We start from the raw sequence: 72,089 nt of genomic DNA, 5'->3' as shown, positions 1-72,089 counted from the left end.
ATGATGACCCAAAAAAAAGAAAACCATGGACATGGACTACCATGCTACATTTAGAGCAATAAAGGACAGCAAACCTTCCTTCTCTGAAATGTACTAATCAATGTTAGCTACCATACATCATAAAAACCTCAAGCAGGAGAAAGTGTTTTTCTCCCAGCAGGAAAAATAATAAAACCAAGCAGGATCGGCAACAATGGGAAGATCACCTATTGAAATAGTTTTTTAAATTGGCAGCCAGCTGATAAGTACTGCCCTTTCACCTGGCCCAGCTGGAGAATGGGGCAGCATTTAAAAGGTTCCTCTCTTCCCATCGTTTGCATTAATGAGATTTTCAGGACTTCAGTATCTAGGTAATTTTGAGCTAGAAAAACATAATTAAATGAACAAACAAATGACAAAGAGGTAAACACATATGTTTTCCTTTGTGTTTCTTTTTCAGGTGCGAAATAACTTAAAGATTTCCAATATATTGTTTGCAGAACCAGGAGAGAAGAGGGAAGAAAACGAGACAAGTTCTTACAGCCCACCAGGATCAATGCCCTGGTTATACATATGAACACTTTCAACCACACTCTACCTTCAAATCCCCATCTGACATATCAAGTCATTGCTCAATGTATACATTTTACTTATTCCTCTAAAAGACAGTGAGAACACAGCCCTGTGCAAAGTATGTGGGAACATATGCACACACAAAATATTTTCTTCCCTCCTTTCTGTTTTCCATGTCCCTTACGATAATTTAAAACCAATCCAATTATTACAAATAATCAGCAACCATCATATTTTTTCTCCTATCTTTATAAAGAAACTTTTTTTTCAATAGTTATTATGAAATGGTTTGAGAAACTTCTAAGAGCAGGTTTAGCTCAGAATTGCTGTCCTCAGGAGAAGTGGCACGTTCCATATCAAAAACAGCAGTGAGATCAAGATGTTCAGAAATTAAGTGATAAAATGTGCAAAATGTTTGCATGTCAAAGGCCAAATCTGATGCATTGACAAAGCAAAATATACTCAAATATATACAAAATATAATCATGCCCCATACTCTCATTTTGATCTGTCTGTGTGAAGGGATCCCAGAGATAGAAGACTGCATTAGCACAGGTTTGTGGAACTAATCCTACAGTCTTTATATACATACCTGGGGAAGGATGCAATTTCCACTAAGGACTCATCTTCATTTTACTATTTTCTCTGACTAAAAATAATGCAAGTTAAAATATATTTTTTATTTAAACTCAGGTACATGGCTTAGTAATTCATATGCTTTCTCAGCAGATTCCTTTTTGCGCTGCAAGGATTATTTCTATCAAAATTATTTTTAGGTTCAGCGTGAGTCATGTGGATGCCAGCAACATAATTAGAATAGAATTGATACAATAACAACCCACATAGTGTCTGATTATATTTCAATAGCCTTTTTTTTTTTTTTTCCTCTTAAACAAGCTTCTATTAGTAACATGAAACTGGAACATGCCGAGGGAAACAGGCACAGTGCTCTGCAGATGAGCTGGGGATTCTCAAAGAAATGCTTAAGTTTATAAACTGCAGAATGGAGAATCAATTTTGCTGCATGGAGAATACTTAATTACAGGAACATTTATGCCAAGAAAATGACATTCTGAAAACTCCGTGAAAAACTGACACTGGCATCCCACTGAGAGGCTTTTTTTGCTTTCCATAAATAGATTGCTGGGCCCAGCTATTTATTGCCTGTGATACTATGAAAGGAGGAGCAGAGTGAAGGTTTGTGAGGCTATTCTGTAGGCTGCATTCATTGAGAAAGTAGAAAACACACGTACAACACTTAAAACTGCTCAAAGTCAGGAAATAAAAAAAAAAAAAAACACCCAAGAAAAAAAAAAAAAAGGCCTGGAGCATTTGCCAAGCAGACAGATCTGTGAGCTGGAAGAACAGGTGAAAAGAAGGTGAGAGGATGAGGCACAAAGTAACAAAAATATTCAAGCGGTTTTATAAACCTCCTGATCAAAACTGGGGATCGTGGAAGGCAATTACAAAGGCAGGGGTTTTTGAGGCAATGACAGGAATGAGCAGCTGTAAAGCAGGTCCTTTACAGGATGGATGAAAATGGCTCCAAATTCAGTTTTAAAGCTCAATCCCTGATAGCCCAAAGAACCCCTCAAACAGCCTGGCCATAAAAGGGTGCATGGCTACTATAGAGAAACAACTCCTTACCCAAACCCAGCTAAGGAGGCACAGCCCCTCACTTATTCCTCCTCTATAAAGAAATTTGGGAAGCCTGGAGCCAACAGGCTGTCAGGTGGCATGACAAGGATGCCAGAAGGTTTTAGTTAAATTACTGTGGCTTCTGTGTCAGCTTCTGGTTCTGAGAGCATTGGTATATGTAAATATTGAGGGGAGAGGGAGGTGAAGATGACAGAGGGTGGAATTAAAAAAAAAAACCAAATAACTCTCAAAACCAGGGGAGAGAGAGGAAGAATCGAAAGGGAAACCACAGAGAGGAATCACATCCGTCCAGGAGAAAGCATTAAAAGTAACAGTAAATAGTAAGTGAATTTTCCTACACTTTCAAAGAATTTAGTGCTTTTTTCGCCAAGTTTTTGTAACAAACTTCTGCAAAACCCTTCACAATGTGCTATGCTGAAACCCAGTACTAGAACAAAAATAGAACCTTTGGGAAATTTTATCTGTGACAGCTTCACTCCTATACAAGTTAGTCAAAGACTCATGGAAGTAAGCAAACATAAGCATTATATCCAGTACACCTAACAACAGGTTAAAAAATAATATGCAATATGCAAGGGCAGACGTTACAACCAAAGATTATTAGCCTAACTCAGCAGTTGAAAGATAAAAAGCAAATTTTCTGTACGATTGTGCTTTGCTAAAATATAAGTAAAGGGAAAATATGATCAGCCACAGAGGTTTAAGAAAACAGTTAATAAAAATCTAGTTAATTTTTTTTTTATGATGAAAACAAACCTATCTTTCTTAACGGTAAAGACACAGTACTCATTGTAATCAATTTTTATATAGCTTCTTTAAAGGAATACTTATTGATGAAGATAAAATTTCATGCTTCTTAGCAGGCTGAAATTGGCTGATGATGAAAGCTACAGAATTCATTGCTTCAATTAATAAGCAATAAGTTAAGAGCAAAACTCTGCAAAAATTATTTCTAATCGGGTTTTTTGCTTTGCTTGTTGGATAATTTTCAGATCACATTTCAAAGGAGGCATTATAATAAAAAAACTGATTAAATTGAAATATTGTACAACTATTTAAACCTGCAGAGCTCTAGCTCCTCTTAAATAATCCTGACACCATGAATGCTGATGGCAGTGTGTGCTAATGTCAGCATTAAAACATAAACTTTGTTTTCTTCCCAGCCCTACATTGGAACACCCCAGCTGTCAGTCCCCTGCATATTAAATGCCAGAAGAAAGAGCAAATCCTGCTCTGGGTACAAACTGTGTTTGGAAAGTTTTGCAGGGGAACACACCAACATCACGGTCACCTCTGAGTGCTGCCTCACTGCAAAAGGGAAATAATACAAGAGCGTTTTTATTTACACAGCACAACCAAACTGGAAAAGTTTAAAAGATTAAAAGAACTCTTACTTTGTTAAGAAATTCATCTGAGAAAGATGAATCCAGAAGTTTCTTTGACAGTAATTAATCCCTTTTCAGCTCTGTATGCAGAAAGAATTACTGGAATTTCATTACAATCCCTGTTATTTAATCAGTTACGTTGGTAGGGAGGTTAAATTTACTATCAAGTGAGAATTAAGAAGAATTTAAAAGGGTGTAGGAGGAACCACAATAATGAGATATTACAGCGCTCTTTATGCAAGCCTGAATTTGAAGAAACCATTCATGAAAACATTTTAGATTGCTACTAATTAATCAGATTGATGCATATAGTCTCAAAACCACATCTGACAGCTAATGGTACTTCTCAAATAGCCTGATCCAAAGCCTATTGAAATCAAGAGAAAGGTTGTCATTGACTTTGATTATGCCACACAAATGTAATTCCCACATGTATAGAGTGCCCAGTAAATGATCTGCATTACAACAATCACATTGTTATAGCAATACTATTGCATGTTTCTAATGACTGGGCTATTATTTATAAGATGCCAAGCATTTGTTGAGCAGTCTATACATTCAAGACACCCATTTTTAGGGCACAATGCAAAGTTAGTGAGAGACTTTACATAGATTCCAATAACTGATTCCACAGGACAAATTTCAGCACAGCATGCCAAGCATGAATGAGAATGACAGAAGGCGTTCCTCTGAGGCAAAATTTATTTTTCCCATTTTTTAAGACTGGTATTTAATTTTGTAGAAATAATAATTTCTTCCTCAAAGCAACCCCCTCCAGTTGCTTTTCCTGATTTTTCTAAACTCAGCCCCATGAAATAAATACAGGCAGGTTCTGTCCAACTGAGAGAAAACAAAGTGCTGGTAAAGGCGCAGGGTTCCAAGATACCCTTTGATTTGTCTTCTTTGTTCCTTTCATTCACCCACCCTCCTTTTTCTTAATTTTGCACATGGAAACTTTTCCTTCTCTTATCTATAAATAATGATGCTTCCCAGCAGAAAGTCATTATCTTACACTAATCCATTGGGAAACTGTGTATTAAAATTTCTTTGTGTAAGGGCAAATTACAGAACATTTATGGAATCCTGAGCACAGTCTGGATCAGCAGCAAAACCAAATCAACATACAATATTCCCATTTAATTCTATATTGGATATTTTTCGAAATGATCTGTATGTTTTTGGTGGCATGATAATTGGTAATAATGATAAACTTGGCAAAAATGATAGATTATTACAGGTCTTGGCAGATACTTGTGATCAATAAGACTCTTAGAAGCTACAAAGGATCTCACACTGACAGGATTTCAGGAAGAAACTGTGCTCAACTCTACCAATAAGTAAAGAGGACAGTTACTGACATTTCTATAAGATGGATATTGGATAAAGCACTTATAATTATAGAGAGCAATTAAAAAGGTTTAAAAATTGACCATTCCTATAGCACAAGAGGATTTTCAGGAGTTCATTGCAGTCCAGAATCTCCTGTTTTCTAGCACCACATAGAACATCCTAACCACCTCCAAAAACAACAAGAAGGGAACAACAATGTGTTTACATAACCCTAAAACTGTTAATGTTAATGTCTGAAAATGAACAAAATGAAAGGGACATTAAAAATAAAGTTAAACCTCAGAACTGAGTCACTTAACAGACATACACCTGGAACACTAAATCAGCAACAAAATTATGGCTTAATATTTCACTCTTGTACCATTTCAATTTATTGCAGGCTCAGGTAGTTTTGCATATCTATAGACAAAATGTTTTATAAGTGTCAGTCAGGCAGAAAGATGTCAGAAGGATGGGGGAAGAACTTTTTTTTTTTTTTTAGTTTTTAATAATCAACAACCTCCCCAATGACCCAACACAATGGATTACCTAATTTACATATGCAGTCTGTAACTGTGGGACTGTCTCCTTTCTTTGTATGTTCATGCTGTTAGCAGTGGTTAACTGAAATTAAACTGTCATGGGCTTAACAGAAAATGTCATCTGACATGAAAAGAAATGTGCTGTTTCACTGGGGTGTGAAGCTGGAAACACAGTAGTGGTCGCCTGGTATTATTTTCCTAAGACAAAAAGGAAAAAAAAAAAAAGCAAAACCTTTACCAATTTCATTTTTTTTTCTAGGCTAACATCATCTTCTTAATCCCTTGGGCTTTTTTTCTGCTGAGAAGGTTTCTTCAAACTTATCACTAGAAAACAATTTGAAATGAAGCCGTATTTCAGTAACGTGTTCTCTGTTTCCATTCTGTTGCCAAATGGTTCATGACTTTCCCAAATATCTCTGTTGTAAGCAATTTTTAATACAGCTTACCTAGTCAAACACTGCCAACTCCCAGCCACACACTGTGAAATAGCAGCAATTAAGCTGCCTCCTGAAGGCTATTCCTACCTGGAAGTTCAAGATGGAGCTGATTTGACATGCATGCTGACTTCCTCTAATTGAAGTGGTTTTGCTGGGGAAGCTTAGACTTACTGAAAAAAAAGTTTAAAAACCCTTTTGTCTCTATTTCTCAACTATTTGTCAAAAAGAAGAATAGCAGTTTTCTCATAAAATAAAGTTTGTCCAGGGTAAAAGAAAATGGACCTGTCTGAGCATCAGTATCTGAACAGAGCTCTACATTTAAACAGAACTTAAAATTTTGACAAGAAACATGAAAATAGCTCTGGATATGTTGTATCACCCACTATCATTTCCCACAATTTTGTATGTTCCATAAAACCGGATCTTTTGAAACATTATATACTAAATACTGTAAGTGGAGTGAAGGCTCCTTCTGCATGTGTGAGACTGAGTCTCTTGAAACATTAACATTTAAAGAAAATCAAGCAATATTTCTGCCGGTCTTGAGGAAGCACTAAATGTAACAGGAAAATTAAATGAAAGCACAAGAATTTTTTCTGTCCAAAACTGACCTCAAAATACAATGAAATAAATTAAAAAGCATGCACCTTCATAGGAGAAGTTTATACTGGAGAGGCTGAAGGCATAATTTCTCACATCGTTATGAAAGAGTTCTGGCTTTTAGCCTCATTACCAGTGATACATGCAGCTAAAATGCTTCAGAATGGAATTAATGCTTTACCTAGGATTATAGAGGAGGCTTTGGTTGAACATTGCCATAATGTTAGTTTATTGCATTCAGTCCTTACCCCCTTACTTCCTTTTATTATTTCACTTTGTTTCTTTCGTTCTTTTTCTCCACGAGTATTTCTTAACTGTGTGTGATTCTTTTGTTCTCACCACTGCTCTTTTATTCTGTGTCTTGCAGTGCTCAACACAATTAAGACAGCTAAATCAACATTACCAACCTACTCAAATTTTCTTGGCACAGTAACTATCATTTAAGATTTGTGTGTCCTGCACAGCTTCGAGCTTTTTTTTGTTCTGGAAGGTCACTTCAAAGTCATCTCAGAATTACTGAACTGTTTATTGATCTCCTAATCATTCTCTGTTTGCAATTCTTCAGCTGCCTCTCTTTGTGCTATTTTGTTCTATTAGCTTAGCTATTTATTAAACAAAATAATATTTATAAAAAGAGAAGTTTATAGAATCCCTAAGTTGTTCAAATGAAGAGAACAGTTAATTTCCACTGAAATATGAGGATGGAGATAAAAATAAGAAGTTGAAGTTTGATCTACATGGCTGTGCTCTCCTGAAAAACAAAGGAAAGCAATAACAGCTTTTAGGTTTGAGTAACACGGCTGCAAAGGTATGATTATAGCGCAGAAATCTCATGCAGATTTTTCTGACTATATGATCCAGAACCATTTCAGACTTGGGCTTGTTTTGTTTTTTGGGGCTTTTGCTGTAATCCTTGTTCCCCAGAAAATCCTCCTGACAACAAGAAAGAGAATAATATTTCTTTAGAGAAGCAATGTGGTGTTGATCCTTAAAGGTATTTCTGCCGTGCTAAAATACATTCAACAAATTAAATGAGACCAGAATTAGAATCACAATTCAAATATTTAAAGTTTTTTAGCTACAATTTACCATGTGGTTCAGGCAGATCAACCCTGCATTTTAAGAAGCCAAGATTCTGTGCTGTAATACAGACAAGGTCTGGAGAGTAGCTGTTATTTTTAAGACGCACCCGGTGACCCCAGAAGTTAAAGTTAAAATAAGTGTCTCTGACCTCATTTGTAGTCTCTAGCACACTGCTAGCTATAACTTCTGCCAGCTCAGCAATCAATAAATATCATCCAGATTTTCAATATTCCTCTAAAGGGAAGGAACACACCTTTCTGGTCCACCTGAGCACCTTTACTTCATGAGAAAGACAAGATATTGCACCTTATTTTTGGCAACAATTGTTCACTGCTGGCTTTGACTTCATTTGTACACCCGTTATTCAATACAAAGCTGACTAGAGGGCATGACCTAAAATTGTATCCAGACCTTTCTTCCTCAAAGGTTAATCAAAGAATCCAAAAGGACCTAAACAGTCCATGGTGCATTTTCTCTGCACCAACACAGCAAATTCCTCTCCCTGCCTGCTTGGTGTCTATACAGATTTAGCAAACATAACCCATATATCTCGACTTGATCTACATCTTTACTGTAATTATCAAATAATTTTATAGGCAGAATAGCTACCCATTAAAATGAGTCTCAGCACCTCCTTCTATTTTAACATTGATAAATTATGATTTTCTAAGCAATTTTGCATGACCCCATGCTGGTTTAATCTTGATAATTTGCCCAAACTTGCTTCAAATGTTACTGATCTCTTTGTGGTCTCAAATGTTCAGCTTGGTTATTTGCAGCATTTTCAATTTCTATGGGTTATAAACTAACAGGCAGTCTTACAGAGCAGATTATGGAAATAGAAAAAGTGGAAGAATGTGATCCTGAGACATCCAAAAAAGCTGCAAAGAACTCCTTTGGGAAGAGCAAAGCAATCATTTGAGGTAGGAAAATTAAAAGCCTCCACATTTGTTTGGCAATGATTTGGAAAACCAATGGAAGCGTTTAATTATTAATGGAACCAGCTAAACATAGTCTTCCCAATAAATCAAGGTTGCTCTATTGTAAAAATTGAACATTTGCAGTTATCTTGTATTGAGTATCCGTTGCCACACCACAATATTAAAAACTGACAAACTGGAAGGCGTTGGTGTGGTATATAAAGTGCTGTGATTCTTTAGTTTTTGTTTTCCCACCCTTGGAGAAGAACATGGGCTTCACACACTGGCTTTGGCTTTGGGAACACTGGAGTCCCTGTAGAGTATCATTTATATGATGATCAAACAGAACCATTTCTTTTTTCTAAAGACCTCACTGAGCCAAGATGTCTACCATGTGCAGATAGCAAAAGAATTGGGGTTTTTTTTTGTGTTTTGGGTTTTTTTTAATGTTCATCATAATTACTAATGGTCTTTCCTGTTGCTTTCATGGTAGTTATGTGCACAGCCATACATTTCATAGTACAGTTGTTCATTATTACTGGTGAAAAAGTCCCTACAGAGTTACACCAAACAACCTGCAGGGCAGTATAAAAATTTCTGTATTTGTGTTTTATTTCTCCTTACTCTATGTTATTCATTGCTTATTCCCATTCTCCATACAATTCAATTTTTTTATCTTGTGCTCAGTTTGTTTTTTTAATTCTTAATTGCTTCAGGAGTCATTAGTCCTTCAAATTACCCAAAATGTGACTGATATTTCCCTTTGAAATGGTGTAAGAATTTATGGGAAAATTATTTCTTTGCATTGTTATTTTTCTTAGTATTAGAGGGAACTGAATCTGTTTCAGGTTGCAGAAATACCTTGTGGGAGGGCTCTGGCTCAGAGCAGTAAATCCTCCTTCCTCTGCAAGGATCTGATTCCTCTGAGTCTGAGAGCATCGACTGAGATTACTCAAGTGCTTCAACGTCAGCATTCATTTATATTCTTCTGGATCTGAAGTAAGAGGATTCTGTAGATGCAGCCACAGGACCCATGGAAGGGGAGAAGAGCCCTGGTCTGGGTCTGGAGTTGGCAGAATGACCCCAAAGTGTTGGGAAGAGTGATAGAAAGTTTCCTGCAGTCACTGGAAACATATTCTGTGAAATAGCCTTTGGATCGTAGCACTGAAAACACTGAAACAGTCACACTCCATGTGAAGGAAACAGAATACCTCAACAGTGCAATAGGAACTGTGCACTGTTCTAAGTCGTGCAGCTTTTTGAAAGGCTGCCTAATTCTCACCGACAAAAGGCAGTGATACAAGTAAGTGACTCTACAGAAACAGAACTTATTTTAAATGAAAGCAGACGAGTCATCTGACAATCTAGCTGTTGTGAAACAAAAAGAGAAATGAGAAAACTGTGTCAGTTCACTACTTGATGATATTTTGTTTCATGTATTTTGTTTTCAATATCTGATTACCTCTGTTATTTATGTTTTTATAGACTGCTTTCATTGGCTCACTTGCTGATTTTGAAAGATAAAAGTCCAAATTACAATTAAGTTGAAACTGGATTTGCTTAAAAACAAACAAGAGAAAGAGGAAGAATTTCCTGTGTAATGGCTGACAGCGAAATTGCTTGAAGTAATGGGGTCCCATTTAAATACCAAGAACTTGGCAGACCTGGGAGAACTGAATTTGCATAGGCTATAAAATCTCAGGCGTACTTTGGAAGCTTGCTGGAGAGCTTCACAGAATATAAAACTTCTTGGCATTGCTACAAATCTTGATAAATTAATAGGAGAAAGCAGAACACTGTTCACAACTAATTTTCTTTTCCTGGTATGAGGTCTTCTTCTTTCTCCTTCTCCCCCTGCTCCACATTTGTGTGCCAAACCTTCCTTCTGTGCCCCTCTGTGCCTCACAGAGAGCAATTCCCACCGAGGCAGGAGATGCCTGCTGGTGAAGGCACAGCTGATCAACGTGGCTTTTTCTGCTGCCAAACTTCAGCCAGTGAGCTATTCATGGCTGCAGTCCCTGTTTCTGTTCATTAGGCCACTGGGAATTGCATGAATCATTTCCATTCCCTGCCGGGAAGCAATGCCAGTGTTTACTATTACTTATGCAAAATAATTTTCCAGAATCACTTTACAAATGCTGAATGCTTGGTTGACTTATAAAAACTGAAATGAATTAATAAAAAATAAATAAGCAGTCCCAACTGCACGGGTTATCAGCTTTATGCATAAGATGAGTAAAAGGCTTACATATTTCCACTAAGCTGGAATTACAGTATTTCCCCTTTCTCTAGGGAGAAACAAAGGCTGAAGTACAAAATTAGAGATGTGTTATTTTTCTTTCCTAAAAACAGGGAGTGGACTTGGTTGAATCGAATTTTACAGAGTATGCAAAGCTATAGGTTGCCTTTACTCTTCTCTTTTTTGTCTTCCTCCTGAATGTTTTCTCATTCCTTTTTCCTCACAGAGGACACAGCAGGGAAATAATACTCCTAAACTGTACAACTGCATCTGTCCTGAGATGGAGAAAGGAAAGGCTCTTGCAAGCATTAGATTAGGCAGCCAAAGAACAAAATGAATATTGACATAATTGAGATATATAAATATATATATATATATTTAAAGAAGTAAATGTGTAAATGTATGAATCAGAACAATAAGTTTTTTCAATAATTTTTGTGTCAGTTAACTTGACTACGTTTGATCAGCTATAAAGACATTACTATTAACCCAATAGAAAGGAAATTCTATTGAAAAACAGAAAGAAGCCTTTGTTGGAAAATCAGCAGAAAATTGTGCACAAAACCTGATGGGAGCCTCAAAATAATCTCATTAAAGTGGAACACACTTATTCAAGACAGACAAAAAGGGTTCACAGCAGTCTGAAAATCTGTTTTAAGAATTTCATTTTATCTCTTTCTCAAGTAGGGTTCTCTCCAATTACTCTATATTAAACATTTTAATGTTCTCAGTGAAGTAAGGATTTGTCCAGAGCAAGTCATTTTAATGCTCAAGCTACAAACCAGATCAACCTGATAAGGACAGACCCAAACCATAAATCTACCCTTCTGGAACTCAGAAGGATACACTGGCCCTACCTTTTCCTTGGTGCTCACCCCCTCCTCACAGCAGGATTTCTGCAGACTTGTTGGGAAAGCCACTCTTTTGTCAGGCTAAAAATATGGATAAAGAAAGGAGAGGTTTGTTGTGATTTCCTCACTACATTACTGCTCATATCTAATTGCATTATTGATGGAGACTTAATTTTCTATGAAGATTTTAGTATTTGGGCATTATTATTTCTCACTCTCTATGGCAAAAAATGAGTTTTAGCTTCAGGACTTAAAGGCTGGTGGAACATTCAAACACAGGACTGTTGTTCCTGTGTTTATGCAAGAACATATTTGCATTTAACTGGTGAGACCTCACCTCTGTGGATTTGTGCCTGAAATCCCCACACTTCTCTACTTTAGCAGTAACTTCTATTTACACCCAAGAATCCACCTTTCTTCCAGTCTTCAGCAGTATCTCAATACATCCTCCAAAGCCTCCCCATACCCTCAGCTTCTTTCCTATTACTCCCTCTGCCTGCTCTGACAGGCAGGCCATAAAGAACACCGGACTTGAACTCACATCACAGTGAGATTTTAACCTTTACTGTCTCTTTGCCCTCAACAGAACTATGAATTTAAAATATTGTTCTGCTGTCAAACTTAGTTGTAACAAGATAAGGACCACAGGATGGACAAAAATTCACCATTTTGATTTCCTTTATTAGGAGACTAGGGCTAAAATAAAATGCAAATATTTTCATTTACTCTAAAATATTTGAAATGTGATTGGAACTGTATTTAAAAATTCCTTTAAGCTCCCTGAAACTAAAAATTATCTAGCGAATTTATATAATCTGGAAATAGATTCATATGTCTCTCTCTATTAAGTAAGGCAGCTAGAGGTTGAAGAGCTGTTAATCCTTGATTTTATGCCCTCAATGCAATGTTTTCTGTGATCCAATTGCAATTTGCAGACTTTGAGCAAATTTTCCAATTATATAAATGCTGACTTTCAATGGATACTTATGGTAATGCATTATTTTCTGTTCTGCAATCAATCAGTGACTGCTGCCAGTCTTGTCACAGCCAAATTGACCTCTGGTACACAGCAAAGAATAAGGAGCCTCCTCCATCCTTCCTTGCCACTCACAGGTGTGAGGCTGAGAAGGCAAGACCCCATTTTTGGTGTCTCAGCAATTGTTTCTAAGGTCATCCAGCACAGAATATCCCTCCTCTAGCAAAGGAAACAGCTGGAAACATTTCCCTCTTGTCTCTGTGGACATCTTGCTTTCACATTCTACATCTTCAGTCTTTCCCTCCAGGGCCCCCACATTTTGTCTCCCACTGATCAATTCAGGGATTAGCTCAGCAGAGCTCTTAACAAAGAAAGTACCTGTTTTACTAGCAACTATCTGAGACAAAAGCATGGAGCCCAAGACTGCTGTGCCATTTAGAGGGCATGAATGCACTCTACAACACTGCAAATTAAAGTTGGAGAGAAGAAAAGAGAGAAAATCAATTCTAAACTCTTCAGTCAGATTACTGAAATTTTAAGGACTGGTTTTGAGAGTGTGCCCAATGCATCGTCTTGTTCCAGACAATATTTCCTGCTTTTACACTTCAAGTGACATTTTCTACATGGTTGCAGACTGCAATTGTAATGAGGCGGGAAGAAAAATCCTATAAGCCCCTTGTGAAGTTATATTTGAGGGATGCCCTTCTGTTTGAGCAAACAGCTCCTGGAATACTAAGTACAGTCAAAAATAAAATGAGGTGTTATTAGGTGTTAAGAGGGTTATGACCCTCTCTTAGAGGGGTCTTTGAGTGGTTACCTCTCTTAGAGGGGTCTTTGGGTGGTTACATTCAGGAATAATTTGTGCTAGGAACAATTTGCAATGCATATAGCAGAAAGTACAACAAAAATCCCATGATGCAGATCCAATTTCAGAAGAATTAATTGTACTTCAAGAAGATGTCCCAAAACAATTTAAGACATAGGAGAATGCTTTCTTACTTTGTTTCTCTTATTTTTAAATGAAAAATGATCCAGTTGTAATTTGCAGGTTTTGAGCACATTTTCAAATTATACAAATGCTGTCTTTTCAATGGATACTTATGGTAATGCATTTGCTGGTGTCTGATAGATGAATGACTGCTAAAATACTAATTCCTCCCTCCTTATTCACACCTTCCTGTACTTATTCTTTCCAGCCCCTTCTAAGAGAATGCAAATCCAGTAACAAGTGAATCAACCATACACCCCACAATGTTCAATCATATTTTAAATGTGAAAAAATTAATACCTTGGTTCCCAGTGACCACCCAACTCATATAACTTCCTTTGCTGTCGACTGGACAGGTGATAAAAATTGTGCAGCATTCAGAAGGTCTTGTTCATAGCTCAGGTCAGTCTCAGTGCTTTTCAGTATTCAACTACAAGCTGGTATTCCATTGACATTGCAGACCAAAGGTTCTTTATCAAAACAAGGCCTGTGTTAATTCTCATTTAACAGTTTCTTCATACCTAAGGTGTCTGTATTGATTATTGTGCAGAGGACTGAATGTCCTTTCTTACCGTTTCTTCCTATTTTTCTTCCTCTGAAAGCACCATGCCAGGGTGAGATAGACACAGCTGCCAACAGGTCTGCCTGGAATTTAAGAGGAACATGGAATATTTGTGCTCAGATAACATCCAAAGAGAAATAAGAAGCTTTACAAGAAGCAGAACAGGTGAAGGTTGACTGAATTTACTAGGAATGTGCAACCAATCAGTCAAAGCTCCAAAGAGATTTTCCCATTGCTTAGACATCAGTAAAGGTTGTATCGAGTTTAATAAGGACTGAACACATACTGTCATCCTTTCCTAAACAGGATACACTGGAGATATCCCTGCACCAAATAGTTTAATTCCACAACTTTTGTTGCATTTCTGAGACCACATTGTCTGGGCTCAGCTAAATGGGCAATAGTTCCTAAGAAAAGACAAAAATATCTCAGGCATCTCCTCCTATATTCATTTGCAAACAGCATAATGTCATTAATCTTCATTTCTGTGGAAAAAACCGCTGTAAGATAAGATTGATTTTGTTTATATTTGTGATTTGTAAAAGAGTGTCACTTATGTAAATCAAAGTTCAGGTTTAGACCTCTAAGTACCAATCAGTGTGAAAAGTAATCTTCCATTTCTCTTTTTGAGCAGCATTTACTGGCAGAATTAAACTCTCCTGACATGGATTTTATTTATGTATGAGATATTCTACTCACTTCAACAGCAATAATATGAAAAAATAAATTATTTTTAGGTTATTGAAAATTTGAACTTAGTTATTGAATAGCAGTAATTGTTTGCAGAAATTCCTTTGCAGTGATCTACTCACGTAATGCCAAAATTAATTTGAACTCTAATTTCTAATTCCCTGGTTTTTTGTTGATTTTAATTTTTCTTTTTGGACATAGAAATGCATTCTAGGTTTGACATCTTAGCCCTGAAGAGCCTTTAGTTTGCAAAATATTGAATAATCCTTTTACTGTAAAAACCTTCTACAAAGTGTTAGAAGCTAATTTGGCTTAGTTAAGCATTATGTGACAATTGTCCTGACCCCCGTGTGAACCTTCCCACACTAATTTCCATTCCCATAGTGAGATTTAACATTTCTAACACATTTCTACTAAACTCACACAAAGTGTAACTTCCTCATACAGCTGACAAATCATGCTGCTGCTAAGCAATGAAGGTCATTTCAATAAATGATAACCAACCAAACTATGGACATTTCATCTGGGCTTCATGGAGTCTAGAAAAGTAGAACTGGGGATTCCCCAGTATCAAGTGACATTTCTGATGATTATTCTCATAATATTCTCATTCATAAGAAGTAGGTGGAAAGGAGAATTCTGGAGATCTACAGAGTTAACTATCACTTTGTGATAATAAAGTATCTGGGCTCAAGTATCCAAAGCCAGAATCAAAGTGACTTCCCAGCAGACTTCTGTTCTACCCCCCACCTCACCGCAAGCTTTGTGTGGGATCTTAAAGAAGTCATTTTCCTTCTCTGTGCTTCAGCCCCTCATCTTTCAGAAGGGGATAACAGCAACTCCTTTCCTCCCAGAACATGTGTGTGACGTGTGTAGAGATCCTATGAAAAGGTATAAATACCCTGGTATTATTATAGATACAGGGATCAGATCAATGGTAAAAATCCAGGTAAAGCCTCAAGGCCAGGAAGAGAGGAATTTTGTCATCCCAGGAACTAAAACTCAGAACCAAAAAGGTAGCTGTAAACAAAGCAAGCAGCTTGTACTCTGGCATATTTCCTTGTGTCTGGAATTGGAAACAACACAGCAAAAACTATTCATTCTTGGAAGAAAAGTACATAAATATAACAGATGAATATTTTAGTAATTCATTGACAACAACTGCCTACTGACTGGATGTGTTTGGAGTATTCAGAGTGGATTCAGGAGAAACAAAGGGCCCTAGGACTCTGGGAATGTGTGCAAACATCTGGAGTACATACAACTTATACCTGTAAACTTAACCAAACAAATCAGCTTGCTCTGCTCCTTATTTGAAACACTTTCCGTTTACAATGCCTGGGAAAACCATAGCAATATCTGTTATACCATTTACGATTAAGAAAATCAGAAGGTAGACAGCTTAGATCTATAAAAGTGATTTGATATATTTGGCAATCCAACTTGGCCTGCCTGCAATGAGCTGTTAAATGAAATTTTGCACAGCCATGCCATCAGGCTTTATTCACTTGCCACGTTTTATTCTGAAGGGTAAAACTGATGGCTAGTACTAATCACCTCAATCATTGCCAGGATTGTGTCAAATTTTGGGATGAGGTTGGTCTCATCTTACATAGGGATGGGGAGTGAGTGTGATTGATAAATAAATCAGAAATCATCAACAAAATTGGAGAGGTGGCCTAAATACCAATAAAATACCAACAGCTTCCCCTTTCTAGGGGTGCAGTAGATCAGCATTTTGAGAAATCCAGGTGAGGTATGTAATGGGTTTCTTTTAAAATAAATAATAAGGTAGATAAATACATAAAATAATGTAGGCTTTGAGGTTTTTTTTACTTGCAATAATTGCTGGATAAAACCTTAGTTCTTCAGAGAAAAGTTTTTCAAATGAGAGAGAGAAATGGCCACACTGATCTCCCTGGGAACAGCAAATTCCCCAAGAGCAGTGCAGGGGTGAAGGACATCAAAAGCTTTAAATCTATCACAGGTTTTGCCCAAGACTTTCTTTCCGTGGAAAAGCTGCTGAATTTTTTTTCTCATTTCTATTCCCCTACCAGTTCCATGGACAACAGGTGAAAAGTAACTCCTCCTCCAGTACTTACAGGTAAAAATAGGCATCAGAGCAGCAGTAATTCCAGCATTTTCAGCTGCAGTTGTATATTTTTGTCACACATTGACTGATTGAACTGAATAGAGTGGTGGGATTCCTCAGTGCCATATATGTGACCATGTCCCTACCTGCTCTGTGTCCTCAAGTGCAAAGTAGAGAAAGAATTTTAAAAACAAGTAAACTATTAGTTATTAAAAGGGGAAGGTTGAAGAGATTTCTAAATCCTGTAGGCTTTTCCTTTGACAGAACCCAGAAAAGACATCAGTACCAGTAAAGAGTCTGGTTCACCCAAACTCCTGGTGCTGTTTAAACAATTTATTTCATCATTTCTCAAAGCCAACACTTGGTTGCATTTCTGTTTACATATCCAGCAGGGGCCACCACCTCTGGGAAGAAAGATGAGAACATACTCACATTATGGTATCTGTAAGATTCATTGAGTCTTTAATGATTTTTACAAAGAATCTTGCTGTGAAAACAATGAACAAAGTCAACAAAAGGTCCAGATACAGTATTCTTGTAATAAAATTAAAATTACTAAAGTAAACTTGTAGGTGTCTGACAAAGAATTGAAAATACAATGTATTTCCATATAATGCATCAGCTGATACTAAATGTTGCACGTGTGAACAAGGCTGGGCTCAGTGAGAGCAGGCTGTGCAAACTGATCCAGACTCTGAGTGTGTGGCGTGTAGATGCATGGTTCTTTTCTCATGAACAGATTTTCATTTCCCAGCTTGCTGTTTTAATGAAAACAATACCCAAGACTCAGGCATGAAGAAGAAATATTGTCTTTAAAATCTCATGGGTTTAGCCACAGCAGCAACTAAAACATAGCAGTAATTTTTTTAAAATAGAAACTTAGAGATAGCAAGAAATTCATTAAATTGTGTATACACATACAACTAGACCCATGATAAGCAGCTAATTCAAAGTAACTTTTCAATGAATATTGGTATATGGATGCTTTTACTTCACACTAAAACTTAACTTTTGTTTTAAGATTTATTACCTTTTGAATTTTTGGATGACTTACATAAATCAAAACTATGTACACAAGGATTTGTTTCTAAATAGCTCGATTGTTTTTAAGCCACTTGGTTTGGTTTGATCTTGATAAAGTTACTGAAAAGAGAGAGGATGAAAACCCTCTCCAAACTGTACTTAATAGTATTGTGATGATTTCTATTGCAGTGGCAACTACAGAATCAACCTATCTATCAATCAGCACCAGAAAAGGGAAGGATAAAAGTAAAATGCTTTGCATTGTCAAGAAGCAGCCTCTGGCAGTTCAATTAGGGATTACTTGCTGCTATTCAGGTACATGTTCTCCCAAGTGCACCATTTCAAAAGGACTCTTGAAAGGCATTTCTGGATAAGTGGGAGGCTCTCCACTCCTTCTTCTCAGATGTTTGCAGCTGTACAGGCAGGAAGTTTCCTCTCTTTTCTTTCCTGCTCCTTTGACAGACAGCTCTCAATTCAGGCTCTTCTGCACCACATAGGTAGCAGAGTCACCTTCCACATGAAGCCAGATAATTCTGTTTTCTTCAGTGATCTCATCTCTTTTTTTTTGTTAGGCATGAGCATTTTGGGGTTCTGGCCCCTTTTAATCTATTGTATGTTATTTGGTTTCCTTACTACTTTTTTTACTTTCTCACAGCAAAGTTCAGCAACGCTTCTCAAGTCAGCAGTGTCAAACTTCTTTCTGTGAAGTCAGCAACAAAATGCAATGGCTTTATGGAGGATTCAGTGTCAGGAGCACAACAAATGGGCAGCTCTGCAACTAAAAGCGGCTGTCCAGGAGAGAGAACTAAACTTCTGAACTGGGGGAGTAAAGAATCACACTCTCCTTTTACATGTTACAGCCAGAAATCAATGCTGCTCCTGGAGCCTAGACTTACTCAAACAAAATATGATCTTTAGGCAGTATGGAAACCTTTTTATACAGCAATAAAGGCAAAAAATATAGCAAAAATAGACATTTTCATCCCTTTTCTCCAGAAATTTTAAACCAAACATGTCTATGAATTTTCTCAGAATCTCACTTGGTGATACAGCAATGAATACATTGAGTTTGACAATTCAATGAAAACATTAACAGTTCAGCATGGGTTGTTTTCAGCTGAAATTTCACATGTTGACTGTGAACCACTGCATGCAGATCTAGAAGACTGGATTAAAAAAAGTCAAGAGAGTTGTGTTTTCCCTGGTAAAATCATTAGAGTAGCAAACAGAAAGCAGCCACAAGCATTTCAGTTTCCAAAACACAGCAAAAGAAAAAGCAGTAATAGGGATATATAAAATCCTGATTAAATTAGAAGCTGTGCCTACACACACATTTAGGCCATGGTACCGCAATATTACTGATGTCCTAGGACTTACACACTCTCCCAATTTTTATCTTTGCAATAGGCTCAATTATTCCTTGGCAGCACCTAGTTGTTTTCTTTTATTTTAAAATATAAGTTGTCAAATACAAAAATATACTCTTTGGATACCTAAATTGGGATAGATTAAACCTACCCCAAAGCTACAGGAATGCATGGGCCACTAGGGTTTTTTGCCATTACTGGTGGCATTTTTTTTGTTTGGGAAAGAAAGGGAGAGGGTGTCTTTTCATTCTGGTGATTCCCTTTTTACTTCCTCATAGCTAATACCAAACCCTGGGTTCTTTACTTTATCCCACTTATTCTTGTGTTCTGCTTTTTCCCTCATCCATCTTTGTCTGCCTTCAATTTCCTGTCATAAAAGAGGGAGAGCCCTTGAGCACCACCACACCTGAAAAACAAACAGACATTTATATGAGCTCAGAGCTTCTCTTCCACAAAACAGAAAGGAGAATGTGTGACACTAATGTGATATTCAGAAAGCAGCACTGCTTATTTTATTTGTCTCTTACTATCGATTCCTTTACCCTTGGTCTGATTTGGTTAAGCTCTTCAGGCCCATTGTTAAGCACAGCATAACCTACCTCCTTCCCTTCCTGACCCTACACAGAATAATGATGAGCATGTCCTTGAGGGAGCAGAGACAAAGTTACTTGGGTCACATTTTATGTTTGAAAATGGAAAGAAAGGAATAACAAATTCTTTGGCGTGTCTTACTTGTTGCTGTTGTACCCATGCTGATTTCCTGAGCGAGGTACTGACTCATTTCCCAAATCTGAGACTCCCGCTAACTCCCAAACCGAGTGGGATGCACTTGGATACCCTCATTTTCCAGCTGCAGGCCTCTCTGTCTTGCCAGGCACATCATTTTGATAGCTTGTGCTCAATGTCACTTGGTGGACTATGAAGGAAGACAAAAATAAATGTATTTTAGCTCAGGTGCTAATTACAATATTAAACATCCAAGGATGCATGAGGATGTCTGGTTTGGCTTTTTTGAACACAACAGTGGCTGGTGAAGAGAACCAACTGGACTTTAAAGAAGATTGGCACAGACACTTGACACATATTTAGTCCAGGCTACAAATTAGGTTGTAGCTTTGAATCACACCTGACACCACCTGTTTGGGCTTTTAAACCCTGACCCCATCTGTTTCTCAGGAGGTGCAGCCACTGCAGTCCGAGGCTGCTCAGCTTCCCCATGGCAACAGCCAGAAAGAAATTCGACCATTTTCACCTCTCCAGCGCAGTGACTCCACCCTGCTTAGGGGACTGAGTTCAGTTTGCTTGAGTGCTGCAAGGGGACGATTCCCAGTGAAGTCACAGGATAATCTGAGCAAGGGAACACCACCTGGATTCTGCATTCTTTGCTTCATCAAGGAATTCCCGTTACAGTGGTCAAAAAAAGTAGTTCAGCAACAAAAGGTTTAAAAATACCAACAAGCTCATCACGAATGGTTCCCCAGCTGTCAGTGTCACTGAATTTAGGAAGGGTCCATTAGGTTTCAAAAAGGCAGAATGAGCACAGCAACTATCATGTTAACGTTATGACAGACCAAGGGGAATATGGGAAAGGCACCTTGGAGAAGGAAATTTTAATACAAGTCAGATTGGTCAAGGAATTCCTAAACAAGGAAATAAAACTCGGAGCCAGTCTGAAATTTTTAAAAATGGACCAATATTATTGGGACATAATGACATTGCCTTTGAAAGCTGGCAGAGAATTGCAATTTTGATTCAGTTATATGTCAATTACCTACATAAAATTATTGTTTGGCTGATTAGGTTCTTGCCTTCCACAACTTTTAAAAAGGAAAAAAAAAATTTATCAAACTCAAAAAGGTCCCCTTGAGGAAGACAATTCTGCAACATCCATCAATGCCTATAAGAAATATGTTTGTATTGAACAACACAATACAAAATTATCTTTAAAAAAAGGAAAGCTTTGGTAAAAAAAAAAAATGCGCCCAAACTCTCATGTAAATGCTAGCAATCAAACCTTGATGCACACAATTCTCTGAATTCTCTGTGCCTACTTGCAGCCTCTTGAGACCAAATATTTTAACAAAGATATAATTTCTGCCCTAGACCCTCATTACATGATCTGTATGAAGCACACTTGCCCTCCTAAGGACACCCATTTCCAAAGAGATAAAGTTATTCCACAGCAAAAGGGAGAATAACACACTAGGGCAAGTAGTTGCTTCACTATTAAATGAAATAATAATAGCAACAGCAAAGCAAGAGCCCAGTACATGGTCAGAAACACCCTTAAAATGGAAGCAGCTGCTGCACATAAGAGGGTGGTTATTTAGGCTGGAGAAGGAAGAATAATGATCCCCTGCTCATGGGAAAAGGGCCTATGCTGCCCTTTGCAGGATGGCTCCATCATTGGCTAAAAGTCTGAAAATTTAACTCTAGTTTGAAAGGAAGAATTGCAGCAGCTGAAGCTCAAATAAATAATCAGTCTTCTCAAACAAAATCAGTTCTGCCCACAGAAAACATCAGAAAAGGCTGTGTTTGCCCAAAAGACGTGTCTGCCCACACAAGCAGGGTTTGAGACACACAGGAGTGCCAGGTTTGCTTCTTGGAAGTGGCGGTAACCTCTCCTGAACACATATAAAGCACTTTTCCAGTTAAGCCTGTATTTTATTAGAAATCTTCATTCCCATTCCTATGGAAGACCGATCGTATTTATAAGGTTGCAATTTAAGCAGTTTTGCCTCTCAAAGGAAGTTTTATGTCCAACATTAATTCTGCTGAATCCATTTCACTAAGAAAATGAGTGATACATCTGCCAACCCATCAGCAAAAGAATTACTTTTTTCATTCTTCTTCTTTAATATAATTTGTGGTAGTCAGTTATGGAGTTATGGGTCTTCAAATACTTCGTAAGTATTTTCAGCAGATTTTTTAAGGATATTTTTCATAGCATATCCTACACCAAGTATTCATAGGACACAAAATTACTTCATTTCCCAGCAACACAGGACATCAAGAATCACACCAAAGCTGCCCTTGTGAAAGCTTGTTTAGGAGAGAGATATGAGGATACAAACGTCTCATAATGTGATTCATATCATAATCAGCAAATAAGGAAAGGGCACTTCCAAAAAGCACGTATAGATAACAGCATGATGCAGATAAATGGCATTTGACTACTCTGAAGTCCGTGTTACCCTCCTACTTCACACACTGGTATCAACAAGAGGTTTTGGCAAACAAAGGGATTTTTTTGAAACCAAACCACCAACCTGATCTGTGATGAAGTTACAGTATTATTCCACCCACCTTGGGGGAACATCATAGAAGTAACAAACACATACGGTTGAAATAGAACCAAAATGCAAAACAAATCTATTATTTGTTATCCAGTATTTTATATGTTCCAAATCACTTTCCAAGTTCTGTAGCTACCCACTTTTTTCAAAGAGGAAAGTATTGTTTCTATTTTCACTTCTAAAGAAGGTATTTCAGCTTCCATTCATTGTATATGAATTATTCATTGCCAGGTAAAACATCAGGATCTGCTACATTTCCTTTCCCCAGAAGATACTTTAGTTTTAAGAAAATGAGACACTCTCACTGAAGAAGACGTAGAAGCACCAGTCTCTTTGCAGTATATTTTCAATCCACAGAAGACAAAAGAAAAATGATAATATTTTGACCTGCAGTGTGTACGAGATATTTTATATACACACACACACACATATATATATATTCTTACACAATATTAGCAGCAATATTTCAGTATGTAACTTATGTCCCAAGCAACATTCTTACCCAAGTACAAAGCAGTAAGGTATAAATATGGAGCAGAATAGATTTCAAGAGGAATAATATATTATTTTTCTCCTTTTAGCAAAAGGCCTAGAAACGTAGAAAATCACCAAAACTATTAAGAATTGATTTAATATTGCTGTAATTTAAAAACAAAGCTTCACAAATAGGTCCCATAAATTATAATACCAATCGGAGTATCGTCAGAAAAAAATAATTTGCTTTCCTTTCCTTTTTTTTCTTTTTTTCTGTCTTGTAAAATCATCAGCAATGTTAGATCTGGCAGCAGTTCTAAGCTTATTTGCTGGATTCATTTTTCTTCTTCTTTTCATTACATGAATTTCTCACATCCTCACTGAAATGCTCTGCTTCCCACGTCAGCCCTCTCATTCCACCACGGCCAATTTCCCATCCTCTGTCCTTCAACACGCTGCATTTGCTTGCACTTGACCATTAGCCTGCAAGCAATAGGGCTTTTTAGTGCCACTTTAGACATTAAACAATTACACAGGATGAACATTTATTTTATGCCCAGATATTACTTCCCTCAGAGAAATCCCTCTCGTAAGACCATCCCTATTAACAGTATTTGTCAGAGGCCAGTGCTCACTGACGAGGCTCTTTTAGATATTTCACAAGTGTAAGGCGCACTGTTTAATAGAAAATTTACAGATTTGAAGACAGACAACGTCACACCAGATTTCTAATCTAGTGGAATGGTACAAAGTATCTTGCATAAAGGTAGGTTATACTTGAAGATAGGGATATATGTCAGCCACAATATGAATCCCAATTGAATCCCAATTCCAGTGTGATTCCCATACCAGTCTCAGGAATAGGGTCTCTGACAGGATTCTGGGCAGCCCATACCACTGGGAAGGAGTCCATTGTTGAAACAGATTAAGCCTGTTGCTCTCCTCAGTTTTTATCCTCTGATGTTGATTTTAGAGGTCTGTTGGCAAATCAGAATATATTAGCTGCTCTTTCATATTTCGACAATCTTTAGTTTCTTGTGCAGAGGAATTGAAATCCTTTGTCCATCATTAACAAGCAGCATTCCTTACCCACATATTCCTGTGGTGTCACATTCCCAGGGGAGAAAGCACAAGGCAAGCCACAGTAATTTTATTTCTGAATGTTTGAATTATTTATATAGTTATCATTTCTAAAAGAAATATCTTGGTACATTCATTAAACACCAATAATGTATGTTAAATATATCAGATGAAAGACAGATTGAAATATATAGCAGAGCCCGTTCTTTAGCAAAGAAAATTAACACATTTCATTCAATTAGCATGCAGAAAACTTTAAACTCCTCTGGCATCCAGCTTTTTAACTAAGAGAACCAAGAACCAGCCGTTTGTTAAAAATGGTGAGAGTAAAAGACTAAGAAACTTAACAGGAAAAAAATAATTTTGAAAAAAAAAAAAAAAGTCTGTTTCTTTAAGAACTGCTTTACCTAAGAGCTATTAGCAAGAGTAAAATTATCCTGTCTCTCACTCCACACTTTCCACCCCCTTGTGAAGTTGGGGTTAGTACCCCAGAGCTAACGTGTGATTAATTAATTTCAGGGTCCGTGTAGCAAATCTGGAGAAAAAATCTAGGGCCCAGTGAAAACAAATCAAGTTCTGCAAATGGAAGAACAAGTAGTGTGGCAATATTTCCTTGAAATACTTATGTAGTTCTGTACTTCCAATGTAAACACAGCCACCACCAGCCTCAATAATGACTAGGTATAGTTTGCACTGAAAGGAGATTTATGGCAGACAACCTCACCAAGCCAGAGTGCACAGTCCTGAAAACCTTTGCATTTGCAGGTAAAGACAAGAATTAAACCTCACACTGCATAACTGAAAAGCCAAAGAAGAATTGTTTCTTCTTTTCAGTTGAACAATGAGAAGTAGGGCTTGGACTTCTAATTATAAATCAGCTGTCCTGTGTGCAAATGACACATCCTGCACTCAGCTGGCCTCAGGCAGCTCGGGCTGTCGCATTTTGACAGGAACTCTGTTCCATCAGGAGCATAAAGGTGTTTAACTCAGTGGGACAATACACAGCCAAGGTAGCAGAATTTGGTTTACAATGAGACCAAAATTTTGAAGATGACTTTATATTAGCTCCAGTTCACCACACTGCTCTCTGAAATATCACCCAAAAACACTGGGGAAGTGCATCCAAAGCATCACTTCCATTACTTGAAGTATGGCTTTCTAGAAGACAGGAAAGATTTATTAACTCCTTACCAAGGTCCTGTTATTTCACTTTGGTTCTGTAACTTTTTTAAATCAAGAGCAAACCTGTCTGAGACCTTCCTAATACTGTCAGAAGGACATAAAGATGATAATGTCCAAGCAGGAAAAAAACTAACAAAAATGTGGTCTTCTATACCACAGATATATTGAAACTACCCAATTTATTTCCAAGTTTTTCCAATTATCCTGGTCCAACATTTCTGTAATTCCATTAACTCAAGGTAATTTTTCTGTTTCTCTTATTATTTGCATTTATTAATTGTTAAAGAGGAAAGAGAAAGGAAAAGCAAACTTTATGCCTTATGGAAATAAGGCACTTGAATTCTTTGTTATACTTGTGATTTAGCAATGTCTTCAGTGCAAAAAATACAGAAAGCGTACATGAAAATGTATAAATTCTAATTCATACACTTGCATTCATGTGACCTCTTTTGTACTTCACAAGCATATATTTTGTGCCTCAGCTACATGTCCATTAGACTGAACTTTTTTTTATGTCTCTTGATTTACAGATAACGATCCAACAACCAAGCCTCCATTGTCATCTGTGGTTTTTTAGTACCAAATTCCAGAGGAAGAGAGATCTCTTTAGGACATCCCTGTTAGATGATTGCATTACTTGCAATTTCACGCTGGTTAAAAGCTATCTTGCAGGTAAAAGCCACTTGTTCTGCTGCCTGTTTTTCACTAATTTTTCAGACATTCAAAACATGCTGATTTCTTCACTCATTCAGATCACAGAGCATTAAGGTGATGATTTTCTACTCAATCTTCCTCCTCCAGCTGTGAGACACATTTCCCACAAATGCTCTCTAGTGTCAATTTGAAATTTGCTGTGTCAGTAACAATTCCTGCCAGTAATTTTCTGCTGCTAAATATTCAGAGAGTAAACAGCAAACAATGTCTACGAATGATCAATTTTTATTTTTTTTTTTAAATTAGCATCAGGAGGAATTCTTATGGTCCTCCCATAACAGGAAGAAATTAAAGTGTTATGGGTATGTGCCATTCCCTAGTCAACAATGAATAAATAATATTCTAAGATCATTTTGAGCACTGGGAAAAGTCAGTGAAGAGGGAAATGCGCAAAGAATAGACTTTTGTTGGGTTTCCAGACCCAAACCAACTTGGAACTTTTGCAAATCACAATATCTTTTATTGAATAATTCACATGTCTCCAGTACACATTCAAACAGGAGATTCAAAGGAAGTATTTCTCATGAGCGAGAAGAAAAAGTTCTAGGCAAAACAATTTTTCAAGTATAAAATAAGCTTGACAGGCTGAAGCATTGAGTGATTAGTTTATCTAAATTTAATCTTTACATTTTATTTACATCATATATTTTCAATAGTGTTAGTGATTTCTTTTTGCCCAGAATTAAATATTTCGATCCGTTTCGTTAAAGAGCCCATCAGTATTATCCTAAAAATATAAAACTAGCCTTTGATAGTTTAGTAGGCAATAAATCATTTAGTGACTCCATTTGCCAACCATATTTTACTCTCCCAAATTTAGGCGATCTCTCCCATGTTCCTTTAGTGGTTTTGAACCACCAAAATGAAAAGAGTGAAAGCAGAAAACAATTTCTGAAACATTTTTGGTAGTCAATCTAGGCTCTGTGAACAAATATCCACTTGACAAATTAGAGTTCCTCATTATCAGCTTCATTCTTTGCTGTTACCAAAGTGATCAAGATCTGAATTAGCATTATCAGCCTAATTATCTAGTAATAAAATAATGTCATACTAATGAGCATCATCCTGCTGTTAACCAGAACCTGCAACTCTGAGAAGCATTTCAGAAACTTAGGTTTCAGTTCAGTGCCTTGCAAAGAGCATTAAATAAGTTCACCACAAAAAGGAAATTAGTGTCAGGAAAAAAGGGTTTAAAAATTTAGATTTTAGTTGTACTTGACAGCTTGAAGAGGTAATGAGTTTCATACCTTTAGAGATTCTAATTTTAGAACAACGCATTTCAGTCCTGGCAGAATTAATGGATGGCTCATTCATTTGTCAGGATGAATTTTCCATTGTAATACTGCTCTATTGGAACAGCCCCACACAAAGACCAGCATGGACAGAGAACACCCAGCACTGCTTTTCAGCAGCAGAGGGTAAAGTACAGAACCAGACAAAATGGAGTTCCGTGGAGCAGCTCTGGGCCTTCTCCTAATTCCTAAACCTGCATGGCTATAAATCAAAACTTGTCAGGAGTTTGAACTTCTGATCAGGGGGTGCAGTTCAAACCCATGGCCACTGCAATCCCCTGCTCTTACAACACCCTGCCAAGGCAGGAAGCAAGTTGTTGTATCTCAGCTTGAGGTTTCCAAGGGACAATGCCATTACATTCTCAGGAATTATAGTTCATTCCTTAGTATAAAATAGTTTCCTTCCTTTCTTTAGGAATATTATACTATACCAGTACTTCTAAACAGAAACTTATCGTGGGTTTCCAAGAAAAAAAAGTAGAGAAGTAATTGATGGATTAGGTAATTTATACAACCACATCCCAGGATAGGACTTCAGCTTTTGTGTTTGTTAAAATGGATTTACTGTTTGTTGTATAAAGAGAGTAAAATTAATTTTGATCTCAGACCTCTTATTTTAAACCTTTTATGAAGTCCACCAAGGATACAGACAGAAAAATAAATACATACATCAAGAAGTATTACACCTAAACCTGAGTGTCTACCCCAGTGTATTCTAGTGCAACTCTCCTTGGGGTCTGTGACTTTGGTACAAAGGACTAATAGGGTTTCTTTTCTAGTAAGGTCACGCTGTACTTGCTAACACAATAACTGTGAAAAAATTACTGTAGAGCTAAGTAGTGAGGGAAAATTACTTGATTTTATAACATAAAAATTAACCTGTATCAAATACTACAAAACCATCTTCCTTACATGCTATGCATGGTGACATGTGCAACAATCTCTCATGTTGGTTTATCCAAGAAAACTGACATTCAAACAACGTATTTCCCTCTTGATTATACATTTTTAAGACATCATTCCTTAAGTAGGTATTAGATTTTAGAGAGTTAATTATAAGTGGAAATACAACAAATTCTATTTATAAACAAGTGATGATTTATAAACTACTGGGAGCTGAGATGCAAGAGTGAGAACAGCTCTTGCAATGATCCCTCTTCCCCTATACGTGAAGGATATAGACAGATTTGGTCTAGTAGAGTAGCCTAAAATATTGCACCCTCACAAGTGAGATTCCATAGAAGACTGCAAGTTTGGTTCAGAGCAAAACATCAACTTAAAACCTATTTCAATTGATTAAAAATCGTATGTCTGTCTGTCTAAATAACCTTCTACCACCATGTCTCTTTACATACTTCTGGCACTCCAGAAAACATCAGTTTACACTAACAAGGCTGGCTGTGCACCAGGAGAGACCAGCAGTGCTCACAGAGGAGCTGGTAAATGTTTGCAGAGGGGCAATGGACAACTACAGAAATAATTCTTTGCAGCTCCAGGTGCCAAAAGATAAAAACAAAAAAGAAGGTATAATTTAAAAGCCACCCATTCAAGTGTCTTGGGGGCATTAAACTCTTTTAGCCTTCTCAAAATTCTTAGAAATTACTCCTAGGTTTAATATTTTGGGAAATGCATTCCAGGTGTTTTGGAGATTCCAGCCCTCCCCAGCCCTCCTCCAAAATCTGTCTATCCATTTTTTTATGATTCTGAAGGCCATAAGGAGGTGTTCTTCCTCTGTGACTGAGTGTTTGAAACAAAGGAGAAAGACACACATAATACAGGAGAGCACCATAAATCACACTCCTCTGCATATCTTTGGAGCATTTAGGATTTGCAAAAGAGTATTGAGCAGCACCCAAATTTTTTTTGTGAATAGTTTCAGATGTAGTAGTAAACAAAACCTCTAATTTTTTATGAAACTTTTCTTTTTGTTGTGAGATTGACTTTATTAATTTGTAACCTTCAAAATGCTGAAGAGGAATACAAATAATAGTTTACTAATTAAGCCAGATCAACTTAAATTGAAACCAAATTTTGTTTCATTATTTATGTCTAGTAATGGAATGCATTGTTTAAGTTTACAATGTGTATGTGAGCTTAAAGACATAAGTATTGAATGATGTATACTCAGACCCACAGACTAAAGATTCCAGGGAGAACCAATTCATTTTCGTGATCACAGAACGTACAAGGGTTGAATTGCTCAGCAAAATAAGAGCACTCTTAAATAAGAACCTTTGCATTTTGGAGAGCATACTCCAGGGATCACGTGCCTGAGCACCACCCCACATTGATTGAGACAATCAGTTTGATCGAGCACTTAAACACCCGTTGGGAGCTTTAAAGTCCTGCCTCGTGTCCTCTCTGCAGCACAAGCACCTCTCTGGCAGATCAGCTCCCTGGCAGGAGAGGCCAGCTAAACACAGCTGGGCTGCTGCACACATTCACTGAATGCTTTCTCTTGGCTTTTTCCAAGTGAATTTCGATCTCCGAGTTTTACTAGAAAGCCCCAAGGTTGAAAAGAAAACCAAAAAAATGTTTAAAAGAAATCCTATCAATTATACTGACTTTCTTTGCATGTGTATATAATGCCACAGAGGTTTCTTGATTTGAGCACAAAACCCTCCAACCCAGACATGCTTTGAACTAAAGGAAACATGCTTTATTTTTCTGTTAACATTGATTTACAAAAAAAAATTCAATTAGTGGTGTATGTTTATATGTAGGAGAAACCAGGAAATGAGTTTGGTTTTGCATGTCCTCTTATTAAATATACATTCAGTTTACAGAAGTGGGAGGGCGAGAGGTGATTTCTGAGAAGTTTGAAAGAACTAAGAGAGAAAATTAATTTCAGCAGAGTTCTAAGACTGCAAGGAGCTTACCCAGGAGAATGAAATGATTGCAACGCTTCCCTCTCCTTATGGTCGTTTTAATTTGCCTTCCATGACCTTTCACAGTTAAAGTAGATTTTGTTGTTTTGTTTCCCATCTCACTCAAGTTCACACAAGTGAGTGAATTGCTGAGGACTGAGTCCTGTGTGCCAAAGCAGGACATGGCATCATCAGCAACTGCAGGGATGCCATCCCTGCAACACCCAGCTGAAAAATGCACTAAACTCACAAAACCATAAAACAGGACATCAGAAGGCAGCTCAGCAGGATCACACAGAAATCCAAGCAGTTCTTCTGCAGGATTCTAGCAATTTTTAGTGGGGGAAATAAAAAACTCACTGTCTGAAGCGTGCTTTGAATGAGAGAAGGATCCAAAGGTTTGAATTCAGAAGTGGCTGCCCTGCATTCCTGGCCTCCTAAGCTGAGCCTGGAACAGTTTGAAACCCTCCACCAAGAAGACAAATTTGCAGCTGACCTTTCATTCCCGAGACTGAAGATAAATGACAACAGGCTTGCAGACTTTGATGGTTTTGTCATCCAGAGCAACAGTTTCAAGCAAACATATCTGTGCAATGGTTCTAATGCAAATATTACCCAGTCCTCTCCAACTGAAGTGCCTATTGGCAATTCTCTGAGTATTTCTCCACAATCTTTTTATACACAGCCTAAGGACTCTGACAAACTCTCTCTTTCCCTTCAAAGGCTTGTTAAGTATGTGATGAATAAATCTGTCACTTCCAATTCTAAACGTACCTTCTGTTTTGATTGCTGCAGGATCTTGTATCCATGGCAACTTTTCAGCACTCAGAATCGATTAGAGAAGTGATCGGTTTATCTAAACAGCCGTGCTGACGGAGGCAAGTGGCTTTTTCTGAAATTGCAGCCCTGACAGGTACTGTAAGTTTCCTTGACCAGTTAGTTTTCCAACACGGCAAGTAATGAGTTCTCAAGGAACACACTGTGGTCAGCTGAATGCTCAGTTCATTTCTCCTCACTAAAACAGGGCTCTAATTGAATACCCTGTAAATCAGTATCTGCATTTCTGATTGATAGGTCCTGCTCTGTTCTTAAGCAGAGCACCAGGGTGTGTAGATCTCACTGGAGAAAAATGCAGTTCAGACCTTCAAATACTTTTTGTTTTATTTGCTCTGGAATTTAGGACAATTTTAGGACAAAAAAATAGACTTATTTATGGAAAGATTAAGCCATCAAAAGTTTTCAGTCAGGCACAGATGAATGTTTAAATTAATTACATAGCGTGGAAGCCAAATTTACCAAGAAAGTGTCAAAAGCACTGCTACAAATGGAGGAATGTGAGGCAGAGCAGCACGTACAAAGAACAAACCTCTTCTCAAAGTGTTTCAAGTTCTACAGAATGTCTTTATCCTGCACGTTTTTCAGTATGTAAAGAGCTCTTAATTCACCTATTACATGTGAAGCCTCTTGGGACCAAACATTAAAGACCTTAAGCTCACACTAGAATTTATAATGATTAATGTGGTAACACATCTTGTAAAGTCTACAAAGGCACACGTTCAAAAAATGAGGAAGTGCTTGAGGGGACGGAATCAATTCTTAAGGGCAATAAATGGGGATGAAGCAGCTTAGTGGGCTTTACAGGACAATATATTCAGACCTGAAAATGGCACCCTGAGAAACACTACAACTTCAAAGTAAAATATTATAAAGTACAGAGGAGGATTTCAACTGTAATTAAAACTATCTTGCTTTGAAGACAGAAGCTTAATCTGCCATTGATATTAATGATATCAATAGTGAGATGAACCAAGCAGGACGTGAGCCATTTTATTCACTCAGGGGTTCTATGCAGATTTTCTGGGCAAAAGCTCAGGATTCCAGGTGCAAGATCATTCACATTGCAGTGACTCCTGCCAGCTTCACCCAGGGAACAAATGAAACAAGTCTAAGCATGAAGTAGCTATAATAGGATGCCTGACACCAAACCATCTTCATTCAGATGCTCTGACAGCTGAACAAAAGGTTTGCAATGCATCTGATAATCTCTACCTATGCCATTCTCCTGTGCTCCCAAGCTTGGCAGTATTGACAATGCAGGTACAATGAATACTGAGAGATCACTTTGGAAAGTGGAAATAGTGTAAACATTATTTTTGATCTGAGGAATGTAGAAGATTTTGTTTCACCTACACTGAGAGCTCTTATGGGTGATGCCACTTACCGCACCTCTGCAACCATGTTATAAGCATCAGGCTATTAAGATTATGCTGACAGGGTGCTGAAAATATGAAGTTTTCTTCCTGTGTTGGGAAGGTTTTGAATCCTCTCCCTGAAATTCCAGGAGATGGGACAAAGAGAGGGTAGATCAAAAAAATTCAAAGAATGAATGGTGAAAGGTGAAGAATAAAGGCTGAAGAGGTCTGAGCATCCTTTTCCCTCCAGGTCTCCTGTGGGAGGAGAAGCAGCTCAGAGGAATCAGATTCTTTAGTTCTGTATTTTGGAGTAGGATATTCCCATATGAGTGTAATATGAGGTTACTTATTTATAATTATATTATTATGATGTTATTTAACTATGGCTGCAAGAGCTGACACTGAAGATATTTACAAGGAATTAAAGCACCTGAGTGACAATTAATTACCTTTCCCTCTGTCCCCCATTGCCCCACCTTCTTAACACCTTTTTTTCCTTTTATCACTGCTATAGTGTACTGGTCTTCTTATTAAAAGCCCATGTCAATAGTGGATGCAAGTTATTTTGTTTTCTTTGCTTATAATATGTGCCTGTAACTCAAACATCTCTTGCATGGTCAACAGGCAAAGAGAGATTTTCCCCCCAAAACAAAGGTCATACACTTGGCCATCAAAACCACAAACTGAAAACTGCAGTCTTGATTAAGCAGACATAGCTGCTGACCAAAAACAAACCTGGGAACCACAGAGAATTAGAAGTAAAACTGTCAAAATCATCCTGTTCATGGTGGAAGATACAGTAATATATAGATAGATATCTCCATCACTTTTTCCAAATTTCAAATATACACTTAGAATGAGGATCACAGGAGTTCCAAGCATCATCATCTTTTTTCTTCCCTTAAGAGACCTCCATTTGACTGTCTGAACTTGAAGCACTATTGACATCACTGACATAAGAGTAGGACTGTTATAATGGTTCAGCAAGGAATAGATTTATGGATTTTAGTTCAGTGTGCAAAAATTTATCCATATTTTAAAAATCAAAGACACTGACAAGGGAAGAAAAAAAAAAACAGTATCAGTGGTGTGATACTAAGCATATCAACAGTAAATCAAGACTTTGGAAAAATTAGAGGAAAAATATTGATGCCTATGAATCCCTCCCATTTAATTTAAGGTCTAATTTTGTGCCGATAATTAGAAACTAGTATTCAGATTGTTAAATTGCATTCTCCAATATTTCAGGTTATTTCCACACCTACTGAATTTAGCCAAGCAAGCATGAATCCATTTTTTAAACATTGCTGTAGAGAGAAACAACTTTCTTTGCCAGCAGAGGTTCATCAGCATGGACATACACCCTTTCCCAACCATGGCAATGGTCTCCTCTCTGCTTTGAGGTTTTTAGAGGCAGGTGAACTAAATCCACCTGATTTCAGTCACATTTGGCATTGGTATTCTAAGGATAGCTGCCCATGGCTCCCTCCAGTCAAAACACAGAGGAGATCTTCTGAGGCAGCAGGCCCTGGGAATTCACCAAGGCTTGCCTGAACTCTTAATCTCCCTGATGACTTGAGATTAAACTAAATTTTTCAGAATGTGCTTGTCATTCAGTCACTCTACCTGTATGACGTCACATTGGTGATGCATTGTACACCCTCAGAAGGGCAAGAGGACTGAAGTCCCACCCCTCTTTTTCCCAGATTTTATTGAACTTTACCTGTGAAATTTAAAAAAAAAAAAAAAATCAACAAACTCTTGTCCCTCAACCCCATAAAACCTTGAACACACATCAGCTGCACCTGAATTTTAAATAAAAATGTTCTAATAGCCCCATACGAAACTTTTCTCACCTTTGCTTTGATCTGACAAATTTAATATTATATTAAGTCTGGATACCAAACTTTTTCCTCATTACATGAGATATGAGAAAGAGAAGACCTAATTCTAATTTTATTTCCTATGTAGTTTTATTTATTTATTCTCCTCAACAAAACCTAAGGCTCCTTTGGGGGCCATTAAACCAGTCTTACACACACAGCTGTTCAGAGACTCAGATGTGCACCAGAGAGCTAAACTTTAAAGCTGACACACTCAGAGCTGGGGCTCCAAGATTACAAGAAACTGTGGAAACCTTTAACTACCAAAACCACAGAGTTCACATCATCCTTGGGTAAACAAGACAACCTGACACACTGCTGCACAGATGAGCAGGTAAAACAAATGTTGTCATCAACAACATCCTCCACTAAACCTCTTACTCTTGACAGATTTCCATTTTTCACAGGAACAAAAACCACTGGCCAAATTACTCAGGAAAAGGCCTACCCAGAATGAGGCATAATGTCCCCCTGGTACACATCAGCATTCTTCAATCAGTTTATTAAAGGAGGAGAAGACAACAGAGTTAAGATGTCATTTCCCTGAGTCTCCTCTTTGCCCCTGGGTAAGAAAACAGAACCAAGGCAGAGCCTGAACTCATTTCACTCAACCTACAACACAATGGTTAATCCAGAGAATCCAGTAACGTACAGAAATTATATTCAGTAATTTAAGATTACCCATACATGCCTGCAGCCCACCAAAAATGAGGGCAAGAGGCAGGATTTGTCTGTGCATATGTGTTTAAAAAAGGTTAAACCCACAAATTGATGCAGGCAGCACATGGGTGGCAGAGAGAGAAGTCGCGTTTTAAAACTGAGAACAAAAGCCATTCTACTAAATCCAAATGCTTTCCATATTCCAATGATGTTAAGAGGAAGAAAAATAATGAATGGCAGGAGGAAGCAAAAAGAAAGAAATGGGCAACAAGAATCATTGCGTTTATAGGGCAATAGAATCTATTACTTGAAGGTGGAAAAATGTTGCTTGGCCTAGCTTGTATTATTCCAAATTTAGGCTTCATAGCAAAAAAAAAAAAAAGTCTCCAACTGTTTAATAGCTGAGGTGTAAACCAGCTCATTAACAAAAAAAAAAAAAAAAGATCAAAGCCTTGGAGCAACATCATTTCCCACCCCTCTCCCTCTATGCTAGATTAATGAAATTCTGCCTCGAGCTGGCAAATGGACACCACAGCAAACTCGTGATGCAGTCAAACAATCTGGACATCTGACACACCACAAAGCCCTGGCAAAAGCTGTTGGCCTCAGCAAATGGAAGATTTTCATTAAATGAGAGACTTCACACATGGAAATTTGTTGCAGACTCACATAAACATTGTTCCTACTTGATGGCTTCAAACGAAACGTGTGGTTTCGTACTTAGAAAAATCAGTGTGGTTTAGTGCTTTGAAAAATCACATATATCTATATCTGCCTGGTTTGTGAGGTAGACACTAAAAACTAGAGGAACGGTATTGGGAAAGAAACCCCAACATATTAAAAGAAGGCACAGACCATTTTATGGGCTACTCAAAACCAAATCTGGCCAAGCAAGTTGGGACTGTGTTGGTATAACATGAACTGCAAATAATCATTTTTATTGAAAGTAATTGAAGAAGACAGTCCACACAATTATCTCAAGTAAATTTTGGGGCTGTTTTTCTGAGCTGAAAACTATGTTTTATGGACAGCTTCATATTCTTTTTTTTTTTTTTCCTCAGACAGAACAGAGTTAATTTTATAAGACACTTTGAACAAACAGTAAAATCCTAGGTGACCTTTTGGGAGAAAACGACCCTTTGAATTTTATTTAACAGAACATGTTAGAGCTGGATTTAAGACCATTGAGAGAACAGAAAAACACAGAACTTCTTACACTACTTTGCTGATAGAGGTGGCTTTTTCTCATTCCACCTCAAGGGTTTCTATCTCCTTTCCTCACTGGTCAATGGAAGCTCCTCCAGCCCCACAACACAATAAATTTGGGACATCCAGCCCTGGGCTCTGCCTGCTCAGCCCAGGGATCTATGCTGCAACAGCTGCTGCTGCTTCATCAAGAAGCCCAGGTACTACACTTGAATTTGAAAGGTTTTGGGGACAATTGATCTAACCCAACAAGATGTGCAAGAACATGTCTAGCTAGTTATGAGAACAGCCCTAATTACTTGGGACTTAATTGGGGTTAGTAGTGTCTATGGCCACTACATAAATGCAAGTGTTTCCCTATTTTTGCTGCTCACATTCCTGTGGCCACAAAGATTTTAATTATTTACACCCATTTGGTGGTAAATTGGACCCAGAAGCTACTCCTAGGGCAGACTGGAAGATTAAACCTCAGGACTCATTCTTTCCTCACTCATAGCAATACAAGGCAGAAAACAACAAAATTTACTGAGTAACAGCACAATATTAATATCTTCGATGCATATTACATAGATATTATATATCTATGTCTCTATATATATATCAATATTTTGCCATTTAAATTACCATTTTTCAGGGTTATTTCAATTTCTCCATCAGTTACCTAAATACATGTATATATTACTCTCACATCACAGATTTCTTAAAAGTAACAGCCAAAAGATAAAATAGATACTGTCATCCTTGAAAGGCCTCAACAGTCAGTAATGAAAGTCCAAAGAAGTAGTTAAGTTATAACACTTTAGTTATATAAAACAGTGATCTGTAAATTCCCTATAGTTTTACTGGGTAGTTAAAGACCTATAACCCTTTAAAAATTATAATCCATATATAAAGTTACTTACTATATTTTAGCCATTATACATTAATAATGTAACTGATTAACTATATAAATATTTTCATAACTCATTGGTCCGTAAAAAAATAATTAGCTATCAACTGCAGATGGGTAGCTTCTAACAAATCACATCTAAAGGAATATTAATAATAGTTCCCTAAAGGTAAAAAGGTAATCTATTGCCAAACTGACAAATTAAAAGAACAATAAATTAAGGTGGTCCAGTTGTTGCTATGAGCATACAAATGGAGCATATATTCTGCAGCAGAATTCTTTTTTTTTTATTTTTTATTTCAACAGCCAGGACACACATTGGAATTGCAGTTATTCATAGAGGAGAAAAAAAAAAAAAAAACAACTAAACAAAGCCTCCAAAATTATACTTGTAAACTACTCTTGCTTTACCTCTACAGGTAAATATATTCCTCTATTCATATTCATCTTTATCAGTGTAATATGGTATCTAATGTATCTTTTTCCCATAGAAGAAAAAAACCAACAAAGTAACCCAAAAAAAAAAATACAAGAAGTTTTCAACAGCTACAATTGTATAAGAATATACTCCCAAAGTTAATAGAGATATAAGCCATCGTTCCCAAAAAAATACATAGCTACTTATAGAAATGAAGAAAAAGATAACACTGAAAATATGATACCATGTGAAAAAATCTCCATCACATTAAGAATTTTCCACTGTGGAGCAACAGTCAAATAGAAAAAACAGGGCTATGGGCAGATGTTTTAAATCACTGCATTTAGCTACATAAAAGACCTCACATTCCACATCAGCTGGCACAGAATCACTCACTGGACAGCTGCTCATGTTCTGCTTTCTCTTAACGGTGAGCCACAAAGCTGAAATGAAAATCAAGATAGTTTTGGATGTGTGAGATGAATTCCCTCCTCCCCCATCAGCACACAAACGCTGGTCTCATACAGATACCAGCTGCACATGCTCTGCAGCCTCTGAACCAGGACAAGCATTTCCAAGGGATGGAGAATTTGCATCTTCCCCCCTCACAAGTGTGGCTGTAAGCTAAGCTGGGCACATTGTTCACACCAAGCAGCTTCCAGTCCACATCTCTTGTCACTGAGCCCCTGAAAATCCCAAGCGCTTCTGACATGGGCCTTGATAATAATAATGTGCCCCCTCACTGGACAGAGCCTTAAATCTCACTGATGTGTTTGCTATTACATGCTAGGACATCATCACATCAAAATCATAATTTTCCAGAATATTTTCAGCAAACCTAGTATGCCTAGACATTCTTTGAAATTTCTGCTGATACTGAAAAACTCACCTATTTTTAAGTTATTTCAAAAGTTTGTGAGCACATCCTCCAAATTCAACTAATTATGCCTCTGTTGCTTAATCCACATTAAGAGAAGAAAAAAAAACAAAGAAAAACCTGAAAACCCACACACGCATTCAAGACTTTAAAGTAATTAATTAGATAAATAGCTTCTTAATGTCTTCTCAAGGACCATTCCAGGTCTCAAGCCATAAAAGAAGTTTTATATAAAGAAATGGGAAATCATATAATCTGCAGGCACAGGTCCACACTGCACATACTCTACCATTTCAAGTGAAGAATTTCCTCTAATTATCTGTGTATGAATTGGGCTGATTGACACCTGGAACATCAGCTCTTAATCATATTCAAATTCATAAATATGCATCATATCACAGATTAGAGCATGCAGACACCAATGGTGCATGCTCTATTTATCAGTACCTTTATTTACATTAATGTGTAAAATTGCACCAACTTCATCTGTATTGGAACCAGACTCCCCACCCTCTAAAGCACCACTTTCCTTTTCTCCATTTTCTTCCAAGTGCAAAGCATAACGAGTTCCTTGTGGGAACTTAAGAAGACTTAAAATGTTTAAAAATAAAGACTTTGTAATTCATTAACAAGTAGGCTGCTGTGAATTTTGTCTTTGAGACTAATTCACACTCAAGGCAAAATCCTTCCCTTAGATCTACATGACTGATCTCAGATCAGATATTCTACTCCTTTTATAAATGAGCCCTTTTGGAGATTCACATATGTACCAAAGATAGTCAGAACACAGATCTGGCATCTGGTCCCAAAGGAAAGGGCTGAATCTCAGCATCCTATCTCAGCACGAAAGAGCTACTCCCACACAGCTCTGGTACATTTTCCATATGATTCACATTCTACATGAGAGGGAAACTAGTATCCCTGGAGAATTTTCCCCAAAGTACAAGAGTCAGCCTCAAAAAAAGACTGGAGAAAAAAGACTTAAAATGTAGGTCACTCCTCTGCAAATGGAGAGGTTTGAATTTTTGAGTGGAAATTTGGAGCCTCAGCACCACACCAGCCCAGATGATGTTTCAGGGTATTTCTTTTACCTTTCTCCATTTTATTGATCATTTTCCACTGAGCATATAACTTGATAAAAGATTCTCTGGAAGTGCTAGGTTGCACACATGCAATTTTACTTGGAAACTACTTCCTCTGCTCGGGTTGATATAACTGTAGTTGTCCACCAGAAACTCACCATCCCAATACTGCTGCTGAACACAAGAATGTATTTGAGAAAGAGTCTAAGGACAGTACTTCTGGAACACAAAACCACGTGTCATCTCTGTGTTTTTAGTGGAAAATAAAAAGAAGGCACCCAGACCTTACTGCTCCTCTTAATACACATGGCCTCATAGCCAGGAACAGACAGGGTCTGCTGGTCATCTATCCAGTGGTGGAGCTACTGCCAAAACTCTCATTGACTAGATGGTAGATGTTTGTGTTCTTGGTCAGAATTTATGATTTCTACTTTACAAACCATTCCCAACTTTATATTCACATACTTTATATTCATATACACATCAAATTCTTTTTCCAAGTAGGTAGCCTAAGGATACCTTAAATAGAACAAAAAATACCCTCTGCTCACCTTGTCAAAAGACACTTTCAGAACCATATCAATGGATGATACCTTTGTGTTTCTCAAGTTTTAAGGGATCCAGCATCCCTTGAGAAGAGTTGATAAACACACACTTTTTTTCTGAGGGTTTTGTTAGTTACTACTGGTCTTGAAGAGAAGCAAAATTAGGCCCTCATCTTACTACTTATATTGGAATATAATAATTAAAACTGGATAGAGGTAGAAGGGAAAATTTACCCTGTTGTTCAGAACCACAGAGGGGATGGCTGCCCTTCCACTTTCAAGCACAGTCAAAAAACTTTGTGCCTCTATTTTATTATGCTTCCATTAGCATAGCTTCTGGTATCTCCCAGCCATGCAGTTTGAAGACAAAGGTCTACTTAATTAAGTTTGTGAGAAATATCTTATAGATAGGGGGAAAAAACACATCAAAGGAAAGACAGAGGTGTTAGAAATTATGAAGAAACAGAAGGTAGACATCTTCATAAGAAAGAATCAAGGATATAAGGTAAAACATAAGGCAAGGAAAAAAAGATGAAACCTTTTCAGACTTCAAATATACTTCACAGAAATGCAACTTCTTTTCATCAGAAACACATCAATATCAAACACTTGGATACTTCTTGTGTGAAACTGGGATTTATATTGCACTTGACATAGAAATATTTTGATTTTGACTGAAATAGGGTTTGCTTAAGAAAATTTTCTGCAAATGTCTTCAAGAAAAACTTAGAACTGTTGTGACTTTCTTCTGAAGTGGCATTAAAATAAAATTTTAAATCACACAGTAGTGTGTTTATACAGAAATTTTGCATTAAACAATTTCTATCTCTCACAGAGTTTGATGGCAGCAAAAAAAAGTTCCCAGCTTCTAGTCCTATGACAAAAAAATAGCACTATTCATCTGCCATAATTCCATTATTGCATGTTATAGATGGCAGAAGGAGATGAATGGTGCTGGTTGTATGTCTATTACAAATTATGCTTTTAGATACATGGGCTCTTTTATTGACAAGTTTTTACCTGACACTGAAAACGGTCAAACGTGAAAAACTGTATTTGAAATAGAGTTTACTGACACCAAGTGAGTCACACATGCATCTTCATCAGGAGACCTTCTCCAGAATGATCATGTTTAATTAATGACTCTGCAGCTCTGATTCTTTGGGAGATAACAGTTATTAAAGTGAATGGATGTGCCTTCCTTATGTGTTTTAACCTCGGGAGAGAATGCTGCCAGTGAGGCTAAACAGATAAGCAGATCAGTGTATCACACTTAAAAAAGATGAATGAAACACTTAGGATTTAGCAAGGTATTTATCAGATAAATTCCACTAAGAATGTAGGGTTTGGATTGCTTTTATGGTCCATTTTCCTGATGGTATCTGGCAGGCTCTCCAGGTATAGCAGTGTGCATCAGGGAACGGTCTCACGGGCTATTATTTTAAATGGCTTGCTGTAAACAGCCTATTGCACATAAAAAACCATTCCACATAGAATTTGGTGGATAAGCACGATGGAGTCTCAGATGTTATTATTCTCACCAAAAGACAATAGTTGATTTTGCATTTCCTTCCTTTTTTGCTTCAGAGCTTTGAATGAATTTTGTTGCGAGACTGTCAAAGCACTTCAGTCTTGGCGTGTGAATGTAATTATACCATTCACAGGAAAGTCATGTAATGTTGATTACACTTGGGTTTACAACTCCAAACAAAACAAACACAAACATATCTAATATGTCTCTGTGCCTCTAGAAGCAGAATCTTCCAGGACAGGTGAGAACTGACGTGTATTATAGCAACAGGAGGCTCCAGTGAGAGAGGTACCACTATTCCTCAATAGCATGGGCTCAGTGTTGCCACTAATAACAAAAGCATTTGGGATATTTTTGTTTGTCTCTTTGGAATCTTACAGTCTAATACAAGGTCAACAAAGTGCTCCCAAAACAAATAAATAGAAATCTGAATAAAAAACCAAAACAAAAAACCCCACCCAAACAAACAAAATCCCAAAACAAACAAACAAACCCCCACAAAAAGCAAACAAAAAACCCACCACAACACTCCCCAAGTTCAATGACTAGGAGCTAGGAGAGTAAGACATGTTTTTCAAGGAATATATGGAACGGTGCTAGAACAATTACAATTATTCTATCTGACCTTGCATTTGGATCCTGCCAAAACAAACCACCTAAACAGAGAATATCCATTATCCTTCTCAGAATTACAATGCCTACCTCTTAAAAAGATGGAGCAAGCCTTCTTGAGCATGCAGTCCTCTTGTTTATGGTGGCCCAGAGGATTTTGTCAGAGGTCCCTTGCAAATTTCCTTGGTATATCAACATTTCATGTAAAATGGGAAGAGAATCAACAAGTCACACAGTACCAGACAAAGGGTACAAATGGGGAAAAAAGACAGGGATGTTCACACTTCGCATTTCTACAAACACAGCAAGTAGATGTAAAATGAAGAAATCCTTTCATTTACTGCCCAGTCTTCCATCTACAACTGTGAGAACATGGTGGCACCAATCAGAATTTTTCAGAGCAGAGGATGACCACCCAAGCACTGGCTACTGGAAAGAATTTTATTAATACAACACCTCTTAATGCACCTAAATCTTTATTGTTCTCTCCAGTGCTTTTATTATAAAGGAATTCACTTTTACTTCAAATGGCAGAAGCAAAGTGTTTAAGTTTTCCAAACCAGGAAATTGAGAGGAAAAGGGAATAGGCAACTAAGGTAGATCACCTCTTTTAAAGTATAATCCAGAACACATTAAAGACTTCCTTTAAACTGAACGGTTTTTGCATCAAGCCTCTGGAACTTTTTCAAACAATTGAGTAGATAATTGCATCTCCAGCCTAAGCACATTTAAATTTTAGATTTTTTACTTATGAAGTCCTTTCCTACTGCTTAAGTATTAGAGGAATTTGATGGGTAATTGGATGGGATAAAGGTCAAATGCCTTTCTCTTCCCTCAAAAATAAACCAAACCAAAACAAATAACAGATAAATTTTCAGCAGTTTTCTTCTTGTGCAGGGACAAAGGCTAAAAAGAAATTTTTATACTGTTCACCAAAGGACTCGCAGATGTTGGGACTCCCCTCTCTGATAGTCATGTCTTTGCCCACATCCTTTTAGTTTTTCTCTCAGTGCATTTTAAACTCCACCTTTCTCACAGCCACGGTTCTGTCTTGCTTTCATGTAGCATTTTTTTTCAGACTTATCAGCTTTTTTTGAACTGTCCACATTACTATCACCTCCAAAGACAGTATCCATAGATAGGAAATCAGATAAAAGATGATATTTTGGACAGAAAAGCCTCTCAGCGTTCAGGTTCTGCACCTACTCTGACTTTCCACTGGGCTCTGCACATGCAGAGTTTTGCTTTCAGAATGAGCTCCCCAGTACAGCAAACAGCTCCCAGTGGTGTCTGTATGAATTATGTTCAGTGACACCACCCCCCCCCCCCCCACTTTCCTCCAAAGAAACATACCCCTGCCAAAGCTGGGCTGCCAACATCCAAAGCTCTACTGATGAGAGCAGGCCAGAAGTAGCACAATGTCTTCCCCAGTTCAAGTGACAGGTACCTACTCTTGCGATTTAAAGAAATCTAAAACAATAATCTTTTTAAACTCTCCTCCCCATCAGCAGTGTTCTTGGTGGAGTGACTCTGAGGCAAGTGGGTTTTTTATGCTGAACGTGAGCAGATAATTGAAAAAGCTTTTTTTGGAACACGTGAAAAGTAGTACACAACAATACTGCAGAAGTTTGCTCAAGTAGTCAGAGCATTTGCATATTATGAATCAAATCATGAAATGAAAATGCTTTTCAATCTCTTAAAAGTCCTTCTCTAACAAAGAACCCCACAATAGTAATTTTTACAGCCCAAAATCTCAATGCTACAGGAAAGTCTTCCCTCTCCATCTCCACTTGCAGCCCCTGGCACTAAAGGCTGACCTCAGCTGTGGCAGGATTTCAGAGCAGTGAATATCCCCAGATCCAGGACCAGAGTGTGACGTGGTAACTCCCATTTACTGGAGGCTGAGCCAGTCACCTCCTGCAGCCCAGCAGAGCAGGAGACTCTGGATTCCCCCTCCTACCAACCCCTGCTATCGGAGCACCCCAGACCTTGCATAAGAGTTCTTTGCCTCAAGATAGGCATTATCTACCAGATCCTGAAGAGTGATTCAGGAAAAGAAAAATAGTGTGACACACAGATGTAAGAAGGTTACTGACCCTGTGGATAAGACTATTGCTGGGGAAATTCCTGGATTAGTTCTGCAGACACATCCTTACACAAAGGGTTTATTTCACATTTCTGTAGTTCAGCTGTTATTTTTTAATGGCGTTTGAGCTCCATGTATTACTACAAATTAATTTCTCATTATGCTCCATTAGAATTTGATCAGAAGTTGTTGATGTGAACACTAACAAAATTCTAATGTGAAGCTCAAGCAGATCCACTATGTTTATGTTTACTGATTGACATAAAAACTAAGTTTAAACATATATTATTTAGCACTCAACAACTTTGGCTTCACATAGATGCCCCACAGTGGAATTTTCACTCCCTGACACTGATAGAGGTTTGTAACTTGCTTTTTGATAAATCCATTGTTGTCCATTTGTTAACAGCCTGTACAAAGTTTTTGAAAAACTGACTTCCCCAGTGGCAGTCAGTGCCGAATGACTTCCATCTACAGTACATCCAAACAGAAGAAACTACTACACAATTGAGGTGTGATGACCAGATTTGATGCCCCTTGTCTCAAGCTTCAGAATCTGGTTTTGAGGGACCAAATCACCACAATCACAAATAGTCAAAGCTGTAGAAAAATACTTCTAAAACACCTCATTCTGTTTTTCATTCTATTATTTCCACACGCCTCCCAAGATGAAAAAGCATGCAAAGACCTACATTAGCACAAACATTCCTTTAATTTCTTACTAATTCCACTTGAAAAAGTGGCCATTATTGCTAAAGTTAATTCTGCAATTCCGATTATCTTCAATTTAAGACAAGGTAATTGTGCTTGAAGTAGTACTGCCATCCCATTACTAATATACTTCAGGTTTCTTTTGTCATTTGTACGAGAAAAGGTACCAATTAATCTACAAATAGAGCTCATTTTGTGTTTTAAAGGTAAAAGTACATGCAAGATTTATAGAGAAACATTTATCCTTACAGACAATATGAAGATTAATTCACATAGGACTAGTATTACAAGAATTTAACAAAAAAGCCCTCACCAGTGAGCAGAGAAGTATTCAACTCCAAAAAGAAGGGAAAAAATCATACATAACTAGTTAGTTAAAAGTAATTTCAGGAAATAGGGTCAAACAGAGAATTCTTATTTCCCCACTCTTACAGCTTTAAGAAACTATTGAGAGGAGTTTTAACTTGAAAAAAAAAATCTAGTGTTCTGGTTTTATGTGTAAGTCTCAGTTGTCTATACCTTTTTACGAAAACTGGTTTGATTTAGAAAAGAAGTTAAATATCTTTTTCAAATGAATCAAGATGATGTGCTCTGCTAGGAATTCACCAGCCCACAAAATAGAACTCATTTGAAAGACAAGGTCTGTACTCCATGAGTCATTAACACACTCAGTCATTCTGGATAGGATGCAACAGGAGAAAAACAAAACACATCAAAACCTCGTAAGAGCAGAGTGCACACACATCAGAAATGAGAGATGCAGAGGACTGAAAATGGCAAACTTACTTTTTTTCTGAATCCACATATTTTGGACTCACAATAGATTTAAACTATGAAGTGTCAGGCACACTTCGTCTGATAACACTGCAATCTTTTCATTTAAGTTTTATAACAATGTAGCACTCTCTTCTATTCAGAATCATTTTCTATTAAATATCCTCATCTCATACAAGCTCTCCTGTGCACTCAAGAATTGATGATCCCACATTATCAATCCCCCAAGCCACCCCCCACAGCCAGTGAATCCAAATACCCCACACGTGGACTTCATCTCACAGACTTAGAACATGCTTTCGAAAACTGTCAGGAAAAGGAAGAATGCTCCATTTTTTTTTCCTCAGCAGTTTCAAGCCATATAAAGTTGTACAAATGACATTCAGCATGATGCATAGATTTAAGAATTCTCTTAACATCTTAATGTACAGCAAGATATTTCAATATATTTATACTTAAAATAATCAGCGGAAAGGTTAAGGATGGGCACAAAAAGCTCATTTATTGTGACAATTTCCCAAGATTATAGAGCCCTTCTTATAACTCCCCTCTCAAAGAAACTGATGCTCAGAAAAGCAGGGTGGGTTTTCTGGTACACATTGTCATTTTACAGCAATTTGAAGTGTTGCTTTAGGATATTCCCCAGGGAAGAGGGAGAAGACAGTGACGCAAAGGCACAAATCGTAACTGAAATCCATGGCCCACTTTACAGCCCATTTCTAAAAAGATGCAACTTCATTGTAAAGCAAAATAAGAGCAATAAAAACAGCCAGTATTTCCAAAAAAAGCAGTGCCACTCCTTTGTCTTGGCAAATAGACAGATGGCACCCACGTTTTCAAAGGAAGTGCTGTATAAATAAGGATGGTTTAGTTACTCTTGATGGCCTAGGTTTAGAACTGGTGCCCTATAAAAAACACTTTCCTAGTACAGCAAAGATTTGCCATATAACAGCAGACTACTCGTCAAGAAGTGAAGTGTTTAATATAACATTCTCAACTGCTAAAAAGGGGGAAGATTTCTCTCTTCTACCTCCATGCCACCAGCAAAGGCACACGGAGCCCAGCCCCACCCCTCCCACATTCCAAGGAGTTTAAGTACTAAAACTTCAGAGACAGAAACTAAGCCATCAAGGTTCCACATCCACAATGGAAATGCCACTGGTAAAACAGGGAAACATCACAGCAACGCTGCAGCAGTGGAGCAGAAAGGCTTTGCTTGGCTCACACCTGCACCACGGACAGCAAGCACCTGCAGCTCACCCTCCTTTGAGGCAGAAATGCCTTTAGCAGCTGCAACTCGATCCCTGCTGACCAGCTTTGAGGTTTGGGGGATGCATTCCCAGGCAAGGTGTTTCTGTTTGCATTACAGCAGACCTGGGGAGCTACTGAGATTTCTTTATCAACTTGCCCTGTCTTCAAAACCCTCGGCAAGCTCCAAAGTCACATGGCAAAGCTCTTTTCTCATCCAGCTGAGTCTGGGTACACAGACAGTGCTCTCCTTTAAAAGGCACACCACTGGGTAACAACACCCCAGGAACAGGGTGGAGGGCAGGGAACAGAGTTTTATCCAGTAGTTAGGCAGCTACATTATTGTTGAGTTAATTGCATTATCTATTATTATTTACTCACATGTAGGACATTCAGCCATCAGATGTCCCTGCATTATGCTTGGTTGGGTGAAAAGCTGTGGTCTGTTTGCCCAAAGGAAGATGGAAGATACATTCATTTCCTTGTACATCTTCTGTTTGAAAGATTGTGTTTCAAGCACCTAGCAGTCAAGTGATTAATAGCCTATCAAAAATGTTGTTAGAACACTAAAATTAATTCATATCTCCTAAACAATTTGAGAACCACAGAATTCACATTTCACCGAATTTTTGATAACTGCCAGAAATGCAAGAAACAGCCTTGTTAAAAGACGAAGTTACCATCTCTAGAAGTATATTATATGTTTACAACATACCTAAAAATAGCCAGTGATAAGTGACCACGTTTCATCCTTTCCTTAGCACAGAGTCATTCATTTAAACCACAGAGATGTGTGCAGTTTGCATCTCTGGGCCACTGTGAAAACATTGTATTTTCATTATGTTATTACAATACCATCACCATCTATAGATGGTGGCCTTTCACATTATTAATAAAAATTACAATGATAAAAAAAATCACCATCCACAATAATAGTGGAGATTAACATAAAGCACCAGCTGATGGCTGAGACATTACCATTAACTGCCTATCAGATAAATTAAAGATTGAATTTCATTACAGTCTAATAAAGAAAGCTTTAACAATTCACTTTCATAGTTCACTTAACAAGAAAATGGAACAAATATTAACACCCCTTCTTTGTGAAACATATATTTACCTAGGTGCTTTTCAACAGGTCACTCAAACTACTTCTGATGGGAAGGAAGTGAAGCAACAAAACACCTCCTCAAATACTTTCTGTAGTGCTTTTATACCTTCTGCACATTCCCAGGCACTAACTAACTAATTACAACTCACTGATGCGGGCAATCACTCAAGCATGCACATGAAGACCAGAAACAGGTCTGGAGCTTAGGAGCATCTGGTTCTCAATTATGGGGCTGCTCTGTGAGAGCACAAGGCTCATCTGCCTGTTCCACACATGGCAGCAGAGCTTATTTATAGTTGCTACTCAGGAAGCTGTAATTTGTATTAAAATATGTAATGACTGAATTACTCTTCAGTGCTGCCTGTGCTTGAGAATAACAGAGTGTTCCCACCAATCTCCATACTGTATAAAGCTATAGCTAATACCAAGGATTTGTTCAAAAGGCAACCTAAATTGGAATGAAACCTGGCCTTTCTACAGCAGAGAGCAGCTGTCACAGTTTTGTCGGGCATATTTCACTAATACCACTAAGCAAAACTCTTGCTCGTTCATACCAGCCTACAGGTGGCTGCTGAGTAGTAACAGGCCACACATCATCAGGCAGTGGTCAAATGTAACACAGAAGCTCAGAGTCACGCCTGAAAGCAAATCTGAAAAAGGAAACCCACCTTCTCTCACTACTCGTTTGTCCTTTCCTCTCACGCCCAAGTCATCTGGAGTAAAGTGCTAATCAGAGCTCTGCTCACTCTTTAACTTGAGCACGTCAGATTCCTCCTAGCCTGTTCCCCTCCAGCTACCCCTTCCCTCCGCCCTGCTGCGCATCTCCAACACCTGGCAGGCAATTGCTGGCTCACGTAATTAGTTTGTAATCTCCACCAGTTACATTATCACCTGCCCTGCCTACAAATCCACGGCCCTCCCACTCCCTCCAATTAGCAAGTTCTTACTTAATCCTTTCTAGCGTGGAGTTGGGAAACGTAATTTCTACATAGAAATTAACACCTTCCTGAAACAGTTTTCAGTTTGTTACAGCCAGGTTGTGTTTCCAAATGAAAGAACTCAAATCCACAGGAATTCTCCGAGCCTGAGATGGAGTGCTGCACTCTCCTCAGCAGCCAAGTGACTCTCGCACTTTAGGCAGGAATGCACCCTCTCACACACGTGCATCACAATGCCTAGGCCGTAATAATCCCATTGTCAAAGGTTATGTAAATTAAAATTAGATTACATGAAATGTCCTTGTTAACTGGTTTGTAACGGATCTGTACAAAACAGCATCCCAAGGACATTGCATTTGCCCCAGTAAAATCCATAAGTGATGTGATGTAATTGAATAAAGAAGGGATGATTCTGCTCATCATTTAAACACTTGGGAGTTTTGCAAAGATGTTTCTTCTACCTAAATCCCTGTAAAGAAAGCATATGAGTCATAAACAAGTTCAATGGGTGCAATAACTGCAAGCAGAGTTATACAACACCCCCCAAAAAAAGCCTGGAGTACAGCTTGAGCAAACAGGCTTGTTTTGCCTAAGAAGAATGACAGTGCATGTAAGTCATCAAGTGTGTGACAGCCTGGTGAAAAGAGATAGGAACAGTCTGTCTCAGAGTACACAGAGCAGAGGGCTTCAGAAGCAGAAAATAAAGATTCATCTTCAGGAAGAAGCAAAGAAAAAAATCCCAACTTTTACATGGAAAAAGTAGTGAAAGGTGAAGAAACTAAGAAGTTTCACAGTTTGTTTAAAGGAGTCTTATTATGTTTAAGGGAGTTGCCCATTATGTTCGTATATTTCCAGAATTCTGCTCTGAATACCTTGATCACAGCCAGAATAAAAGTTGGTGGTGAAATCAAAAGTTGAGATGTTTCCCCACATTCTAGTCCAAGTTAAAAAACTTCATCATTCCTCACAGGTGTGAACATCCACTTCTTGCTGAAATAATCCAAAGGGCAAGTTCTGCACCTAAAAGCCAAGCAGGACTGGAAACTATCTACTGAGATCACCAAGCCAAAATTCCTTTTTCCTTCTGGTTTATTCCCTATGCTATCATCCCAAACACCATTCTCTAAATTTACTTCAGATATCTTTATGGGTAATTTCCAGACTTTAAAAGTACTTAAACTTTCTGAATTATCCTTAATATTGTTCATGGATCTTTTAGCTAAATGATTCTTTACCCCATGATTACTGTTAGCTTGTCTTAAATATTAAGAATATGGACATTGAAAAAGAAAAGTCACAAGTCTGAACCCAAGAAAAGCATACAATTCACCTATTATTTAAATTCCACTAAGAGTTCCTTTTCATCTCAGTTTCTAAAATGCATAAAACTAAGACAAAAACCCTTTTACTTCCATGCACAACTCGCTAAGCATATCTTTAATATCTGTATTCCTCTCCTATCCCTTGTCAAAACCACTTAGAGAAAACATGGATAGAGAAAACCATATCAAAAAACTGAGAGACTTTGTTGCTGAGCCTATTAACTTGTGATTTTAAGGATACTTCCTCAGTTTCATATGGGTTGTAAGGAAAGCAGGTTCTGATAGTGCAGAATCAACAACAGAGATGTTGGGAAGTTGCTGCCATTATATTTCAAGTACAAAATAAGAAGAACATGACAACAGTGACATCTTTGTTTTACTGAGCTGCATCTATCAAGTCTCAGGAAAATATGGGAAAATCTGATTGCAGCCTTGGATAGAAAATTCCTGAAACCTTTTCCCCCCATGGCTGGGAAGTGTTGACACTGACCTGGGGGCCAGTCCTGAAATCCAGTAGCACTTGTCCAAACAAACAGTGCATGCTCACTGGGGCTCCTGGGCACACAAACTGTTAATATTACACCCCTGATACAGATTTCTCATTTGTTCATCTACTTAACCAAGCTCATGATACTTGAGCTGAATCAGCTTTCAGCCATGCTACAAACTTCCACCACGGTTTATAGTTTTATGGGATAAAATATCACAACATTACTTGCTGCATCAATAATATTAATACAAGATAGAATTTATTTTACTTCTAGAAGAGGACAAAAGCACCGTGGATAACTACATCAACTTCACTTCGCTGACCTACACAACAATTCTGTCAATACAACCTCTGTTTCAGTTTCTATGATTTTTTTGTTTGTTTGTTTCCATGTACTTAGGGCTGAAAAAAAGGAACAGGACACACAATATTTACTTTTCTGCCTTTGGACTTGTGCAGCTGAACCTGAACAGACCCAGATGACACAAGCTCTCCTCTGTGCTGGCCTGTACTTGGGCCCCAGTTTGCTTAACCAAAGAGCCAGTTAGTGGGCTGGAAATTCAGAATTAGTTCATAAGTACCTTCTGAGGTACTGGATCAGGGATTTTAATTTAGAGAGAAGTGATCAGCTGGACCAAGAACGGTATTTAACTTTATATGGATGGATGCAGAAATATTCCTGAAATCACAGTACCACAGCAAAAATAATGGTTCCTTCACTTACATGTAACTTGTAGAAACCTCTAAAAGGTACATAATTGTCTTATACATGTCACAGAATTGTTCACAGTGACTATAGAGGCATTACAACATTTTCATAATATTTTTATTTTATTTTTATAAATTTTCCATATGGTCAAATTGTAACATTTCCTTATACACAAGAGTCTAACATCCTATAAACATATCTACGACAATTTTAAAACCAATTTTCAATAAAAATCTTCTCCTGCAAAAGATAAATTCATGCGCACAAAGGAGGCTGGGATATGGACATGAAGGACTACCCCTGCCAGATGCTGATTTCAGCAGGGGCTTTGCAACTACAGTGCTGCTTTCAAGAGAAATTAAAGAGAAAAATTATTTTAAACATTTCAAGTCTATTAGCACAAAGGCCTTTGACATTTTTGTGATAAATTTCAGAATTAGGCCTTACTTTTCCATTTAAAGACAGATAACAAATTCTTCAATTGTGACATAACTCTCATCTGATCAGACCAATAAAAAAGAGACACAAAAATTTTCAACTCTTAGGTGCATTATTCCGTGCAGATAAAGCCACACATCCTCTCTTCTCTACCTTTACTCTGGGAACTTCAAGTAGTCCTGCTCCTGCAACTCCTGTTTAGTTGTGTTTCTGTTTAATCTGAGTCAAACTATGCCATTCTTTAGTGATGCAAAACAAAATTGCCATTTCTCTGTGCTTCTGGAAGATGTTGCAAATGAGGAAGGAAAGGGGGATGAACATGACCTTATCCAAAGAGCCCTGCGGTTTTCCTTCTACCCTGGAAAAAGTTTGCTTTGTGTTTTCTTAGGGTAGAGGAATGTTAGTTTAACATGATGCCAATCAAACTCTACAGGTTAAAAGGGCACAGTTTGTTTATCTTCAGTTCTGATATTAGCCAGTGAGGGGATTGAAAAGAAACTATCTGGATTTTGGGAACAGTATTTGAGATAAAACCATTGCAATATTTGGATAATTAAAACACGTGCCCTACAATTATTTATAATCTACCAATTATTTTGACAATATTGTTAAACTGCAAATGGATTAAATTACCCTAAAATTTAAAAATTCAGAAATACATACCTTAACTCAGGAGGAGTTTAGTTTTACCTCTTTCATTTTATAATTTGAAAATTCATTGGAACTGGCATTGCTGACCACAAAATACAGTAGGAAAATTGAGGGTTATTCAAGAAAAATCTGAATCTGATCTACAAAGGACCAGTATTTTGTCACTTGTTTTTATTATAGTATCCATTTTAGACAAATAGGGCATTGGCAAATTGCTATGTTTTAGAAATAGGGGGGGCTAACTTCCGTCCCCTGTCTGGATGAAAAGCATGTGCATGGAGAAAGAAAAGAAATAAAATGCTTGTGTTGAATTTGCCATTTCTTCTGATAGTTACCCAGGAAGCTTTAGATTGGTTCTGTGAGTTTAATCTTTTTTTTCTCTCTCCTTTTTTCTTATGAAATTAAATAGGATTTATTAACTTCTTTTACAGAGTTCTATGTAAAATTCCACCATGGCTTTCATCAATATTTCACTATCAAACTGATGAGGGGCTGCTTACAAGCTACTCAACCTAGCCATCAACTTCAGAAGACTCAGAGATATGTTAAAGATGAAACCATACCAGAGTACATTGGCACAATTACTGGCTTTTATCACACGCTGTTGATTAAACCATCAGAGCCCCATGGAAGCCGTTTACATTTTCAAGAGCCCAATATTAAGACAGGTATTTTTCAGGTGTCATAAAGGATGTCATCTACTCACTGAGTTCTCCTAGTTTGTCCCAGCTTCCCAGCTGGAAGAGAACTAAAGTATTTTTGACCACAATTAAAGAATAGGCTCTAACTTTTCTAATACTAGTAACTGGAGAATTAACATATATCAGAGAATAATTTCATTATGCAACACCCTATTATCAGTGCCATACTGTGGGCCTGATATTTCTGGGTCTGAGAGATTTTAGCCCACTAGCAGCTGCTAACTTTTTCCCAAGGAAAAATTTCTCAAGAAAGCTTCTTCTCAAAAAAATCTTGGCAAACTATCCTTTCTCAAAACAATCTTTCCCCAGGTGGTGTTTTCCTGTTTCTCTAGTTTAACCAATGGGATTAGAGAGGTGTCATTCCTATTCCCCAATCATGTTAAGTCTCTATTGGAACACCTCATAAAAGGTAGTAAGAATTAGACAATAAAGCCTTTTTTTCTATGGTCTTTGCCTTCTGAAATTATTTGTAGTCTCTCATCTTTTTCTCATGTCCTACAACAACACCATACTTAGACAGCTTCAGGCCCTAAAAGGACATGAAGAGCATGGCAAGTGTTTTGACCTCCCATCTCTGGTGATTGCAACACAGTTTAGTGGAGGGCATTCTCTTGAATTTTTATAACGTCACATTTGACTCAAAAAATACAGCAGTTATCCTGACTGTTGTTAAAGGGAGCAAAATGCTCTTTATGCAAGATTCAAGACTATGTGCAGCTGATGCAATGACTGCTTCAAAAGTTCCCAACCTCATCTTGCAATTCTCCTGAGCTGCTCCAGAGACTACCCTGGCTGAGGTTTGCTGGGGTGTGGCAAAGGGCTCTGGTGCATTGGGTGGGTTGTTTATGGTGCAAATTCCCCAGGGGCAGCAGCACATGCCAGCACCTTCCCTCCTGGTGGCACCAGGCTGGAATGGCCTGCCAGGGCGCTCCATGTCCCCCATGTGTGTTTACCTATAGCCTGTCTTTTAGCCATAACTTTTATAAGTGATCATCTCTTCACTGATCAAGTTTTGTGTTAAATCTGTTTGAAACCTAATCAGAGGACAAGCTTCTCAATGATAACACAATCTCAAAATCAGAGTTTCTTTCCAGGACAAAATCCGGCAGGTTTGTAGCTTCAGCCTTGGCAGGGGGTGGCTGCCATATTTTAAACCCCCTGAAAACTCAGCCCTCTAGTCTTGTTGGAAGTGCCCACATAGAATTTATGCATCAGCTGTTATGATATTAATAACCGCAGGGATAGGGGATTTGAAGTCCAATGGGAAAAGTCAGAGTTATTGACAAAAGCTAAAGCAAAATCACCCCACTTCCTTTCAGATTTAGAGCCATTTGATAGGCATTAACTAGTAACTGCATATGACTTCCAGCTTTGTTGTACAGGTGTTTTCTGATATTTAGAACAAGCTATAAAGAAAAATAGCAAACCTTTCAAAAATCAAGTAGAATGGCAATCATAGGATTCTTCAGGCAAATGTATTGTACACAGCACACATTGGAAAATGACGTACATGACAAACCAGAACCCATAATGGAGTGGGATGTATGCACTGATGAAGGAGGTGGAAGGCTGGGGCTCAGGCTTCAGGCCAGGGCAGCTTCTAGGAAAATAAAACAAACCTCTGTTGGGAGAAGACAAGAAATGAGTTAATAAAACAACAGAGAAATTAAACTTGCTCATTCTTTGTCCTCTACAAAGGAATTAAAGAGGAAATCCCTGCTTTGTATAGCACGCAGCCATAACTTTGCTTGTCCCTTAATTTAAACGATTCCCCCCCCCAAAGCCTGTGTCAGGTCTGACACTGGACCAAGGCTTTAGGCCATGATATGATCTGCTGTGCTCTACCATGTGGGGAACAAACCATTCCTTCCTCCTCAGCCTCTGATCAAGGCTGATCTTTACAAGGATTAGGTCTGCCATGGCTCATCAGCTGCTCCAAGTGCACTCTTCTTCTCTCAAACAATTTTGAGTGGGTCTCACAGCCCTTTTTCAACACCAGCATCTGCACTCACCTTGCCTAAGAAAGCACATTTATCAATTCCTCTGCCTTGCACAGACTTGATCATGATTCCTTAGCTACTGCGATGCTCAGTACCCTGGAATGGAAGTATTACAGCTCTAAATTCATTGCACTGAAAAGATGAAAGTTTTAGATCAAGGAAACCATTCCATCATTGACACTACTTCATTAGAAGAGCCAAATAATCACTCTGTGTTAACCATAACAGATTGAAAACTGTGGGCCAGGCACCTTCAGAGGAAAAGGAGTTCACTGACCTGACTAGTTCATTGAAACATTCTTTATGAGTATTAGCTCCCCTCCATTATGAGTATTAGCTTATTAGTGCCTAGATTTAGTTGAAACCAGATGTTTCTGATTTTGTGAAGATAACCTCACTGTGATGGCTCTGAAGCCTGGGTTACCCTCCAGCCCTAGGTGTATGTGAAGGTTGGGAGTCAATTAACCTACAGATCAGCTATTAAATTCTTCATAATTCCTGATCTATGCTGTTTGCTGAGCAGGAGATTACATCACTCATTTGAGACATTGGAGATCACAATGTCTTCTTACATCACACCCCAATTCCCTCCCAGCTCAGGAGCTTTTCACTTGTCTCTAGCAGAGGGACTGTTCCGTTTGGAGGAGCACATTTCTTACCTAGGAGAGCAACTCTCTGGTCAGTTAAAGCATCACAAACCTTCCTTACCTCCTTGATAGTAACAGAACCTTCACATTTGTGCTGTTGCAGCACAGAAACAGAAATAGGCTAATGACACCTCAAAGCTAAGCAAATCAATCACACAGTTCTCATTCCCAAATCCTGGACTTCATCACACCATGCAAGCCTCTCCTGACCTGTCTGGATGCTGTTGGACCTTTTGATGCTGCAGAACAAGACATGAGATAAATAAAATGTACATTCTTTTTTCCCCTCCTTGCTTCCCTCATGCTGGCCAGAGAGGAAATGACAACCAGATGCCCCTGTGACCCTGTGTTCCCCTGAGGTGACCGATCCAAGTGTAACATGTGGTCCCCTCATTTGGGAAGGAGCCAAAGCCTGCTCTGTTTAATTGGCCGAATGGTCCCCTACAGCTGCAACAGATTAGGGACAAATTCCCTTCAAATAAAGCTGTGCTTTTTCTCCCCATCCCCCCTCTAATTTGGGGGGTGTTGGAGAGAAATCATGCCTGGAGAAACATGTGCACATACGCACATGACTGAAGTTAATAAAAGTGTCAGGTAGGCAAACAAAATACCATTTATTATTAAGCAGCAATAAAAGACCACATTGATGTGTATAAGGAATCAGGCAACCAGGGCGCTCCAGAGAGAGGGAGGGGACTGGTGTCTCATGAATCATTACAAAAGTTTCCTCTGATCTTTAATACTGGGCTCAGTGACTTTGGGAAGGGGGGAAGGGTGCAAACGTTTGCTATACCACGTCCTAAGCCCCCTCTTTCCCAATTCTGCAGCAATTCACGTGTGAGGGGATGAAAGCAGCCTGGCTGGAGCAATCTGCTGCAAAGAGCAGCCCAAGCTGTGAGAGCCATCTCTGAGGGCACTGACAGGACAGGACAGGCCTGTCAGTGAGCTCTGTAGTTATTTTAAAGAATAAAAATAATATTTTAAGGACTGGAATTTTAAAGAGAAAGACATCTTCAGAGCAGAAGCAGGATGTTCATTTACCTAGAGATCCACTATCTAAGAAACTTCTGATGGAAGTGCTATATTTAGCAGCCATTCAGCTAGCAAAGAAGTACTCTGTTATTCATTATAATATCAAGTTTTCACCAAAAAATCCTCATTTTCTGAGACTTTAATGTAGGGGCTTTTATTCCCTCTCAGACAATTCTTACTGTGTTTTTCTTTCATTGCTTGGTCTTAATCTTGGGAGTGGAAATGAACTCATTAGGAGACCTATGAAGAACATGCTTCAGGGGAAAGAGGTACCAAGAGTTCTCTTCCAGCAGTTCTGGAGGCACAAGCAGATGCCAAACTGTTCTTGCTGCATTGGTACCTCTGGATCCTTACAAAAACTTCTGAGTTTCTGGAGATCCATTCATCAGCTCCAATGTAATATAAAGATTAGTGTTCCTACTTGAGCCTAAGGAAATGTTGCCTTCTTTTACCAATGGCCCATTAGGAAATGAAGTGCAACAGAAATTCAGAGTGGGAAAATGGCTATATATCAAATATTAATTCTGAACATTTTGGGGAAAAAAAGAAAGAATAAAATAAATTAGTTTTGACATGTGAGCTGTTATACTTAGTTGAGAAAAAAATATTCTTTTATTTAGACAGTGATTTGATAGCCCAGTGTCATCCACCTGATTAGAATCATTACATTAAACATATCCACATACCATACAGTCAGAGCAGTTATACAATTATAGTAAATGCTCCAACTCAATTTTTCTACACACCTTCCATAACAACTTTATGGATTAGAACCCCTAAAGACAGCAAGAGTCATTTGTAAGAACTAATTCAACTGGAGCTGTTGCTATGCCTTCAATGATTATTTATATTTTAAAATAAAATTGAAAAAAAAATCTGCAGACAAATTTGTTGTTCATTTAACTGAAAGGAGGAATCTTAGTAAGAGTACTCTGACGTTGAGAACAAATACCTGTATGTAGGTCAGCAGTGTGGGTTCAGCTCCCAGTAAGGTTTGAATGCACTCAGAGGCACAGACTTTGCTTGAAGAATTTTTCTACCCTCAAAAGATTAGACAGAATGAGAAAGCTCCTCTCACTTTGGGGTATGAAAGTGTTTAATTCTCACAATTCTTATTAATTATCTGATTTGTTTACTTCCCCAAAAATATCTTCTGAGGAGAGAAGGACTCAAAGAACAATGAAAGGTGAAATGAGTCATTGAGGAGATATTTTAGAATATTTGAAATACTTTGAAGAAACCCCTCTACTTCTCTCTGTCCATGTGAGAGGTATTTTATTTCCCCTTCACTGCACACATTGGCATTAACTGGTTTTGTTTGTCTCCATCATAAAGACAAATATATATGTACTAATAAACTTTTTGAACAGCAGTGGGGGGTTTGGCAGTGCTGGGTTTATGGTCAGACTCCATCTTAAAGGTCTTTTCCAACCTAAATGATTCTATGACTCTATGATTTACTTCAGAACAACATCGTTTCCTCAGCATGAGAATTCAGAAGTATTTGCTGTATATCCATCTCATAAAAAAAACCCCAAATGTAATTTCTTGTATCACTTTATACAGCCTTTGCCTCAGGCAGCAAAATGGTTTCACAGCACTTTTCAAGCAGGATGCCAAAGGGGTGGGAGTGGCCCGAGCCCAGCACATGCTGACATTGTTCTCCAGTGCTATCATCCCACAAGCAGGTGGAGGAGGAAAAAGGCTCCTCTGTGCCAGCAGCATCTGCCCCGATGGCTCAAACGTGATGGCACTTTGGGCACAGACCATGGGCCTGGGGAGCTGTTTCCTTGTGCTCAGCTAAACCCAAAGTGCTTTACATTGGCAACAAAGACACTGAGAGATTCTTAGCTGGACACCTGTCTATTCAAACCACCACCTTTCTCCACTGTTACTTCATTAAAATGTTAATTATATTCATTCCATATTCCTGTCGGGATTTTTTAAGATATGGGACTGTGTTGTCTAGAAAACCATCAAAGGCAAAAGCAAAATTCACAAATGGTACAATGCAGGGAATACTTCAGGCTTTTCCCTTTCATACTCCTGGTTTAGAACAGTTTTTAAAATCCAGTTTAAAACATGAACAATTGAAAACCTGGCTTTGAGGCTGCTGTGACAAAACTGTTTCATAGTGATCTATAATCAGTTTCCACAAAAGAGATAACCCAATGTCTGTTTATGGTCTCCTTACACATCATAAATAGTTATCTCAAGTTTTTCTCATGTTGATAACCAGGTTGAATGACAAAAAATAGTGTGGCTCTGTGCTATCCCTTGTCTTGTTTTTCCTCCTGTCCTGTAGCCCTGGCAACAAAATTCCCACTCTTCTGCTGTGACATTGGTTGGATAAATTTGGCCAAACCAGAGGAACAGAGAAGTCCAGAATAATAATGAGTTTTTCTGCAAATGGCTATTTTGGAAACATATCATTCTTGACCCATTTTTTATTGCAAACAAAATCAATTTTTCGCAAATGCAATATCACCTTGAAAACACGCTACATTTATGATTTTTTGATTCTTTGAATGTAAATATAGTCAACTTTTTTTCTGACATTATTGCATAAAATACATTTTTGGAAGCAATTAATTTTGAGTAATTTGGAGTGTATGAAAACTGACCTGTATTTGTGGGTTTGACTAGTTCTAACTATTTTAATTCTTTTTTTTTGTGAAACACGCATTTTTTTTATATTGGATAAAAGTGTGGTTCAGACACAGATTTGTGGTGGTTTTTCGCTGGTAAAGTCCAAACTTAAAACTCAGTCACTGCAGTGCTGGATGTGAAGGTGCCTGTCTCAAGAATTTGATAAATGTGCCAGCACAGTCATAATTGAGGATAACTAGTTCTTTGTAGAAAAGCACAGAAAAACTGAGCAAATCCAACAGACCAAATCCTGCACCAGAACTAATACAACTCTCTTGTGTCTTCTCAAAAATCTAGGGAATTCTGCCCAGTTCTGCTGACTCCTACCAGTGTCATATGCCATAACACCCTTCAAGCAGGTTGCTGTACAAATCTGGTTTCTTGTGGAAAACACGACAAAAATCTCTCTACAGAATCCATCACTTCCTGCAAAATTCACCAGTCTGTAACTCTGTACGGCCATGAAGTTTTGCAGTGAGCTCCAGATCAATTGCAGCTCTTGACATTTATCTAACTTGAATTCTGGAGAACACACATTTTGGGTTGATTCCTATCTGTTACCAGCTAAATGGATCAATAAGGCTTTTTTTCTTTTTCAGTGAGAGAGGGTCTACACTTGACATCTTCTTTTAAAGTTAGGCAGACAGTTTCATTCAAGCTGCAATCCTCAGCAACCTCTGATATTCTAGCAGCACCCAGCTGCTCTCCTATTGTTAAGACATGGTTCAAATCTCTATTATAAACCTTTTTTTTTTTCTTTTAATTAGTTTAAAATGCAGCTGTAAAAATTGCTTTGGGATGAACCTTGGCATGCTGAGCTGACTGCTGGCCTTTCTTTCTCTCGTTTGCCCTCCCCCACTCCACTTCAAAATTTGAATTTAGATTTATTCTGCCTGGAGATAGAGGAAGGAAAGTGAGTAAAAAAAAAAATAACTTATTCCAAAACTAATAGGCAGACACCAAGCCATCAGATATCAGGTATATGCCTTGACTATGTATTAAAAGAACCATATTAGATAACACGTATTTTCAAGTGCCAGACACCAAAATTTTCTCAGCAATCAACTGAGATGCAACAGGTCAGTCGGTGTTAAAGGTCCTACATCTGAAAAAGAGCCTCTATCTCTGAGCCAGGATTCTTCTCCAGGGCACCAATTCTGCACTCCTTGAATCCACTCTGAGGAATGAGGAGGCAGTCAGGTCTGAGAGTACTGTAGCAGTGTCCTTTAATACACTGTTTGTATCATCAGCAGGTCAATACAACTGTGTGCACTGGACATGGAATATTTTACCAGGTCAGAACATTCCACTGCATGACTGTTTCAGTGCCCCTGCTTCCTCAGCTGGGAGGTCATTCTCCACAGTAATGCAAAATAGAGCTATTAGGAGGCAGACAGTTAATTATCATGAAAAAAGGTAATAATATGTGCTGTCTCTGTGAGGCATTCTCAGTGACTACCACACTGATAGAATCAGCAAACTACACGAGGTTCAGAGTTAGCCTTCACTTGTACTGGAAGCAATTAGCCATCAAATTGATCTCCAACTATTAGAGCCCACGGATAGGATGCCTTCTGTCAAGTACACAACTTGCTATTCCAGCAGCCTTCCATTATGCCTGAAGCACTAGGATGCACTGCAGAACACCCTCAACTTTCACCCAGAATTTCCATGCTTTTGTAGACTTAATTAAGATTGTGCTTAGTCAGTAGAGAAATGCAACGCTTTGTTCTTGAATCCATATTTGCTAGCAGCTATCAGGATTATAAGTATCAGATGACAAAATGCTAAATGATGATATTTAAAGTCTTAAAAAATTAGTGGGAAAAAAAAAGTTTTGTTTCTGAAAGAAAGTTCCAGAAGCTGTACTTGACAATGTTAGGAACCTCCAGAAATGTTCTGAAATCTCAGCACAAGTAGCTGTTTTCACCTGATACACACACACATTACATACCTTGGGAAAAGAAGCTATTTGTGAAACTTCCTTAGGACCCAGTGACGTGGTGCTCCTCACTCTGACAGCAGCAGCACAGTTTAACCAGGCTGATACAGGTAACAGTTGGAAAATAGTCTGCCAAACAACAAATTCAATCACAATCACCATGTGATTTGTCACAGGCAGATGTCCAGCCCTTGGTCTCACCTATCACATCTCTGTTCACTGATAAAAATTCTTTGGCCTTTTACAAACTGTTACTATGTTCTGACTTGAAAAATATATGGCAGCGGTGAGGCTTACAAGTTAATTAAGAGAATATGCTTCATTTTGCATTTTAAATATAATGAAGAAAACCAGAAGCATACTCAGTAATATTCACTTCACTCTTCCACATAAATAAATAGATAAATAATCCATTTCATATAATTCCTGTTTATCAGAATTAATCATTCTCTTCCATGTCTGTATGGTAGAGACTTCATAGCACATCATACTTTTCAGCGTTATTTACTCCTAAGCTTCAAAGTTATATTTTTAGAACATATTTTCTGCCTCAGAAAACTCTCTTGTAACTTGTTTTTATGTGATGGAAATATTAGTATTTTTGTAATAGCAGTTAAATGCTAAATCATATTCAAAGCTAATGCTAATAACAGTTCTACATGACGTATCTTGTTAATTGTTTTTTAAATGGTTTTGTGCTCTTTATTATACCTTCCATCAAGGGCCCACAAAATTATGACATCGTGGTGCTTTTGCTATGAAATTCTTATCCCAGAATTTTTATGGCCTGAAAGGACAGAAACAAACTCCCAGTCCTTTTCATTCCAGGGAGCCAATCTAGGACAAATCCAGGGCTTTCATCTTCTATGTAAAATATATAAACTGTGGAATCCAGGAAATAGGGTTCTTTATGTTCTGTGCAAGGGAAAAAGACTCCAGGGAAGCACCAGAGCTGCATGCACTGCATACCAAAGACAGCTCCAAGGGCATCTATGCTTTTGTCTCTGCACTAGAATGTATGAACAGTGCACCCTATTGCTAAGCCCCAGGATGCACGCTACAGTTAAAGAAAGGGAGAAACTATTACTTCAGCCTTGGCAAAAAATATATACATATGTATACTTAGCCATGAAGTAATAATGTGAAAGCTTATAAATGAGTACAGTTGATTTATTTAAATCTTAGCAGCCTTTGAGCCAGAGCTTTGCAGAACAGGTATTCCTGAGGGCAGTGCTACAGCACAGTGAGAAACACAACAAGCTGAAGCTGCTAATTAAGTTCACTTTAACTTTCCATTAGGAAGCTTGGATCAGTTACTCACATTCTAAAGGCTGGCTACTATTCGGGCTAAATGAAGTGTTCCTAACAGCTGTAATCACCATGTACAACACAGTTTTGGCCGTGGCCATTTCCTCTCTGTCAGAAATCCATCCAGAGCTCCAGTTGGAACCCATGTGCATGTGAGGATTGATTCCTTGACGTTTTGTCAGTGCCACTTCTCCCTGCATGACTGCAGATCTGATTAGAGGCAGAAATGTGCCTGGGTGAAAGGCACGTGTTCCATTTCCTGCCCCTGGCAGCAACCTGCTCCACAGGGTTCCACCAGCAGCTCGTGTGCAGCAAGTCCCTGCTCTGCCTCGCCCTCACCCTGAGCAGGGAAAGAGGAACAGAAACTTGTTAGAAAACAGAGAGGGAAATTCAAGTAAACAGCGTACGAAATCTAATCGAGACTGAGAATAAATCTCCATCCCTAATCCCTTTTCACCTTTTTTAGATTAGATCAGATTAGATTAGTGTGGTTTCACTTTTTGGTGCATAACAGCATAAACCAACAAAATTTAAATGGCACCAGAGAGAATAGGGGAGGGAGACAATGAACTCCCATGCTAGAATTTGGCAGTATAGTGAATAGAATGCAATGTTTTCTCAGGTTTTGGTTATTGGGCATTATAAGTGATGCCATCTCAATTTCACTTTCTGAGTGGCTGTAGAACAGACTGCAGAAAACTGGAACAAGCCTCCAATCAACTGCCCCAATGACAGCCATCACAGATCTGGGAAAGCTACTTCAGAACTAGTTCTCATTAATTGTTCCCACACCATCTTTGCTGCTCCACACAAGCTGTTGCAGCCAGCAGCTTATTCCATTAGGTTCTAAGAGTACAAATTAACCCTGAAAAAAGAAAGACACTGAAAAAAAGTAAAAGATTGAAGAGGGAAAGAGAAGAAGGGAAGAGGAGGCTGCTGAATTAGCTGGATTCACGATTCAGCCCTACATTCTTCCAAATAAGTATCCACAGTCTTTACTGTGGAGAAAGTGAAAAGGGAGAGGGTGGCACACAGACATCACCTCATGGGTTTGTTTTTTTCAGAGCTATTTTTAATTAAAATTTTGAAAAGCAGCAATTTTGTTACAATCATACACTTGTGTGTTCAAAATCTGCTTTTAATTAAGACAGATTATTTAATCAGCGACAGTTAAAAATTTTTTATAAATGGAGACATTGCACAGAAATCTGAAAACTTGTAGGGTTTTTGAAGTCATGAGGACACAGTACATGACCCTAAAATGTTCTCCCAGTCCAAAGATGTAAGTTGTTCCAAGCCAATCTGCAGGTTTCTGAAACAAAGACCTGTTGGGCTGGTTTCTGGTACATTGGACACCTCTTTCATGGGATCTGGGCTTTGTTACTAGAGATACACTGTTCTGGAGAGCATGCACAGGCAGCTTCCTGAGACTGAGCAAAAGACAGCATCTGGAGTTATAAAGATCTACTTCAAATCTTGGAAAGAGAGTTAGGGTTTACTACCTGCAGATTTATTTGGCTTTGGACATTATTGGAACATTCTCTGCCTGCACTAAATATATCAACTGTATCTCAGATCAAGACTAGATTGCTTTGTTCAATCAGAGAATGAACAACAATGACACAGCCAGCAGTAACCACAATAAAAGGTATCAAATCACATAATCTGCTCGCCAGTACCATGATCATGGAAGTGAGAGGGGAACTTCTCACCATCATCAGCTCAAAAACCAAATTACAAAATCATAAATGAATACCCACTAGCACATAGAGTTAAGGGAGAATATTGGCTTGAATTTATCCCCAAGAAGCAATTCTGTCCCAATCTCCCATTACAGTTTCCTTAGGTGTGGCAAATTGGGTGAGGTCCACAAGAGCCAAATGCAAAGCTGAGAATATCAACCCTCCCACCGAAAAATGAAAATATTTTTACTTAAAGTCAAGCCTGGACTGAATGCAAAAGGTGAAAACTTTCATACCTCATTTCCAATGCAATGAGGCTTATAAATCCATCTTTAGCATGGCAAGAAAAGAGGGAGGAAAAGCAGGAAAAAATATTGTTCATTAAGCTAAGGTCAGAGAAATACAGCATTCATGAAGAAAAAGAAAAGCATTTTTGAGGTGCACTGAACAAAATAAGATGACAAGGATGTTACATTACATTATATCACAACTCAATGACTTGAGTGCATTGACTTCAATGGTTTAATTTCATTCATTTCCTAGAGGAGAGCTGCTCTTTTTGGTGGACAGTCACTGCCAGTGGCAATATCAGGAGTCTTGAGTGGATGGAAAGTCAACACTTCATCTCAGAGATGGTCCTTTCCATGAAGTTTGAAGGACACAATAGAGTATTTCAAGTAAACTTTTACGTTTATTCATTCTACAGATGTAATCGATATTTGTGGCTTCTGATACTTTTCATTAATATTAAATCACTTTGAGAAAAGGACTGTTTATCTAAAACGATATATGAAAATTAAGAGAACCACTGATGTGTTATTGGAACAAGATTACATGTCCATGATGTGGAAGCAATGGTTGTGCTGAAATAAAATAATTCTAATTGGCTTAAAAGACTTTCAGAATGAATGGCAAATTGATAATAAGCAATTTCACTCTGATGGTATTACAATGCTAGGGATTCTTCCAAATCAATTCCTATTGCCTCCACAAAAGAGGTCTGCAAATAGTAATTGCAGAAAACACATCTTTACTGTCAGAACAGACCAGCTTTTGCCTCTGAAATTGGATCAGCTCACCTTCTTCAACTGCACTTTTCCACTGACCTCTAAAGCAGTGCAAGTGTTAAACAGCTCCACAGTGGGACAAGACAATGGGGACGAGATATTGGGACTGAGGGGTTGTGCACACAAAGTGCCCAAAATGTTATCTGGAACACTGGTGTGTTTAAGGACAATGCTGACTGAACCAGGCATTTTAGACAGGCCTGGAAAATAAACCAAAATTAAACCAACTTTGATCTGTGGAGGTCAAAAGCTTAAGAGACAGAGTTACCCTTCAGCATGACTCCTAAAGAAGTAAGACTGTGCAATATCACTCTCAGTCTGTCAGGCATCTTATTCCTTTCCACATTATATTTTTTAAAGACTGAAGTTTTCCAGGAGTGAATCCTTTAAAAGCTCTGACACAGCCCTTCATGTGCTAACACAAACCATGTGATACCACCAGCTCTGTCCATGCAGCAATGGAGCATTTGTGACCTGAGACGCTGTGACTTGTCAGAGAGGAGGCAACACCACAAAGTCCTGTCATGTAAGAAGGCAAGATTAGCGGCTAAACAAGAGAAAAAGTAAATAGCAAAAGGCATCAAGAAGAAGAGAATAACCAACTGTAAGCACCAGGGAGGAAAACGCATGGCCAGAACGTTTCTGATGACTACATGGGCACATGAATATTTTGCAGATTGTGTCAAGAGTCCTTCATTCGCTAAAAATCGACAACAGTTATTTTTCCCATATCCCTTCCTGCATTTGCAAGAAATCAAAATGCTTACAAATGATGTGCTTTCCAGTCTTCCAAACCTCCAGGGGTTTGCATGATCCAAGATCATGGCAAGTTCAATGTACAAAATAGGAAATGGAGACAGGTCATTGTTTTGTTACCCCTTGAAGGTAAGGCTCAGTGAGTTTCTCAGTGCACAAAGTGACTGCACCAGCTGCTGCCTTGAAAAGGTTCTGGCTTTCCAGTAGGAGAAAACACTGATTGCACATAATGCATGGGGATTTTGACTGAAAGAGAGGATGCCAACAAAGCTTTTAGAACATACTATGATATGGCTGTTAATGTGAACCTCTCATGTCCAACCTTGGCACTGAATGTTTCATGGCATTGTGGAAGCTGATCTATCCTCTAGATAATTAAGGGGTTCTTCTCATCACCAGTTATGCAGCTTGGCCATGACTGAAGCCCTCCCCAGATACTCCTTACACATAGTTCTCTGTTTACAGCACTTACAAAAAGACTAATTGCACCTATAATCCTCTGAATTTTTTGCTTCTTAGAGATTTCCATAAAGCCAGTGGCAAAGGAAGTTTCCATTAACTTGGACTTCCTGAATGACCCAGACAAGCCTTCAGTGTCACTCTGCTGTGCCCTTTGCAGGCAATTCTAGTCCAGCCAACCTGCCCAGGGGAATCTTCCTTCTGTACTGCAGCTTCAGCAGCTTCACTGCAGCATAAACATCTCATCCCCACTGGCCACCCTTTAATAAAGGAAAGGCACTTGCTTTGAACAACACAGTAAATATTATTCTGGATGTCAAAGACAAGGAGAACTTCCTGAATCCTATCAGAGTGAGGTACATGGTCTACTAAGGGGAATCACTGCTCTCCAAGTTTATGTGTTGCTGAATCATCACCTAATACAAACTTTAAATATTGTCCCAGCATGACAGGTGATTGAGGAGACAGAGTAGCTGCTCAGACAACTGCTTCAGTACTCTGCTGTCAGCTCCCTGTTCAGTTCCTGAGTCTGCTGCTCTTGTGGCATATCTGCCAACACTATTTAGGCTCTTCTGCTACAAGCTGAACAAGGAACATATTCTAGAAAAGCCAGATGAGGCAACCCACTTTTTGTTCATTTAAAATTGAAAAGAGGTCTACGAAGGGCAGTGTGATAGAATAGGAGGCATGGATATGTAGTGATGGATACTGTGCACTCCTACTTGACAGCAATACAGGAAAAGCATCTGGCTGGTGAGTTTGGGGGGGATAAGGAGTTTTTTTCTATGAGTTCCAGTTGCCTTGAAGGGAGAAAATAAACCTTGTACATTACAGATTCTAGTACAACTTAAATAACAGCACTACATCGGGCAGAATGTTTTGTCTTAGTAATAGAAGTATTTTTCTGGCTGTAAAAAAACCTCAAAACCTGGAAGATTCTGGCCAGCTCTGTTCATGACTTTCATTCCTTCCACATAAATTTTAGGCTAAGCAAAATATTAAAGTTGTGTTTCACTGCTGAAATGAATGACATTCATTAAATTCACTTCGCCATGCTTTCCCACTGTTGGGTTTGGCAAGAGCACAGAGGCAGACTGGAGATCCCTACACGACTCATGTGCAGAGTGCAGATTTGTTAAACTGAGCAGAGAATGAGGTTCTCAAAGTACAGCACCTCAGAGGCAGTGAGACAACTGCAGTTCTCTCCCAACTACACTCCTGACAGGCTGAACACCTCTGGGATGGGCAGCTTTACACTGTCCAGTTTTCTGTTTTGTCAGTTTATATAGACCTACTTTGGGCCACCAATTCCTGCTTTCTGTGATGGAATAACCACAGACAAGATCAGCCAGAGGCTGTTGGCACTATTGGAATAGCTACAACAGGTAAAAATCATTTTGCAGGGTACAAGTAAGCACAACTGGTACAGAAAAGAGGAGACAAATGATGCCCAAATACAAATGCTCTTAGAGGTCTTTCTGTTCAGTATATCTGAAAATAGAGTACAGATATTGAGTTTAACAGAATTCCATTAATTCTATGGAAATCTAGAAAGAGTGTTACCAGGATATAATGCCACCAGAAGAAAAAGCTATCCCCAGTGAAGAAAATGGTATTAAAGTGGACCAAAATGGCAACATTTGCTAGCTACCATTGAAAGGAGGTAACATTTTTATCAGCATATAATCCTAGTCCTTAATGGTGCAGGCATATTATGATAAAATGAGGCTTTGAAATCAGATTTTGAGGGAAAAAATGCGTGTGATGTTGAGAGCAAAACAAGATTTCTTCTTTTCCCCTGCAAAAAGCAGTTCATAAAGTTCTACAACAGGCTCCAGTGAGAGTGGATGATAAAAGCAGCAGTGGCGTGGTTTTAACTTACACTTTTTTGATCCCTGCAGTCAATTCCCAAATCTTGATTTCCAAGTCATCCTTCCTACCAAAACCTGACCTATGATTGGGGAACAGTTCGGGTCTGCTAAAGTGCTGGGCAGGCTGAGTGACAACTTAAGCAGAAAAAAGGTGAAGGAGAACACCTGGGATGCTATATTGAAAGGTTTGTGGAAGAAGGTGAGATAAAGAAGTGTTATGTGACAAATTTGAAAGCTAACAATACAGAGAGATCTGTTAGTCTCTTAGTGAATGAGAAATTCATGTGCAGTATTCTTACAGGAGCTGAAAAGAACGACAGACAAAAAGAGAAAACAGCAGAATTCACACTGATGCCAATTACCACTGTTTCTTCCGAGGGTCTGTAAATTAGTTGTGCTTAGAAAGTTAAAGATAAATGGTATTGATTTAAGCACATTACTAATAGTACCTTCACTGTTGCAATTGGATTTCACCCAAATTTCTGCTGCACCTAAATTATTCTGTCATTCTAGCTGCTCCTGTAAAAATGCAAATTTGTCTTCTGAAAGTAGGATGTATTGTGCCAAATTTCCCCATAGCATTTATGACCAAAAATATTTTATTAAAAATGTCTGTATATTTTCAAATAGTATTCCAATGGGCTGTCAAATTATTAGGGAAAAAAAACCCCATAATTCAGAGCTGTAAGGTAGTAAGAAGTTGTGCTATTGCATGGACAGTTGGAAACTACCAGCGGATAAGAACACAAATTTGGACAAAATATAGCTCTTTCAAAGGTCTGCTTTCTACCACTGCAATGTGAAATATGTATTATTTAAACAAAGAAACCGAATGCCTTACCTGGGGCAGGAGTAGGAATTTCCCTGAGCAGTTATTTCAATTGTCCATCTGTTTAACCGGAGCAGTGCCACTCTGCTGGAGCAGCAGCAGTACAGACAGACACACCACAGGCCCATTCCCCTGTGCTGGGTAAAGGCAGAACATTCCACTCCTCCTAGTGCACCTACTCTGTGGTGTGCTGGCAGAATTCTGAGCGTTCAATAGAAGGATCAAATCAAGCAGCTACCAAAATCTATTGGACCTTTAGGACAGGATGAGGCTGAAACCGCCATAACAGTTCAAGAGGATTCAAAATCCACATTCAAAATTAACAGTAACAGAGCACAGATGGAAAAGTACTTCTCCCACAAACTGCATGTGGTTAAACAAAGAGCTGATATATCAAGATCATGTGAAATAAGGAGTGACTAACTGCCATGCTTATCTTACTTCAACAAGCCTCACTGCTTGGAGGTTTGGGTTCTCTTAATCAGAGATCAGAGCGGTTGTGGCTGCCTCATCACTTTACTGTTTGTACCGCCTTAGCAGCTTTCAGCAGTTTTAAACATATTCTGGCCACCTTGAACTGCTTGAGCTGCCTCCAGCTTCAGGTGTTCAGGGCTTCTGCTTCCTGCACCTCACTGAAGTCCTGGTGATAGTGGCACAATGGTGGGGTGAGCAGCTCTTGAGAGGAAAGCATGAGTCTGGGGAGTGCCAAGGCTCATACCTTTCACTTCACAAGACACTTTTCTAACAAAGGGATCATTTCTTGGCAGTGGGGCATCACACTGCCCTACTGAAGGACTGAAAGCCTTTGGTGTCTGGCATCCAACCTTCCCCTTTCGGTAGTTCAGCACTCCCTGACCCTCACTGCAGTCACACAGAATCACTGGGTTGGAAGAGACCTTCAAGACCATCTAATCCAACCCAGCCCTAACACCTCAACTAATCCATGGCACCAAGTGCCACATCCAATCTTTTTTTCAACACATCCAAGGATGGTGACTCCGGCACCTCCCCTGGCAGACCATTCCAATACTTTATCACCCTTTCTGTAAAAAACTTCTTCCTAAAATCCAACCTATATTTCCCTTGGTGCAGCTTAAGACTGTGTCCTCTCGTTCTGTCAGTTGCTGCCTGGAGAAAGAGACCGACCCCCACCTGAGCACAGCCACCTTTCAGGGAGCTGTAGAGAGTGATAAGGTCACCTCTGAGTCTCCTTTTCTCCAGGCTAAACAACCCCATCTCCCTCAGTCGGTGCCTCATAGGGCTGGTGTTCCAAGCCCCTCACCAGCCTCGTTGCCTACTCTGGATACGCTCAAGCGTCTCAATGTCCTTCCTAAACTGAGGGGCCAGAGCTGGACACAGCACTCAGTGTCCATCCTAAACTGAGACACCCAGAACTGGACACAGCACTCGAGGTGTGGCCTCAGCAGTGCCGAGTACAGGGGAAGAATGACCTCCCTGCTCCTGCTGGCCACACCATTCCTGATCCAGGCCAGGTGCCATTGGCCTTCTTGGCCACCAGGGCACATTGCTGGCTCATGTCCAGCTGCTGTCACCAGAACCCCCAGGTCCCTCTCTGCCTGGGCACTGTCCAGACACAGTGTCCCCAGCCTATAATGCTGCAGGGGGTTGTTGTAGCCAAAATGCAGGACTCAGCACTTGAACTTATTAAACTTCATCCTATTGGACTCTGCCCATCTATCCAATCATTCCAGGTTGCTCTGCAGAGCCCTTCTCCCTTCCAACAGATTGACACATGCTCCCAGCATAGTGTCATCTGCAAATCTACTAACAAAAGATTCAATACCCTCATGCATGTCATCAATAAAGATATTGAACAGAGCTGGCCCCAGCACAGACCCCTGAGGGACACCACTGGTGACTGTCCCCAGCTGGATGCAGCACTGCTCACCACCACTCTCTGGGCCCAGCCATGCAGCCAGTTCCTAACTCAGCAAAGAGTGCTCCTGTTCAAGCCATGGGCTGCCAGGATCCCCTATCCCTCAACCAAGGGACCTTGGAGAGAGCAGCACTCCAGAGAAGCAGAGTAGGGGATCCCAATTTAGGCAGGAAAACATAACGAAGATTTTGCAGAAGACAGCAGGCAGTTAGGTGAAGCAGGATCTGGAGAAGGCACTGGAAAAGCAAAGGATCCATATCAAAGTGGCCACAAGGATGCTAGAGTGAGGCCTGACAGGTGAGCAGAGCAGAGCTAAGGTGATGGGTGACAAGTAAAGCAAAGACTGCGTGACATGCGGCACTGAGCCACTGAGGCCAGTGATGGAGCTGTAAGGAACTCTCTGGAAAGTTGTCCCAACAGGTGCCTACACTGAGCCCAGGCTGGCTGGGCTGCAGGTGAGCAGACCCCTGGCTAAGCAGCACTGAGGGCAGTGCTGTGTGCTGGAGCTGGAAAAGGAGACCAGCATGGGACAAAGCAAGGAAATTACAGAACCTGAAAGGAAGTGGAGTCAGAGAGTAATCATTGTTCTGGGGGAGTGAAGCTCTAGTGACTAATAAGAACAGGTACGGAGAACAGCATTAAATAAATGTTCATCATGAATAGTTTGCCGTTGCAG

General features: G+C 38.6%; 1 long non-coding RNA gene across 2 annotated transcripts; it reads right to left on the bottom strand.

Annotated features, from left to right (window-relative positions):
* Positions 1 to 22,697: 22,697 nt before the first annotated feature.
* LOC136295314 (uncharacterized) lies at positions 22,698 to 48,823 on the bottom strand. Of its 2 annotated transcripts, none has more exons than XR_010722635.1 (4): positions 48,694 to 48,823; positions 47,296 to 47,434; positions 23,915 to 24,042; positions 22,698 to 23,548 (listed from the first exon to the last, which is right to left on the bottom strand). It is a non-coding gene; the product is annotated as an uncharacterized lncRNA (long non-coding RNA). The 2 variants fall into 2 exon arrangements; XR_010722636.1 differs by lacking the exon at positions 48,694 to 48,823 and adding an exon at positions 48,035 to 48,144.
* Between the last annotated feature and the right edge of the window lie 23,266 nt (positions 48,824 to 72,089).

The sequence above is a fragment of the Chamaea fasciata genome, unplaced genomic scaffold, assembly GCF_029207755.1.
Source record: "Chamaea fasciata isolate MVZ Bird 193981 ecotype frontalis unplaced genomic scaffold, bChaFas1.0.hap1 SCAF_11, whole genome shotgun sequence".
In the NCBI taxonomy this organism is placed as follows: domain Eukaryota; kingdom Metazoa; phylum Chordata; class Aves; order Passeriformes; family Sylviidae; genus Chamaea; species Chamaea fasciata.
This window is presented reverse-complemented; position numbering and strand designations above follow the sequence as displayed.